Source organism: Mustela lutreola, chromosome 1 (assembly GCF_030435805.1).
Source record: "Mustela lutreola isolate mMusLut2 chromosome 1, mMusLut2.pri, whole genome shotgun sequence".
Taxonomy (NCBI): Eukaryota; Metazoa; Chordata; class Mammalia; order Carnivora; family Mustelidae; genus Mustela; species Mustela lutreola.
The window spans coordinates 276436444-276508532 of NC_081290.1; the positions used below are offsets into that span (position 1 = coordinate 276436444).

Consider the following 72089-nt stretch of genomic DNA (forward strand, 5'->3'; position numbering starts at 1 on the left):
GGAATCTTCTCTCTTGAATTCATGGAGCAATAAGAATGCCATCTGGTTTTTTCTTTCAATTTCTGAGTTATTTTTAATTTATTGAGCTGAAACTATCAATATTAGCAAATAATTTGACACCTTTTTCTCAACTTCCATATGTGAATAAGTAAGACAAAAAACACATAATGACAGAAAGTGATTTGCTAATTATAAATGTTCATTAATTGGTCAGATAATAAAATATCCTATATATATACTTATAACCAAAGTGTCTATTTAAGAAATAACTTCTTTTCGACAACTTTCCTGATTGCACTTTTAACATCTTTGTTCCGAAGGCTATAGATCAAAGGGTTTAACATAGGACTTACAAAGATATAAAACACTGCAACAATTTTCCCCTGTTCTACAGATGACTCAGAAGGGGGTCTCAGGTGCATGCAGAACAGTGTCCCATAAAAGATGGTGACAGCCGTCAAATGGGACCCGCAGGTGGAGAAGGCTTTCCGCCTCCCCTCAGCAGAGCGGATACGCAGAATGGCTGAGAAAATGAAAATGTAGGAGATGAGAATGATGGCCAGAGAACAGGTGAGATTAAAACCGGCCACCACGAACATGGCAGTTTCTTTGACATAAGTATCTGAGCATGCAAGGACTATGAGAGGTGGGTCTGCACAGTAAAAGTGGTTGATTTCATTGGGTCCACAGAAGGAGAGGCGAAGCATCAGGATGGTCTGTGCCAGACCATTTGCAAAGCCATAACCATAAGGGGTAGCCACAAGAGAGAAGCAGACACATCGGGACATCTTGCTGCTATACAACAAGGGTTTGCAGATGGCCATGTAGCGGTCATAGGCCATCACTGTGAGCATATAATAATCAGTGATCACCAGGGCAATGAAAAAGTGGAATTGTATCATGCAACCCAGAAAGGAAATGGATTTTCTCTTGGATAAGAAATGAACCAGCATCTGAGGAGCGACACTGGTGGCGTAACAGAGATCCACAAAGGAGAGGTGACTGAGGAAGAAATACATTGGAGTGTGAAGTTTTGAGTCACTTCTGATCAGCAAAATCATGCTCACGTTGCCGATTACCGTGATAAGGTAGATGACTAGGAAGACTACAAAAAGGACAGGCTGCAACTCAGCTCGATCTGTCAGTCCCAGGAGAATAAACTCAGTCACCACTGTGTCGTTTTTCTTTAACATTGTGTGTCTTTGGCTTCAAATGAGGGCTAAAAGAAAGGAAATAAAAACGCATGTCTTTTGTCACGTGTCCCTTACCCCCATCATATCATCTGATCCGTCTTCTCTAAAACTTGTAAGAACACTTGTGACACAAAGAAATCGCTGAGGAAATAGCAATTGATATTTTAAACCTCTAAAATAGCATAGCGTTCTTTTTTAGGAGGACATTCATATTTTCAAAATGTTTTTCTGCAAGTCCCCTCATGTTGAAAAGACTTTATATTCTCTGCAAGATTTATTACATTAGTTCACTTACAATTTCCTTAAATGCTATTGTGTTTCGAACATTGCAGTCCTTTGTTTCTAGGTATATTTTTGACGTTGTATATAAATCCTCATCTATTTAGCACAACTGAATGGAACGACACACATCCCTGCAGAACTTGTCCTCGTGCCCCTCTGAACTCAAGACCAAGTCAAGCCGTTTGTTCCCTAACTCTGCAACGCATGTCCTTTCTCTTTGTGACTCCTCTACTCAGAAGGCCCTCCTATCACCAAATCCTACTTAACTTTTAAGACTCAGCCTAGGATCTCCTTTGATTTGTGTATTAATTCCAAATATCAGGGCCAAAAATTGGTTCATGGTACATAAAAATCAATTATATATTTGGTATAAGATACATGTACAGTACATAAACTATATATATCATGTATATAAGATATACACATACATATGTATTAGTGACACCGAGTATTCATTGGAGGAGTGATTAGGGAAAACATATTAAAATGTTCCCTGGTGTAGGGAAGGAGACAGTAAGGAAAAGATTAACAAAGATATTCTCACTTTATAATAACCTTATTGTAACTCTGCCGCCTTTTAACGCTTGTAAAAATTAAGAAAAATTCTAGAACAAATTCTATTTAAGTTTTACAGGACATGGAAATGATCTTACTGGCATAATATTCATACTAATTATACAACTGAACAAGATATAAGATACCCTCACGTGCCTCTCCTCCCATTTTGCAGGATAAAAGTACCACAAAGACCATCATGGGAAACCTACCCTGTCCTTCAATAACACACACTGCCTCTTACAAAGGCACTTTGTAAATGTCTCTGACATTCTTGTCCATTGCACTATACCATTGCACATGTGGACTTAGAACTTATTGATCAGGATAATAAGATGCAGGACAAATCATCTAAATCAATGTAACCATAATTATTTTGTATGTTTCTAAGTTCTTAAGATTAGAGTAATTATCATAATAGAAAAGTACTCTTTGAGGTTGGGATGGTATTTTTTTTTAAGATTTTATTTATTTATTTGACACTCAGAGATCACAAGTAGGCAGAGAGGCAGGCAGAGAGAGAGGGGAGGAAGCAGGCTCCCTACGGAGCAGAGAGCCTGACGTGGGGCTTGATCCCAGGACCTTGGAACCACGACCTGAGCCGAAGGCAGAGGCTTTAACCCACTGAGCCACCCAGGTGCCTGGGATGGTATTTTTTAATAAATATCTACTTATTGACACATAAATCGTGTGTCGAGATAATTAATGTCTCTGTTACTGTGGGTTAATGATGTATGTAATGCAAGCTTGAACATTTCAGATAATTTAACTGAATACTTTATGACAATAACTTTTCTTTAGAGAAACAAAACACAACATGCTATATGATTCGAACAAAGAAAACTCAGAGAGAGGCATTTGTAGGAAACAGAAGTGACTCTGGGGACACCTGAGTCTCTGCACTCTTGAGAGGGGACACCTGAGACTCTCTCAAGTAGATGCTTGCTGGCCCTATGCAAGCACCCAAAGAATTTAGAAGGTTGGTCTTTATTTTTAGAAGGCTGCTGTCTCCGGATAGGTGGCTGACATGGAAATGCGTTTAGTGAAGGAATCTGCATGAAATGCATTTTTAATTAACTTTATTTTTATTTAGATTCAATTTAAATAATTAATGTAGATCATAAACCTAAGAGTGGCTGATTTTCTATGAAGGGGTAGAGAGCATTATACAATAGGATGCTTGTAGTCAGAAAGAGTAGCATCATTAACTTGGAAGGAACTAGAACGATTATTTAAAACCACTCCCTAATTTTCTTCATGAATTAAGAGACAGTATACATGGCTAGGTTTTGAGTGTCCTCAACATAAACAGATACTGGGAGTCTTCAGTGAGACCTCCTTGCCAGAAAACCCCATATCTAATTCCTAGCTATGAAATCTGCCCAAGTTACTCATCTCTCTGTGACTAATTTTTCTCATGCATAGAGTTTGGTTCTCATATCAACTCTTTCATATGAGGGATTTAATTCAGGTAAAACCCCAAATATATCTGACATGTAGCAAGCATTCAATAAGTTGTAGCCTGTATTATATTGCGTAAAAAATTCAGGTCTAGTATAAAATAACACTCAACATCAAAGTGTTAATCTCAAGGACTAGAGTTCATCTAATCATTAGTTACAGACTCACTGCCACCTAGAACAATGCTTTCCCAAACGGGGACAGTCAATCATTATATATGGAATGAATGTTCTTTCTGGTCTATTGAACATTTATAAATACTTCTACTTTTAGATCATTAGAATTTAAATAAAGATATTTACTAATTCATCATTCTGTAATTTTATTTTTATTCATTAAAGGATTTATTTCTACAACCCAAAATGTATTTTTACAATATCAAATCCTACCTTTGAAAGTAGTGTGATTTCCTAATAACAGTATGGATAGAAAAACCTGAAGAGTTTATAACAGAATTATCATATAGGGACCAAATCCCTATGGTTTAATTATTTCTAGCATCAAATCATTCAGACTATGTACAGCTACTATCTTATTCTCTTGCAAATCCTAACTAAGCTCATCAAAGACATAATTTTAACCCATTCCCCAATGCCAACAGGGAATCAAATCTCCCAAGAATCATGAAAGAATGGGATTCATCATTTATTTTAAATTATGCTTGAATATTTTTCTTAGTATTTTAATATTTCATCTTAATATTTTTTCACTGGGGGCATAATAGGTTCTTCTGTTTACAACATGTAAGGTAGCATGGTGCCTGGTATACAGAGAAAGTTTTGGAGTCTGGGATGCATGCCATTAGAAGATCAACTAACTTCTGTTGAAGGTTGGTCCTAGGATGGAACCCCTCATTGGGCTCCTTGCTCAGCACGGAGTCTGCCTCTCCCTCTCATCTGCCCCTCCTCACTCCCCACTTGTGTTCTCTTTCTTTCTCTATCAAATAAATAAAATATTTTAAAAAGCAAAAAAAATAATAATTTCTTTTTACTAACATACTTCATGAAGGATTTGATGGTAGCATGGATTTAAGACTAAGTGTTATAAAATATAAGGGATAATTATAATATTATACTAGAGCTTCTACCCATCTCAACAAACCAACTAGAGAGAAAAGCATTTTCAGAATGACAAAAAGTCTATATAGGGGTTTTGTTTGTTTGTTTATTGTTTGTTTATTTGTTTAACTAGGGATTTTTGCCTATCTGACAAGATTTTTTATTTACTCTTTGCATGTTCATGGCAAATGATATATAAACATTCTGCATGTTTCTCTTATATTTTCAGAAGAAAATTTAATGACAAGGTACCTTTAATTGTCATATTCTTTGGGACTTGTGGTGAGACATAATTACATATCACATAGACTTGTGAAGTATGACTTTCTTTTGAAGAACAGCTTTGGACTTAGAGCCATCAGAATTTAAATAAACCCTTTGATCTTTCTCTTTGGGTAAAAGCCCGGTCCTTCATATTTTAATCTTTTTTTTTTCTTTTTTTTTTTTTAAGATTTTATTTATTTATTTGACAGACAGAGATCACAAGCAGGCAGAGAGGCAGGCAGAGAGAGAGAGAGGAGGAAGCAGGCTTCCTGCCAAGCAGAGAGCCGGATGTGGGACTCGATCCCAGGACCCTGAGATCATGACCTGAGCTGAAGGCAGAGGCTTAGCCCACTGAGCCACCCAGGCGTCCCTTTTTTTTTTTTTTTTTTTTTTTCCTTTTGTGACTTACAAGGCCCCTTATCACTGGGGAAGAGAGGCTTTGATCTGCATGCATTTTGCTTCTGCTTCTCTTTGGCCTTTTTTGATCTCATATCTGCATGGTTCCTCTGCTGTCCCACACCAGGAAAATGCATCTTGCAGTCATTAATCCCTCTCAGCCTAACACAGCATGCTAAGCCTTCCCTGCTGACCCAGCTGCACCTTGGCTCTTGGGCAAACTATAGGCCCTCCCCTACCTTAGATTCTTTCAGACATGGCCCAGGAATTCCTCTGTGTAGTACTCAGCTTTACTGATGCAACACATTTCAGGTTCACACCTTAGATATTTTCATATTCCCCTAATAGAGGATGCAGAAAATTTTGAAATTTGATTGCTGCCCCTGCCCCATGGAAATCAAAGAAACTGTGGAAACATTAAGTTAAATCCAAGGAGCAAGTGTTTAAGTAAGCTGAACCCAAAGTTTTCTTTATTTTGGCGACCTGACATGTTGATTCAGGGACAAAGCCCACGGTAAGGAGACAAGGAAAGCCAGTCTCTGAGTGATCCCTGAAGGCCTTAAATCTTCTTTTCTGTTTTTTTTTTTTTTTTAATCCACTCATTAATATGCCCATGTCAAAGGGCCAGGCTTTGGTTCTTTATTTTGTGATAATCTACATTTTTCTATGTCAAGCATTAATGGTAGACCAGAGGAGGAAAATCAGCTCAAAGAAAGATACAATACTATTTTTTTGCTACTCATAGTCATAATGGTATTACTATGAACCTGGTCCAGAACTACTAGGACTTTACTCTTATTTCAAATTCTAATGTAGATAAGATCCAAAGAGGAAATATTATATGAGTTAATGTGTATCAGGATCATGAACTAAATATATGGTATAAGCAAGCAGTCCATGCTAACAAGCTTACTTGAACCAGTTTCATTCAAACTAACCTTTCAATGAGATCTGAGAATCTAAAAACTTACTCATTGCAACTTGCAATCTAATTCACAAGGAGAAATGATCTTAGGTTACTGATGAAAATGAGATAAGATGCTGCTGACACGGAAGATCACCAAATCACAACCCTCTGTTTAGCATCACTGTTTGGGTACTCATTAGTAACTCTTGACTACACATCAGCTATGCACCCAAAATGTAGTATAGATCTCCTCAGGAGATGTCAAATGAAATGGCATTAATTCTGTCCTCAGAGCACTGACTGTTCTGTAAAAGAAATGGGAACAAAGGAAGCAAGTACCACAATAGAAACAGAGAAAAACCCCAGGACTATTCACAAGGGGAGAACTATTCCAGCTGAAGATATGATGAGCAGAGTCATGGCAAAGACCTCTTCATTGTAAAGAATACAATACTTTTTTGTACCCTAGAATGAATCTCAATATCAAAATTGGTACTCCGTGGTTTTGCATTTAATAAGACACTTCATGCATCTAAAGATTAACCCATAAATTAGGATCCCATCCATTAAGAAATGACTTTCATCTTTTGTAAACATCACCAGAGGGAGTCCAAAAGATGTCCCATAGGTGATTTCCCGGTGAACGTTTCAGGGATGATTCATTCAGAACTAATCATTCAGGTAAAAAACCTTCCAATTTGGGGACCTTCCAGAAGCCTAGGAAATCACAGGTAAGTCTGACAATTTTGAAAATCAAGAACTTCTAATTAATGTTGTTTGATTTCCTACTATCTTCTCTGTTGAACATAAAATGGAATTAGTAGTGATTATAATTATCACATTAAGACAAAACCATAGACAGGTAGACAAAGACAGCAGATGACTGGTAATGCATTAGAAGATCAGTCCTCGCAACCATCCCGAACTTAGTTACAGATCCATTTCACAACTAAGCTAAGATTTAGAATAAGCTTAAATGTTAGCTTTAGCCAGTCCTTGGATTTCAAAAAGTCCATATATCTAACTTCTCTTTTAATTCTTCCACCTCCAAGCCAAAAGCCTTAGAATTTGGCACAGAAAATATACTCCCATTCCATACACCTTACTGATTTCATACACTTTTTATTAAGACAAACACTTATCTTTTTTGTTTTCTTCAATTTCTTTCATAAGTGTTCTGTAGTTTCTAGAGTATATATCCTTTAACTCTTTGGTTTATTCCAAGGTATCTTATGGTTTTTGGTGCTATTGTAAATGGAACTGATTCCCTAATTTCTCTTTCTACAGTTACATTGTTAGTATATGAAAACAACTGATTTCTGGTCATTGGCTTTGTATCCTGCCACATTACTGAATTGCTGTATGAGTTCTGGTCATTTGGGGGTGTAGTCTTTTGAGTTTTTCACATAAAGTATCAAGTCATCTATGAAGAGAGTTTGACTTCTTCTTTGCAAATTTGAATACATTTTATTTCCTTTTGTTGTCTGATTGATGTTGTTAGGACTTCTAGGACTCTGCTGAACAATAGTGGTAAGAGTGGACATCCTTGTAGTGTTCCTGATCTTAAGGGAAATGCTCTTAGCCTTTCCCCATTGAGAATGATGTTCACTGTGGGCTTTTCATAGATGGTTTAACGAAATTGAGGAATGTACCCTCTATCCCTACACTCTGAAGAGTTTTAATCAGGAAACAATGCTATATTTTGTCAGATTTTTTTTTTTTCATCAATTGAGAGGACCATATGGTTCTTGTCTCTTTTCTTATTAATGTGTTCTATTACACAGATTTGTGAATGCTGAACTACTCTTGCATCCCAGGGATAAATCCCGCCTGGTCATGATGGATAATACTTTTAATGTACTGCTGGATACTATTAGTTAGGATCCTGTTGAAAATTTTGGCATCCCTATTCATCAGGGATATTGGTATGTAATTCTCCTTTTTGATGGGGTCTTTGTCTGGTTTGGTATCAAGGTAATGGTGGCCTTGTAGAATGAATTTGAAAGTTTTCCTTCCGTTTCTATTTTTTGAAACAGCTTTAGGAGAATAGGTATTATTTCTTCTTTGAATGTTTGGTAGAATTCCCTAGGGAATCCATCAGACCTTGGATTCTTATTTTTGGGGAGATTTTTGATCACTGCTTCAATCCTGTTACTGGTTATTGGTCTATTAAAGTTGTCAGTTTCTCCCTGATTCATTTTAATCTCATAGATCTGAAGAATAGGCATTGTTAAAATGTCTATACTTCCCAGAGAAATCTCTATTTTTAATGCCATCCCAATCAAAACACCATGGCATTTTTCAAAGTGCTGGAACAAACAATCCTAAAACTTGTATGGAACCAAAAAAGATCCTGAATTACCAATGGAATGTTGAAAAAGAAAAACAAAGTTGGGGCATCACATTGCCTGATATCAAGCTATATTACATAGCTGTGATTACCAAGACATCATGGTACTGGCACAAAAACAGACACATAGATCAATGGAACAGAACAGAGAGCCCAGATATGGACCTTCAACTCTAAGGTCAACTAATCTTCAACAAAGCAGGAAAAATTATCCAGTGGAAAAAAAGACAGTCTCTGCAATAAATGGTGGTGGGAAAACTGGACTGAAATATACAGAAAAATGAAACTCAACCTTTCTCTTACACCATACACAAAGATAAACTCTGAATGGATGAAAGACCTCAGTGTGAGACAGAAATCCATCAAAATCCTAGAGGAGAACATAGGCAGTAACCTCTTCGACATCGGCCACACCAACTTTTTTAAAGACACATCTCCAAAGGCAAAGGAAGCAAAAGTAAAAATGAACTTTTGGGACTTCATCAAGATAAAAAGCAAAGGAAAGAGACAACAATGCAAAGATGCAAACCACGGAATGGGAGAAGATACTTGCAAATAACACTACAGATAAAGAACTGGTACCCAAGATCCATAAATAAATTATCAAATTCAGTACCCAAAAAACATATATTCCAGTCAAAAAATGGGCAGAAGACATGAATAGATACTTCTCCAAAGAAGACATATGAATGGTTAACAGACACATGGGAAAATGTTCAACATCATTAGCCATCAGGGAAATTCAAATCAAAATCACATTGAGATACCACTTTGCACCTGTTAGAATGGCAAGAATTGACAAGGCAAGAAACAACAAATGTCGGAGAGGTTGTGGAGAAAGGGGAACCCTCTCACACTGTTGGTGGGAATGCATATTGTTACAGCCACTTCAGAAAACAATGTGGAACTTCCTCAAAAAGTTAAAAATAGAACTACCCTATGACCCAGCAATTGCACTACTGGGTATTTACCCCAAAGATACAGATATAATGAAAAGAAGAGCAACATGCACCCCAATGTTCATAGCAGTGTTGTCCACAATAGCCAAACTGTGTAAAGAGCTGCAATGCCCTTTAACAGAAGAATGAATAAAGAAGATGTGGTCCATATATACAATGGAATATTACTTAGCCATCAGAAAGGATGAATACCCAACATTTGCATCAACATGGATGGAACTAAAGGAGATTATGCTAGGTGAAATAAGCCAAGCAGAGAAAGACAATTATCATATGGTTTCACTTATTTGTGGAACATAAGGAATGGCATGGAGGACATTAAGAGAAGGAAGGGAAAATGAAGGAGGGAGAATCAGAGGGGGAGATGAGCCATGAGAGACTGTGGACTGCAAGAAACAAACGAGGGGTTTAGAGGAGAGGGGTTTGGGGGAACTAGCAGGGTAATGGGTATTAAGGAGGGCACGGATTGTATGGAGCTCTGGGTGTTATAACAACAATGAATTATGGAACACTACATCAAAAACTAATGATGTCCTGTATGGTGTCTAACGTAACATAATAATAATTTTAAAAAATTTACAGGGATTTTGGTAAATAAGTGTAAAGTTAAAGGTGAAAAAGAAAAAAAATGTGAACTTCTCCCTTTCCTCATTTGAAGGAGCTTCTCATATACTTTTCCAATTCAACTTTGCACTAAATATGATCACATTGCTATAACCAGGAATGATCAAAACAGGTTTACATTGTTTATTAAAGGGGAATACACTTTTCTTTACTGTTTCTTTTTTTTATATACATATACATGTTTTTACATATATGTATATATATATATATTTTTTTTTTTAAATAAAGTAAACTCTACACCCAATGTGGGGCTGGAACTCACAAACCTGACATCAAGAGTTATATGTTCTACCCACTGAGCCAGCCAAGAACTCCTTTTTTACTGTGTCCTTTCCCAAAGTTGCAATAAATTTTATTGACTTCTCAGCTGAAGCATCCCATTTAGATAAAGTTCTCAGAAAAGATTCTTTTGGGTTTAATTTTTTTGTTTGTTTTCTTCCCCCTGCATTGTTCATGGACCTTGGATTTCTACCTACACTAAGCATAATTGTGATTCTTTTCAGTAATTCTGTTATTTGAACTGTAATGATTTTATACATTTAATCATTATCTTCTTTGGGATTATCCTCATTCCTCTCATTGTCTCACTAATCTTTCTCTTGGCATAAGAAAAACAGTGAATGACAAGGTTTGGGGGTCTCCTAACAACTCGAAAAGCATCTAGCTGGTGGAGGTCTCATGGTATGGCAGGCTCTGAAGTGTGATGTGTGACTGAAAAAAAAATTGATGCCATTCAACATGACCTGTGTTGGCATTTTTGAAACATGGAACACTTTAGTGAGAATAAGAACACGTGAGTTCTTCTCTCCCACTCCTTCACTTCAGCTCATAATTTGAAATATAATGATAACAAATTTACTTCTGCAAGAGACGTTTCTCCATGTGTACCCCAGAAAGGAAACCCTGGGTTAAGTGTAGTAAATAATATAATGGTGTAATCATTAATAAAAAGGTTTACTTCTTTTTCCTTCTATTTCTGAATGCAAGAAAACCTAAATTAGGGTCTTGGAAAGATTCTCTTTTTTAAAGCTTCCAAAAATCAACAGAATGTTGTCAAGGTTACAGTCAGAGGATGGAGTACTTCCTTCTTCATGCTAATGAGGAAATACGTTGTGTGCATTGATGATGGCAAGTTTTATATATAAGTAAATTCTCTGGTAATACCTCAAGATCCTCTGCAAGGGGAAGTGTAAACTCTCAGAGCATAAAGCCATGTGATAAACCTCCTTTATTTAGTTTAAACTGTCTCTTTCAGCGCTTCAACCCTGACTGGGCAGTAAAATCATATGAAAAGTTTGTTCAAAAAGATGTCAATATGTGTACCCAACCTGAGTACCGCTGTGACCCAAATACTGGTGCTCTCAATACTTCAACATTGGAACCCAATTTGAAGCCAGAGTTGATAGATAATCACTGATCTAAGTGTGATATTTGTGAATGTATTATTTTAATAAGCAGTAGAGTTATTCTTTAAAAGGTATGGACTTTTCATATCCTCCTGGCCTTATGAAATTAAAGGTAACTCAGTTTTTTCAGTCCTGAGTCAACTTCCATCTGTTTCCAATAGTCCACCCTCCAAATTTTCATTGCCAGTTTCCAAGGTGTTAGGTCAGTAGTACCATTATCATTAGCTCATGTTATAAAAGTAAACCCATAATTGTGCTTTGTGCTGTACATTGTTTACATGGCAGCTATAATCTTTGTAGTAACTCAGTCTCCACTGGTATATCAGGGAGGTAAGACATCTACACATCATGAAAAAAATCAGCTGATGTGATTTGGCAAAGTTACCATTACCTCTTTGATTCATCCATTTGCTTAACTAATGGTTATTGTGTATCCACTGATTCAGGCACTGGCCCAGGTTCTAGGGATAGGGCACACATAAAGTTCTTGTCCTCCTGTGATTAACAGTTTAATGGAGGATAATCAAAAAATATATGTAAATAAAAACTATTTATGTAAATAAATAATACTTTCAGAAGTTGTAAATGAACAAAAATAGATTATGGGCCACGACTAAGAGCTATTTGGTATGGAGCTTAACTTGAGACATCTAAATGAAGTGATGAAGTTAAGTCAACGTTCTGGTAGAAGAACTTTCAAAGCAAAGATCAATATATGCAAAGGTCCTGAGGTAGGATTGTGTTCAACATGTTCAAAAATGCTAGAAGGACAATGCGGCATGAGAAAAAGGACTGAAGGGAAACTTTTATCTTAGACCTAACTGGTAGCAGAGGAACTGCTGACAAGCTGTTCTAAGATTCAATGTGCAATCTTTTGAAGGTATAGCAGACAATACTTCCTGATAGTTTAGATATCAGATGTGAAGTCAAGGGCAGGAGATAAAATGAAATATGAATATGAGATATATAATGTAAAATAAATTGGAAACTGTGAGAAAAAGAGACCATGAGACTGAAGATGATATTAGGTGAAAAACAATTGAGACCTTAAGTGACTGGTTTGAAGCAAAGGAAATAAAAAGGACAAATCACCAAAGAGCCAGGAGACTTATGTTGCTATAGGAGGTTAAGGAAGAAATTAGGGAGAAACCGAACATCAGTAAATGTACAACAGACTCTCAAGAGTATAGGCTACTCCGATTTCAAAAGGTTGGCCCTTGCAGACAACAATACAATCAGTCTACAGAGCATCACCCCTTCTTCCCACTTCCTGATGAAGTATTTATGTCATGATCAGACTATGGCAGTAGTCACATTTGAGTGTCAAAGGTTCTGATCCTATAGCCTAATTACTGACACCAATGAGCTAAGTCAAATTCCATATGTTCAAGCTGAGTGAAAGTGAGAGCAGCAAAACAGCCAGCTCAGCTGGTGTATGGACTTCAAATATATCATCTACTTCTCCAGCCTCCTGACAGCAGCTACTGAAGCCCATCCATCTCTGGAGGAAGTAACAATCTATTTAAACCAATCCTTTCAAAACCGGTTTGTGTTAGTGCCCATTTACCTTTCTATTCTTGAAATGTCTACAATTTATTTCTGTTTTTATATCTGAAAAAATTGTTCCCTTATCAGAGAATATGAAGATGGCCCTACTTCCCCTGCACAATGGCACCAAGGCAACTGAGTTCATCCTGCTGGGACTGACCAGCCAATGAGAGGTGCAGCCTATCCTTTTTGTGGTGTTTCTCCTGATTTACCTCATCACCCTGACAGGGAACTTCGGCTTGATTGCATTAATCAGACTCACTCCCCGGCTGCAAACACCCATGTACTTTTTCCTCACCCACTTAGCCTGTGTGGATATTTTTTATTCTACTAATGTCTCTCCTCAGATGCTTGTGAATTTCCTCTCTGAGAAGAAAACCATTACCTACACGGGATGTCTGGCCCGGTGTTTTGTTTTTGTGACTCTGCTCCTTACTGAATATTACATGCTTGGTGCCATGACCTATGACAGGTACATGGCTATCTGCCATCCCCTGCATTATAAAAGCAGAATGTCCAGGCCACTTTGCATCTGCCTTGTCACTTTTCCCTACTTTCCCTGCTCTGGTGGGCACAATGCAGGTAATATTGACCTCTCGCTTGTCCTTTTGTGGACCTAACATCATCAACCATTTCTACTGCGCAGACCCACCCCTCCTCATGCTGAAATGTTCTGACACTTACATAAAGCAGACTGCCCTGTTTGTGTCTGCGGGGATTAACCTCACTGGTTCCCTACTCATCATCCTCATCTCCTATGTTTTCATTTTTTTTTTTTTTAATCACCATCATGAGGATCCGTTCCAGTGAAGGGCAGTGCAAAGCCTTCTCCACCTGTGGCTCTCACCTGACCGCCGTCACCATGTTCTATGGGTCCCTATTCTGCATGTATCTGAGAACGGCAAATGAGCAGTCTGTAGAACAAGGGAAAATTGTGGCCGTGGTTTGTATCTTTGTGAATCCCATGTTGAATCCATTTATCTACAGCCTGAGGAACAAAGATGTGAAACAGGCTTTGAGATCAGTGGTTATGAGAAACCTTTGTACAGTGGAGAAAAGGTCTATTTTGACAGTCTCAAAATGAAAAAAATCTCAAAAACAATTGAAAAGCAATCCTTGTTGGTTATATCCAAATGCAGTTCTTTGAAGTAACAGTAAATTTTTTTTTTATGTACATATTACTTGGAACCAAGTGATAATCCAAATGGAAACAATTAATGTGAATATTGTATGGATAGAATGACTGTTGGGAAACACATCACCAGAAGTCAGCTGTTTACAATTAAGCAGGGCCTATGTTCAGTCTCACTCAAGAAATCACTTACATTTATTTGTAGGCAGAGAAGTTCTTCCTTTCAGTTTATAGGTCAATACTATTGACCATCACTGAGCTATTCTTATTAGCAAAGTGAGGTGTTTTCAGTAGGTTTTCTGAATATGAAAATGATTTACATCTATATGCTATATTACATAGTTTCCTTTAATGAAAGATGAATATCTTCTTAAAAAAGGCTTAAAAAAGGCCAATTTCAGATGTTCATTCTCAATACACTTTTGGTGCATTGTAATGTCAACTGAGCCTAAATTGAAAACTGTCTGTATTTTATTATTTTCAAAAATAACCAATTTTTTTTACATTTTAATTACCCAAATTATTTGTTTTCTTGACAATCATTTACTCTGTAATTCTACATATTAACATTCAGTTCTTGTCTACCCACAAACTATTTTAAAATAACAGCTGCTCTAGGGGTGCCTGGGTGGCTCAGTCAGTTAAGTGTCTGACTCTTCATTTCAGCTTATATCATGATCTCGGGGTCATGAGATCGAGTCCTGCCTTGGGCTCTGTGCTCAGCATGGAGTCTGCTTAAGATTCTCTCTCTCCCTGTTCCCTACTCCCTCCTGCTCACATTCTCTCTCAAATAAATAAGTTAATTTAAAAAAATAAAATAAAACATATTCCTTTCCTAAGAATCTCAGTTGATACAACAAAGAAGCAAACGATCTTAAATGATATGTCCTAATATGAATAAAGGCAGAGTGAGATGGTTACTCTCAAACAACCAGCCCTAAGTGCAAATGGCTGCCACTTCCTGAAAAGAATTTACCCCTAGAAAAAGTTAACCAAAACTTTAAAATTGTTCAGAGCATTTAATTCAGCAATTTCCCATCCTAAAGAAACAATTAGGTATGTTCATAGAAATATGACTCAATCATAGCAATAATGGATATAAAGATATGATGGAATAATGGTTTGCAAGACAAAGTATGTAAAAATCAAGTGCACCAAATGCATTTTTAGTAAGAGGTTACAAGTAACTTTTGTTCTTATTCCAAAATTGAAACACTCTTTAGTGTATTTCAATTTGCTTTTCTACAAGTAATAAGTAATATTTTTGCAACTAAGTTCAAATATGATTTAATTTGGGGTATAATACTACTTTATAAGTGATATAAAATAGTCTGTATGAAAATACGAATATTACACCATCAAGTGGATACCAATGTTTAAACTTATAAATGGCAAATGATCCCCATTTTGTTTCATGAGTTATAAGAATATGCATACATATCAATTCATTGAGTAAAATATAACAAAATATGAACAGCAGTTACCCATTGGTTTAGAACATATCACCAAGGTCACTCCCTCACATCTGTTTATATTTTTATGTATGTATAGTTAACATGTTTGACAGAATCAGCCTTATTCAATTGACTGAGATATAAGAATGGAGTCTAGGAGCCTCTGGGTGGCTCAATGGGTTAAGCCTCTGTCTTGGGCTCAGGTCATGATCCCAGGGTCCTGGGATCAAGTTCCACATCAGGCTCTCTGCTCAGTGGGGAGCCTGCTTCCTTATCTCTCTCTCTCTGCCTGCCTCTCTGCCTACTTGTGATCTCTTTTTGTCAAATAAATAATAAATAAAATCTTAAAAAAAAAAAAATGGACCCTAACTGCAGGTCCTTTTTTGTTGTTGTTTTAAGATTTTATTTATTTATTTAACAGACAGAGATCTCAAGTAGGCAGAGAGGCAGGCAGAGAGAGAAGAGGAAGCAGGCTCCCTGCAGAGCAGAGACCCCAATGTGGGACTTGATCCTAGGAGCCTGGGATCATGACCTGAGCCGAAGGCAGAGGCTTTAACTCACTGAGCCACCCAGGTGCCCCAAACTAACTGTGGGTCCTTTACGTGATGTTCTGGAAAATCATATGAATACATTATAGTAAGTATAGGAATTGATTTCATATAAGTGTTTAGTACTGTGGTCTTAGAATAAGAGCATACAATATAAGGGGCGCCTGGGTAGCTCAGTTAGTTAACCTTAAGCTTGTATCTTCAGCTCAGGTCATGACCACAGGGTCCTGGGATCAAGTTCCTGTCAGGCTCCCTATTCAGTGAAGCACCTGCTTCTTTCTCTTCTCCCTGCTCCTGCTCTCTCTCACTATCTCTGTCTCTGTCTCTGCAATAAGTAAATAAAATATTTTTTAAAAAATACACAATATTAGAATACAAAACATTTAAGGCAACTTAAACAAATTTAATATATATTTCAATACACAGCTATCTACTTGACTAATAATGCATAGATAGGTTAATGTGGATGAATTATGCATCTCTTCATATAACCTTATTTACTATAATTGGCACAATAGAAATTTGTGAACTGCTGTAACAGCCTTTTCTACAAAATAATGAGTCACAGACACTTTTATGAACCAAAGTAAACATTAGATGTTTTCCTCCAGAAAGATACAGAAGCTACTCTCATTTGTGTACTGTTTCAGGGCATTCTTAGGTCTACAGAACCAATTGATAGACTCTATTAACTTTGAATAAATTAGATCTAAATCAGAACTAGTACCTGAAAAATATACCTAGATTGCTATTACACTAAATTTATAAGCAGGTGTTTACAGTTTATTTTTAAAATCAAAGAGCATAAATAATATTTACCATAAGACAAAAACTCTCTCAGGATGTCTGCAATACATATTGGTTGGGAAAAATTTACTGAGTGCTTAAACCTAAGAGGTATCCATATATTTAAATTTCCCTAGCATGATTTAAGTGATTACTCAGGCACCAGAACCATCATTCTATATTATTCATTGGAGAATATATTATTTCATACTATTTTAAAGTAAAAAATTGATCACCCTATTTTGAAACTCACTGTAACTCTGTAGACCACATAATTCAGAAAAATGGATTTCCGGTGTTCTTACTGACTGAATTAATTCTAATACTTACTCCCAAGTAAGTAAAGACACGAAAGTATTATATGAAGTTATTGGACACCACTAATTTATATTCTGAGATTTTTTTTAAAACATTGTTTAACTTCAATGAAACAGTTATTATTAAAACAAGTTGTCTTAGAACTATTAATTCTTTTTTTTTTTAAGATTTTATTTATTTATTTGACAGACAGAGATCACAAGTAGGCAGAGAGGCGGCAGAGAGAGAGAGAGAGAAAGAGGGAAGCAGGCTTCCTGCGGAACAGAGAGCCCGATGCGGGGCTCGATCCCAGGACCCTGAGATCATGACCCGAGCCGAGGGCAGCAGCCCAAACCACTGAGCAACCCAGGCGCCCCTTAGAGCTATTAATTCTGAGAGGAATTTGCGATTGTCATTATGAGTTTATGAAGAGAGTATATCATGACCATAGAGTGGTGGGTTTGCCCTGTGAAGGGATTTACTATGTTATTACACTTAGTAATTACAATGAACAGATGCCTACACTACAGTTTTATAAAAGAGATTTCCCTTAATGATTTGCTGCATAGCATGGATCACATCTCTGTTCCTTAGACTATAAATCAGTGGGTTTAACATTGGGCTCAAAAAAGTATAAAAGACTGCAAATATTTTGGACTCCTCTACGGACTTCTCAGATGGACTCCTTAAGTACATACAGAAGAGGGTTCCATAAAATAGGGTGACTGTTGTCAAGTGGGAGCCACAAGTAGAAAAGGCCTTGCGCCTGCCTTCAGCAGAACGGATCCTCAAGATGGCTGCAATAATGAACAGGTAGGATAGCACAATGATGAAGAGAGAGCTTGACAGAGTCAAACCGGCAACTACCAGCATCGCCATCTTCTTGACATAGGTGTCAGAGCAGGCCAACAGTAGAAGAGGAGGATCTGCACAGTAGAAATGATTGATTTCAAGGGAGCCACAGAAGGACAAGTGAAAAGTCAACAGGGTCTGGGAGAGTCCGTTAAGGTAACCACAAGCATAAGAGACTGTGACTAGACAGATGCAGATGTTCTTAGACATTCTGGTACTGTAATGCAAAGGGCTACAGATGGCCACATAGCGATCCAATGCCATTGAAGCAAGGATGTAAAACTCAGTGATCACCAGGGCTATGAAGAGAAGACACTGTGTGAAGCATCCAGCATAGGAGATAGTTTTCTGGTCTGAGAGGAAATCGTGCAGCATATTGGGAGTGATATTGGAGGAATAGCAAATGTCTACAAAGGAGAGGTGGCTCAGGAAGAAATACATGGGCGTCTGGAGGTGGGAGTTGGCCCTGATCAGCACGATCATACACAGATTCCCTGCCAGAGTGACTAGGTAGATCACCAGAAACACCGCAAACAGGATCTTCTCTAATACTGGGTCATCTGTGAGTCCCAAGAGAATGAATTCTGTCACAGTAGTGTGGTTTTGAGAAGACATTTTCTTATTCCTTGAAAACTGAGAGTGGCAGAGAAATGAGGAATGCTGTCTGATTAAGATTCTGCATTTATTCCATCCATTTTATCATTTACTTATTGAAATACTCAGCCATTGGGACGTTTCCCTATTCAAAAAAACATATCAGTGGGGCTCCTGGGTGGCTCAGTGGGTTAAGCCTCTGCCTTCGGCTCAGGTCATGATCTCGGGGTCCTGGGATTGAGCCCTGCATCAGGCCCTCTGCTGAGGGCCTCCCCTCCCCCTCTGCCTGCCTTTCTGCCTACTTGTGATCTCTCTCTCCCTGTCAAATAAATAGATAATATCTTTTTTAAAAAATCGAATATCTACATATTTTTATTCTGTATTTGCATTATCTTTCTTTTGTATCTCAAATGCATAAATACATAAACATATACTTTTGTGTGTGTATGTATATATTCATATATATGTATATCTTATATTAAGTGTAATAATGTAATAATATTGCATATTTTATGTGTATGCATATTCACACATTTATACCTGTCTTCTTGAGGAACTCCATATTTAATTTTTTTTCACCCTTAAGAAATAAAAAACAAAGGAACAAAATTCAGATATGAAAGTCACTAGTAATTGGCATCATTCAAGTGGGGCAAAAAAGGAATTCGGGTGTCTAGGATCCCACCAACTATGACACACTGTTGTTTCAGAAATTTTGTAATAGATAAATCTTCAGTACAGCATTTTACTTTAAAAAATTCTAGTTGTCTGGCTTAATTTCATTCAGAAACATTTATTTGGTGAAATTTATCTCTTGATATTTAACTAAGAGGTTACAGAATAAAGAATTCTTTCTGTTTTGTCAATTCACACATTCATTTATTCATTTACACTGTAAAAACTGATTTCTCTTCTGTTGTAGTTTCTGTGGTTACAGCAACTACCAGCCTCATGGAGCATACATAGTAGGAGACGGAACAGATTTAAACACACAAAGAAATATATCATTATGTTAGTTAAAAATAAGTGGTATGAAGAAAAAATGAAGAGGAAGTACATTTAGATGCGATTTTTTCCCACATTGTTGGGATACTAATGTCCACACAAAAGAACATAACATAATTTGGTGAACAAATGTAGAAAGTGACCTACCTGTAAATAGGCAATTTACCATGTTTTGTAAAGACAAAGTGGGAAGATTTATACTGTATTTCTTAAGTATATTCCATAGAGTATTTAAAAAATAATTGTAAGAAAACAATTAAAAGAGTCTTTGCTCCTCATGGCCATAACCTTAATTTGATGCTTTGGGAACTGGATTCTCCTGTGAGCTCAATATCCCTACCTAACCTACACATACACAACTTAGTTCTGTCTGTGAAAGCTTTAGCATGATTAAAAAAATTAGCCATCTGTTTTAATACTATGGAAGGGGTAAAATAAAGGTAAATAAGTTTTGCTTTTTTGATATAGTAAAGTGGGAATTCCAATTAGAAAGCCTGTTTTTCCCTGTAAACCCTGAGGGGGCATCATGTCATGATGGTCCAGAAGAGGAAAGTAGAGTACGTGAGAGATCTGAGGAGAACAAAGACAAAACAAACCACAGACCAGGAAAAATTATTCACATAAAGTAATTCTGACAAAAAACCTAGATATTTAGAATATGTGCACATCCTCCACAACTCAGGGATGAAAATATAAACAGTTCCATTAACAAAGAAATAAGAATTGAACAGATATTTCATAAAAGATATATGAGCAGACAATAAAGACAGGAAAAGAATGTCAACATCTATAATTGTCAAGAAAATGCAAATTACGACTACAGCTGGATACCACTTCACACCACCTCAGTGCTAGGAATTAAAAGACCAGCAGTGACTTTCAAGGAAGATGGTACATAGAAGGGTCCTAGGCTCTCTTCAGCCCCTGGATACACCTAGGTCACAGCCTCATCAGTGTAAATAACCCAGAAAATGACCCAAAGACTGCCAGAATAGTCTCTCCACAGTTAAATGTGGAGAAAAGGCCACACTGGAGAGGGTAGAAGGGGTGGAAAATGCAGTTCAGAGCCAAATAGACCTGTTGGGCTGGACACAGGATAGAGGGACATGGCAGTTGTGGGTAGGGGAGAGGAGCAGACCCCACACCAGGCACCTCAGATGGGGAAGACATGGGCAAGACAAATCCGTATAACATTTGGCTTTGAAAATCTAAGGGGTCTCTCTTCATAAGTTCCAACAGTCCATGGCACTTAACATCTAGAACTTTAAAACAGTGGGCTCAACTCGTTCAAAAAGATTGAAGTCCTTCATGCGTCTTTTCTGACCACAACTTTATGAAACTAGGAATCAACCACAAGAAAAAAATCTGGTAAGAACATGATGAAACTAGTTAACATGCTACTAAACGATGAATGGGTCAACTAAGAAATCAGAGGGGTAGTCAAAAAATACGTGGAGACAAATGAAAATGGAAACACAACAGTCCAAAATCTCCGAGATGCAGCAAATGCTATCCTGAAGGAAATTTATAGCAATACAGGCCTATTTAAAGAAGCAAGAAAAATCCCAAGTAAACAACCTCATCTCCTATCTAAAGGAACTAGAAAAAGAAGAACAAACAAAACCCAAAGCCAATAGTAGGAAGGAAATAGTAAAGATCAAAGCAGAAATAAATGATATAGACACTGAAAAAAAAATAGAACAGATTGATGAAACCACAAGAGGGTTCTTTGGAAACATCAACAAAATGGACAAACCTTTAGCCAGACTCATCCAAAAAGAGGGAGAGAGAGAACTCAAATAAAATCAGAAATGAAAGAGGAGAAATAATGACACCATAGAAATACAAAGGATTATAAGAGAACATTCTGAAAAATTATATGCCAGCAAATTGGACAACCCAGAAGAAATGGATAAATTCCTAGAAACATGTAACCTCCCCAAACTGAATCAGGAAGAGATAGAAAATTTGAAAAGACCAATTACCAGCAATTAAATTAAATGAATAACCATAAAATTTCAACAAACTGAAGTCCAGGACCAGATGCTTTTACACGTGAATTCTACCAAACATTTAAAGAAGAGTTAGTACCTAGTCTCCTCAAACTATCACCCCCCCCCCGCAAAAAAAAAGAGAGAGGAAGGAAAGTTTCCAGATTCATTCTATGAGGTCAGTATTACCCTGATACCAAAACCTGATAAACACACTACAAAAAAAGAGAACTGCAGGTCAATATCTCTGATAAACATAAATGCAAAAACCCTCAAGAAAATATTAGCAAACTGAATCCAACAATACATTAAAAAAAAAAAATCATTCACCTTGGTCAAGTGGGATTTATTCCTGGGTGCAAGGGTAGATCAATTCTTGCAAATCAATCAATGTAATAAATTACATCAGCAAGAGAAAGGATAAAAACCATTTAATCATTTCAATAGATGCAAGAAAAGTATTTGACAAAGTACAACATCCATTCACAATAAAAACCCTGAACAAAGAAGGTTTGGAGGGAACACACCCTCAACATAATAAAGGCCATATATGAAAACCCCACCTTAATATCCTTTTTATTGCTGAAAAACTGAGAGATTTTCCCCTGAGATCAGGAAAAAGACAAGGATGTCCATTCTCACCACTTTTATTCAACATAGTACTGGAAATCCTAGCCACAACAATCAGACAAGAAATAAAAAACATCCAAATTGGTAAGGAAGAACTTTCACTATTTGCAGATATTATGACACTATATATAGACAACAATAAAGACTCCACTAAAAAGCCAGTAGAACTGATAGGCAAATTCAGTAAGGCCATAGGATAGAAAAATCAATGCACAGATATCCATTGCATTTCTATATACTAATAATGAAGTAGCTGAGATAGACGAAGTGAGTTCTAATGGAAACAATACTCATTTCTTGATTTAGAATTTTTGTTGCTTACATAAGAGGTTTTTATCATTCTGTCCCTATGATATTGACCATAATTTGTTCTATAATTCTACATTTTTACCTTTCAGGTCTTGTCTATCTACAATCTATTTTAAAATAATAGCTAATTTAATAATCATGGAAATCTTTAATATTTTTAAATTTTAACTTTTAATTTTATTTTATTTTAATTTTTAATATTTTTATTATTTTTTATTTTAATATTTTACAATTAAGTTGTAGCATAGGATTATTCCATATTGCTTGATACTTTATGAAATTGGTCTTTACTTAGGTGCCTAATGTAGCTAGATATTAGTACTACACATTTAATATATCTTTCCTTTTTTTTCTTTTTTTAATTTAAATTCAATTAGCCAACATATAGTACCTCTGTAGCTTTTGATGTAGTGTTCAAGGATTCAATATTTGTGTATAACATGAGTGTTCATATCACATGCCTTCCTTATTGTCCATTACCGAGTTACCCCATCCCCCCACCCACCTCCCTTTCCACAAAACATTTCTTGCTTTCTGATTTTTTTTGGAGTTTATTTTTTCTCTTGAAGAAAATCTTTTAATTTACAGCTTCTGACCAGTTATTAATATAGAGTCTCACAATTTTATTCCAACTTTTTGTTTAATTTATTGCCTATTGGGTGTAGTAATGTGTACGGTAGCCATCAGTGAATGGATAACCAAGTTTTCCTTCATCCCCAATGGCACTAGGAGTGTTCATTTAATTGTGTATGTGTGAATAAAGTAGATATAAAGGCATCATAAAAAACACTGAACGATCAGATATGATATTTTTGGAACTGAAATTTGTTTCATTTCATCTCAATGTCACAGTATGATGATGATGTTCCAACACAAGAAGAAAAAAAAAAATCTTTTATTTAAAGGAACTGTTTTTTAAGAAGTAAACTTCAGAAGGAAATAAAACTTCTGTTTCCATATGAAAACATTGTCGATACTGATATTGACTTGCTACAACCTCCCTCCTAACAAACAAATAAGCATTGTTCTATTTACCGCTGAAGAATCTCAATATATTTAGAAGCACAACATTTTTAAGGGGAAAAATAATAAGACTTGAATTAGAAGGAACCTAGATGACCATCCAGTTCAATAACATATAACAGTTTGACCCCTGCCTTTTCCTATTTTTATTTCTACATTCTAACTATTAATGAACCCAATCCTTTAATTTTGTATCTTGGGATCTGAATCATATACTGGAAATATGCAGGTTTTTTGTTTGCTTGTTTTCTTGCTTATAAATGAGATAACTGTTCATCATGGAAAACTGAGACATAGATTACCTTGCAGAGACTCTGGTTATAGCTAGCTCCTGCTCTGGTTCCTAGAAGCATCTGCTTGTGTCTGTTACAAAATCAGCAACCATAACTGAGATTCAGGCAAAGCGGACATATTGGAATTCAGCACAAGTTTCACTTAACACAGTACTGTGCAAACTGAGGGCAGCCTGTACATCATAGATCATTCATTTCTTTTTTCTCAATTATAAAACAAAGATCACAATGAAAAATCTTCACCCACATGTTTTATTATGCTTTGGCACATTCTTAAAATTGGAAGAGCGGATTAAAATTATACAAACTTTATTTTTTTTTAAAGATTGTATTTATTTATTTGACAGAGAGAGATCGCAAGTAGGCAGAGAGGCAGGCAGAGAGAGAGGAGGAAGCAGGCTCCCCGCTGAGCAGAGAGCCCGATGCGGGGCTTGATCCCACGACCCTGGGACCATGACCTGAGCCGAAGGCAGACACCTTAACCCACTGAGCCACCCAGACACCCCCCCTTTTTTTTTAAGATTTTATTTATTTATTTGACAGAAAGAGATCGCAAGTAGGCAGAGAGGCAGGCAGAGAGAGAGAAGGAAGCATATACAAACATTTTTTTAAGACTCCTGAAAACATCCTGTTAAACTGATTTCCAGAAAAACTATATATTATTGTTTTCTTGACATCCGTGATGTAGAATGTACCAGTCTTTTGGAACCCAAATATAAATCCACAAAAGTCTCTTATTTCAAAGGTGTTTTTTTGTTTGTTTGTTTGTTTGTTTGTTTTTTGGTTTGGAATTATCACTATTTATTTAGTGGTGATCGGTTTTTGTCTTAGGTTTATTTATGGACATTTAGGACCAAGATCCCTTGAACTACACATTATGTAAGATTAATCTGATAATTACTGGAAGGATAAACCAGTGGTATAATAGTAAGCTGGAGGGAGCCCTGATAGGTAGCATTTTCCATTTTCATTGTTATGAAATGAACTTCCACACTGGCCAATTTCAAGACAATCCCTTTAACAACTGGCTTGCAAACCTGAATATTTAAGAATTGGCTCTATGGAGTCAGCTGAAATTCATCCTTAAAGAAAACCCCATCTAAACTAAACTGGTATATTCTCTAAATCTCCACGTTATTTGAATATTGGAGAGAAAGTTCCTATGAAAAAGATAAACCCCAGTTCCAGTATCTTAACATATTGTTGCATTTCAGGTATGAAGTTGCCAAGTTGGAACACTTATTTTATATTTTTAATTATTAATATTTTTACTCATTAATTTTAGCATATTTTTACTTTTTTAAAATTTAATTCCCTTTTTTTAAGATTTCATTTTATTTATTTGATAAAGAGAGAGATAACAAGTAGGCACAGAGACAGGGGGAGATAAGGGAAGCAGGCTCCCTGCTGAGCAGAGAGCTCAATTCGGGGCTCAATCCCAGGACCCTGGAACAATGACCTGAGCTGAAGGCAGAGGCTTAACCCACTGAGCCACCCAGGCGCCCCGATGTATTTGTACTCTTATCAATATTCTTATTGATAAAATACTTTTATCAATTTTCTACACATAGACTTTTATCAAATTTCTACACAATTTTCTACACCAATATTTATGGTGTTTTAATGTTTTAAATCATATCTTTATAAGTTTACCACTTTATCTTATCTGTGACAAATACTTCCCAAAATATGTTTCTTAATTTTAAACAGTTTTATGGTCATATTCAAGCAACTCTTCCATTGTGAATTTCTCCACTTGAATTGACCTCAGAAATATTTGTCTGATTATTTAAAAGATTAATATTTAATTTAATTCAAATCAACATAGTTTTGGTATTTTTTCTTTCAGTGTTTGAAATGATGCACAATTGAGGAGTATGTGTTTGCACATCAGTCTTTTGGGGGACAGTTGCTAGCAAAAGACAACTTAGTTGGAAATAAGATTCTATATTTAGATAGCATTGCTGAATAATAATGTTACCTTATGAATACTGGTGTGACACAAAAATAAATGTTTGTGTAACATGTTAATAAATATACCACATTAATATGAGTTCAACATTTTGCTCTTGATTTACAAGGCACAACATACCTTTGCTTCCCCCCCCAAAAAAAAACCCTTAATTCACCCATCTGGAAATACAGCCATGATTCTATACATCTCCCTATTAGATGTGGGGACCAAATAATACAGTACTAAGACTAAAATATTTCTCCATATTTTTTAAAATAATTTACAAGGAGTACATATTAGAAGTATAACCATATTTGATTTTCATGTGTGTGTGCATCTGCTATCCAGATTGAGCTATCACTTGCATAATTTCTTGGTTGAAAATATTTGATGGTGGGGCACCTGGGTGGGCTCAGTGGATTAAGCCTCTGCCTTCAGCTCAGGTCATAATCCCAGAGTCCTGGGATCCAGCCTCTCTGCTCAGCAGGGATCCTGCTTCCCTCTCTCTCTTTCTGCCTGCCTCTCTGCCTAGTTGTGATCTGTCTGTCAAATAAATAAACTCTTTAAATAAAAAAAAAAGAAAAAGAAAAAAAATTAGATGGTTAGAAGCATTCGATTTGCGTTATCCTACTATACATTGAAATGTCTACCAAAAATTAACACTTTTTAAACTTTATATTAATTATGTGAATTTGGTTTAAAATATATGTATCAAGTGGTCAAAGGAATAGAATCAGCCAGAAATAGATTCACTTAGTGTACAACAAAGGTGATGTCACAGACGAATAGAAAAACAAAGGGTTGCTTAATAATTAGTAGGGAAAAATGGTTTAAAAATGTGCAGAAAAGAGTTACATACAATATTACTACATATAACAGAATTGTATCTAAAATAATTCTAAAATAAGATACTCCTATAATAAATGGTAATGAAAAACACAATATACATACCTCCTTATTTAAATTTGAGTTGGAGAAAACCTACAAAATATGAATAAGTTTTTTCCAAATAAGAATGTAAATATTCTTCATGAGAAGAATCATCAGAAATGAAAGACTATCAGCAAATTGATATATTCTCCTTACTTGTTAAATATATATTTCAAATATTCCTCTCTCATAATAAACAGACTACTTTCCTAAGAATTTTCTTTGAGATACAAAGAAACAAATATCCTTAGAGGATATTTCCTAATCTCATTAACAATATAATGAAATGCTTACTTTCAAACATGACTAGTTATACATGTAAATGGCTGATGCTTTCCGGAGAGAAAAAGTTATCCATAAAAAATTTAGCTAGAGCTTTAAAAATGGCCAAAACATTTAATTCAACAATTGCCTTCTAAGATTGATCCTAAAGAAACAATCAAAAAAGTATGTACATAAAGATATGGGTCAATCTTAAAAATAATAGAATGCATAGATAAGATGATATAATGGTTTGCAAGATAAACCAAATGAAAGAAAATACACCAAAATGCTGAAAGCAGCTGTCTTTGGATAGGAGATCATAGGTAAATTTTGCTTTTATTCCATAGACATTTCAGCTTATTTATGTATTTATTTTAGACAAAGAGAGGGAGAAAGAGCATGAGCAGGAGGCATAGAAAGAGAGGGAGAGAAAGAATCCCAAGCAGACTCCCCACTGAGCCTGGAGCCTAACACTTTTGGGGCTTAGTCCCACAACCCCAAGATCATGGCCTAAGCCTAAACCAAGAGTTGGACACTTAACCAACTGTGCCACCCAGGCGCCCCAGACATTTCAGAATTTTTCAACTTGCTTTTCTATAATCAACATGTTATTTTTGTGATTAAGTTCAAGGATAATTTAATTATAAAGTATTAAGTCACATTAAAAATTGTGTTCACTATAAGTATTTAGCCTGTATTGAATGTAAACATTACATTATCAGGTGAAAATCAATATTCATATTTGTATTTGGCATATGATTACAGTTTTGTTTTATGAATGATCATAATATACATGCATATAAAATCACTGAGAATATGGAAAAACATAAACGCAAATTGTCCATTGATTAAGACATTACTGATACAAGTTATTCCTTTACATCTGTCTGTATTTTCTAGTTGTTCCTAATGAATATGTGTGCTTTTATAATCTGGAAAACATATTCATAAAACACAGTCTAAATATATCTGTCGTATATCAAAATTGTCTGCTTTACATGAGACAGTAAGACAGTTCTACTTTACACACAAACTATCATGTCTACCTGAAATGTCAGAGGAATTACACAGTCACTATTACACCCTCATCACAATAACCAAGATTTCATCTGGAGCAGTAACCTCATCCCTTCATTATCCCCACCATTCCCCCCAGCACTGCAGCGTGCTGAATTGAGCCTCGGTAAATTGGAAAGAGGGAATTTGAAACAAGAGATTTGTCTTCTTGATACTTAGAAGCTGAATGACTGTAGAAAGTCATTTGATCCCTCTGTGCCTAAGACTCCAAATGTTATAAATAGAGATAATAATTTTGAGGGTCAAAATAAATAGTGATGGGGCACATGGGGGCTCAGTCGTTAAGTGTCTGACTCTTGATTTTGGCTCAGGTCATGATCGCAGGGTCGTGGGATTTAGCCCCACATGGGGCTCCATGGTGAGTATGGAGCCTTAAGAGTCTCTCTCTCTCCCTCTCCCTCTGCTTCTCCCTCCTGTCCATGCTCTCTCTCTCTAGAAATAAATTAACTAATTAAAAAAAAACAGTTATATAAAAGTGAGCATTCACTATAGAGTGACACATTTATTTTTGTGCACATCAATTTTTGTTGTATCATATCTCTAAAGAATTTCTGAGGTGGCCTTCATCCAAGGAGTTATACAATGGAAAAAATTAGATCACAAATAGAAGTAAATAAATAGAATATAAAGAAAGACTACAAATAGGTCAACCATTTGGTTTAGAAGACTTGACAAGATTAAGTTTAAAGATTGGTTCTTGGAAGCCCCAGTGGTCTTAGAACTAGAAAATAAAAGGAAACATATGATTATTTAGACAAAATATTTAGACAAAATATAAAGCACTTGTATAATTTTTCAGTTAGGATTCTAAATGTGGATATTAGCACACTTTGATTGCTAAAATGGGAACGCAACTCCTCGCTTAGCAAAAAAAAAAAAAAAAAAAAAAAAAAAAAGAAAGAATGAAAGAAAAGAAAAAAAAAGAAAGAAATTTTATTATAAGTTAAGGAAATGAACTAAATGATGATAATCCTCAAAAAGAAAATGGAACATAAACTGTATAAGAGGTAGCACTTCTCTTATTTATTTCTAATCACTGTATTATCATAGGCAGTCATTTCAAATGAACAGAGATTCAAATTTCAATTTTATAAAAGATATTTTCCTTAATCACTTGCTGCATAGCATGGATCACATCCTTATTCCTTAGACTATAAATCAGTGGGTTCAACATTGGGCTCAAAAAAGCATAAAAGACTGCAAATACTTTGGACTCCTCTACGGACTTCTCAGATGGACTCCTTAAGTACATACAGAAGAGGGTTCCATAAAATAGGGTGACTGTTGTCAAGTGGGAGCCACAAGTAGAAAAGGCCTTGCGCCTGCCTTCAGCAGAACGGATCCTCAAGATGGCTGCAATAATGAACAGGTAGGATAGCACAATGATGAAGAGAGAGCTTGACAGAGTCAAACCGGCAACTACCAGCATCGCCATCTTCTTGACATAGGTGTCAGAGCAGGCCAACAGTAGAAGAGGAGGATCTGCACAGTAGAAATGATTGATTTCAAGGGAGCCACAGAAGGACAAGTGAAAAGTCAGCAGGGTCTGGGAGAGTCCGTTAAGGTAACCACAAGCATAAGAGACCGTGACTAGACAGATGCAGATGTTCTTAGACATTCTGGTACTGTAATGCAAAGGGCTACAGATGGCCACATAGCGATCCAATGCCATTGAAGCAAGGATGTAAAACTCAGTGATCACCAGGGCTATGAAGAGAAGACACTGTGTGAAGCATCCAGCATAGGAGATAGTTTTCTGGTCTGAGAGGAAATCGTGCAGCATATTGGGAGTGATATTGGAGGAATAGCAAATGTCTACAAAGGAGAGGTGGCTCAGGAAGAAATACATGGGCGTCTGGAGGTGGGAGTTGGCCCTGATCAGCACGATCATACACAGATTCCCTGCCAGCGTGACTAGGTAGATCACCAGAAACACCGCAAACAGGATCTTCTCTAATACTGGGTCATCTGTGAGTCCCAAGAGAATGAATTCTGTCACAGTAGTGTGGTTTTGAGAAGACATTTTCTTATTCCTTGAAAACTGAGAGTGACAGAGAAAGTGAGGATTCTGCATTTATTCCATCCATTTTATCATTTGCTCATTGATGAATTACTAAGAAATTTCTCTTCTGTTTTATGAAATACTTCAGAATGTCTATATAAGTATTTTTGTCCTGTGTCTCTCTGTTTCCTCTTTCTCTTTTATCACTCTCTCTTGTTCTTGCTCTTGCTCTCACCTGTGTGTGCGTGTGTGTGTATATAAAATCACATTTATACTTGCCTTCTTAGAGAACTCCATATGTGGTATTTTTTTTCAAATTTTATAAAAAGAAAAGTATAGGAATTAAAAGCAAGTATGAAAAGCAGGAGGTTGTTGGTATCATTCAAATGGAAAGATAAAGGTAGTTAGATTTCCAGGGTCTCTTTAGATCTGATACCCTATATTTCAGATACAAAGTAGAAGAAATAGGGGCACCTGGGTGGCTCAGTTGGTTAAGTGTCTGCCTTCAGCTCAGGTCATAATCTCAGGGTCCTGGTATGGAACCCCTCTTTGTGCTCCCTGCTAAATGCAGAATGTGCTTCTCCCTCTCCCTCCCCATGCCCCCCACCTTGGCTCATGCTTTCCCTCGCACTCTCTCTCTATCTCAAATAAATAACTAAAATCTTAAAACAACAACAACAACAACAACAACAAAACAAAAATGAAAGAAATAATTATTACAGAATTTTCACCTGAAACCCATGGTGGGCTTTCTTAATTTTATTCAGAAGGCATTGAATTAGTAAATTTATCTCTTGATATACGACTAAGAAGGTACTGAATGAAGGATTATTCTCTGTGCTTTTTGAATCTACTCACTCATTTACCTACACTTGTACGTGTACACTGAAAATATTTTTTTTTTCTGTTGTAAGTCTGGGTTTATAGCTTTGAACAAATTCCCCATCCTCAAGAATGGTATGTTGTAAGAGAAGTACAGATATCCCCACATAGACAAAGCTATAGAATGTGATGCCAGAAGCAAGCACTATGAAGAAAAATGAAGGTAGGATGCTTTCAGGTAAACATTCAGAGAAGACTCTTCCAAGAAAGTATCACTTAAACCATAAACACAGAATCTCAGTATCTGGAGAAGAATGTAGAGGTTTTTCCCCCTTTTTTTGAGCAACTAACACATACATGAACATATTTGTTTTGAAAAGCACAGATGATGTTTAAATGTGGTCTTGCCTTTCAGCTGGAGCCACTCTCTCAATGCTTTATAAAAATAAGGTATGACTGGAAAACAACGTGCCTCAAAAGCTGTGCCTAAAGCTATTTTTGTTTGGTTTTCACATACACATCAGAAGGGCTTGCACATAATAGTTGATTTTTAAAGATGCTATAAATAATTAACATGTGAATAGAAAAATCAAGTACAGTTGATGAAATTAATTTTGTCCACATTGATGGGATATTCATCTTCATACAAGAGAACAAACCTATTCTTAGTGAAGAAATATAGAAAATGACATACCTGTAAAAGTTGACTTACCATATTTTGTAAAAACATGGTGAAAACATTTATAATGTATTTCTCAGGAACGTTCTCTAGAGTATTTTAGAAAAATTTCTGAATGACTAATCAAAATAGTCTTTGTTCCTCAAGGGTACAACCTTAATTTGGTGCCTTGAGATCCTCGATTCTCCTTTGAGGCCAAAATCTCCATCTAATATCTAAGTACATGCTTGGTACTGAATGCATGAGATCTTAAGCACAGATAGTATAATTAGCCATCACCTTTAATTACCATGGAAGAAGGAAAATATCAAGTTTTTTATATTTTGTGTAGTAAAGGTGAGAGAATTCTCATCAGAAAGGCTTCAGTGTTTCTCTATAGACACTGAGGTTAGGTTATCTAATGAAGAAAGGTGGAGTGAGAGATTTGAGGAGCAGAGACAATGTAGAAAGCAGAAGAGCAATGTAACCAATGAAAAGAAGTAGAAGCATAGGTCAGGGGTGAGGACCCTTTAAAGAGCCGACACCATTATTTATGCTGGGACCAATATGACCCACTAGTTAACTTCATCAACATGCTAAAAATCAAACATGAGAATGAAAGCCAGGATCTTTCATAAAATGGTTCATTCATAAAACTGGTGATTTAAGAGGAGGGTGTTGCTAAAATAATGAACACTGTTATGCTGAAAATAAAAAATAAATTAAAAAAAAAAGAATGTTTGAACATTGGCACTGTACTTGGTACAGAATAAAAGAATCTAGAGATATTTTCTCTGGTCTGTATCTTCTAGGGTGTGGATAGTTCCAGGTCAATACAATCCAAGGAATCAAATTGTAGGCTGCCCCAGACAAGAGAGCCATCTGGTTTTGTTAGATCTCTAAATGGTGGTGTAAACCTTAAAAATGGACGCTGCTAGTTATTCTGCCAGCAAGTAAAACAAAGGAGTTTATTTGGGAATAAAAGAGAATTACAATCCAGGAAAAACTGGTAAAATTTTGGGCAAATCCAAGGAACAAAGAAGAAGAGCACATCTTAAGGAGATAAGGGGTACATTGGGAAGGGTGTTAGAACTAAAAGTCCATTGGAGGAAAGTGGGAGTAGAGTGTGATGGCTTTTCATTGGTGGAGCTATTGCTGGGGTGGGTATAAAAGGAGCTGCTGAAGAGGACAGTGTCTCTTCCTCAGGCTATAGTAGTAAAGTAGTGTCCATATGCTAGGTCAAGCCTATGGTGAAGTCCATCCCTTCTTGTTGGGTCTGCAACTGACTAGAGAATTAGGACATGAGAGCTCTCCCTGTGGAAAGAGAGAGAGATCAGTTCAGAAATCAGTTGGGCAGAACCTTTGGCAGCAGCTACCTTTTTAAGTGTTCAGACATAGAGGGGTCATGTCTGAAGAGTCTGACAGTTGCTGCCAAAGACTTCCCCTTTTTAAAGGAATTTGATTGGCCTCAGGTCTACACAGACCTCCTCTGGTTCTGGTCCTTATCAGTTCTGGGGTGTCTGCTGATGCTGGTCCCAGTGATATCTCCTAGAGCCACTATGTTTAGCTCTTTGTGTCATTGTCAGACACAGGCTTCTGCTTGACATGAGAGACTCCATTTTGCTCTCTACAACATCATGCTCCAAAACTCCAATATTAATGTGTGTGGATCACAGGAATAAATATAAACACGAAACCTACAAGTCCTCTAGGGACAAAAATAAAAGAATGTTTTCATGACTTTAAGGTAACCAAAGGTTTCCTAGAAAGGACAGAAAAATCATTCATTGTGAAACAAATACATAAATTTTATGTCATCAATTTCAAAACATGTGCTTTTCAAAAATAATGTTAAGTTAGTAAAAAGGTGAGCCACAGAGTAGAAAAAAAATGTTCTTATGGAGTTATTCTGACAAAGACTTGTATTCAGAATAGATGAAGATCCTCCAAAGCTCACTAATCAAAATGCAACAACAAAAGGTAACAGATACTTCATAAAGGAAGATAGATGAGTGGTCAAAAACCACATGGAAAATTTCAGGATCTGTAATTGTCAAAGATGGGTAAACTATAATTACAACAGGTAAAACTTCACCTCCAATCTCCACAGCAAGAATTGAACCAATTATTAAAAAAAAGAAAAAAATGAAGCAACTAGAACTCTCATAATGTTATAGGATTACAGGGTTCTTGTCTCATGGTTTCAAAGAATGAATCTTGGAGACACAAAAGGGTGACGTGAAATGAAAGTTTATTAAGTTAAAGTGAGAGCAGAAAGGGGAGAAAAAGCTCTCTAGAGTGAGAGGGGTCCCTGAATGGGTTGTCACTGAGGGTTTCCAGGGCAGGTCCTTTATTGAAAACAAGTTGAGGAAGCTTGTGGCCTTGAGATTCTTGTGCCATCTTGGTTTGAGCAAGGACTATTGACAACACCCTTAATGACTTACTTCTTTCAGGTCTGGTCATTTTCTGTGATTACACTGTGGTGCATTCCCTAACATCTGGGGCCAGGTGGTCTGGTCTATTCCTTTATCTCTTGTTCACTCTGGCTTAGTTCTTTTGCCTTCCACGGTTTCAGAGCCTGGACCTCTCTTTGTCTATACCTTAACCCTTTCCTTACTCAATAATATACCACTTGATGGAATGTAAAATAATTTTTAACTACTTTAGAAAACTGGTTATTTCTTATAAAATTTCTTAGAAAGTTATACCTTCTTACAAAACTATGACCCAGCAATTCCACTCTCAACTATGTATCTGAGACAAAAGAGAACACATGCCCTCTGTGCTCTCCAAGAAGCTCCAATGTGTATTGACAGATGCATAGATATGTATGTCCATATAGTGGAACACTGCACAGAAATAAAAATGAGCATACTATTCATACATATAAATGAATCTCAGAAACATTTTAGATGGGAGGTTTGGAGGGGGCAGGATCAACTTCCTGGGTGGTAGAGTAAAGTCTCCTCCATAAAAGAAAAAAGAACACTGGCAAAAGGTATCTAAGTCAAATTTTTCAGAACTCTGGGAATTAACCAAATGATTGCAGCAATCCCAGGAAAATGGCAGGGAATCCTGCTAAGCAGGATGAGGTTTGTGGCAGTTTCTACTTATTCTATTCACACACACTCTCTCCAGTTATATCGGAGCCTTGAAAACTGGAATTAGGACTACCTGGCTGTACACATTGGTCAGTCCGCATTGGGCTTTACATTTAAATTTTCTACATTTCAAATTGGACTCTGACTTCTTCGGAGTCCAGCAGATCTAATTATTTACTGTTAATTCTGGGGTACAATGTTATAAGAGCTCTCTTATACTGAAATTATATGCTATAGATTAACATGCAGAGCAAAAAGTTTAAGCACTGAGAGCTAAGGTTTTCCTCAAACTCATTCTTTGGTAGAAATTTTTTAAACAGTTATATCAAGCATGGAACCCAGAAAGCTATCTGGCTTATGTATTAGTTCTTCTCTTGCCTTTGTTTCTATTGTCACTGAAGCCTGGGAGGAAAAGCGGTGTGGGGAATGAAAAAGAGAGAAAGAAGAGAAGTCGTTAAATGAAGAATTCTCAGTAGTGAATAGGGGTTGTCAAGGCAACTACTTCAGGGCTTTCTCTAAGCAATAGGGGCGCAAAGAGTTTTTACCCAGCCTGCTGGGACCATTTACTTTTTGAAATCACAAATTGCATATTCTTAGAGAATCAAGTACACTGAATGTTCAGTAAAGGATGATATTTGTATGTTTATATACAGTCTGACAAAGGCAGAAAAGGGAAAGCACATGAAACCCTTAAATCTAGAAACTATAGAAAAACCAAAGGAGCAATTTTAAATTTTAAAAGTTTTTTAAAAAATTTTAAAAATTTTAAAAGTTTTGCCCTAAAGGTCCTGTGTCTGTACTGCCTTGTGGCCTGTTTTTTTTTTTTTTTTTTTTTTTTGGTTTGTTTGTTTGCTTTTTTTTGTTTTGTTTTTTGTTTTTTGTTTTTTGTTTTTTTCCTGATCCTCTACCCCATAAGAAGAGCCTGGCTGCTAGTCTAATCCAAACATTCATGTGTAACTATCACAAACATACTAAGAAGCTTCTGACTTCTGGGATTTGTTTTTAAATATATTAGAATAAGTAGCGGTAAGCAGGCTAAGTAAGCCAAAATGTAGTAATCTTAATACACTTAGTTGAGGGGACCCTGATCATTTCATTATATGAAAAGTAAGCTCAAATCAATCATTTTCAATATAATAATATTACTCATCATTGCAACCCAGTGTACTTTTTTTTTTTTTTTTTTTTTTTTTTTTTTTTTTTTTTTTGTACTTTTAAAAACACTGCACATACTTGTATTTTTCTACAAGCAGACTTCTATGTGCTGTGATAGGCATGGTAGAAAATATGTAGGAATCCACAAATGGTATCACATGGGAAAACATCTGACCCATCTACTACTAAAGTTAACACTAGTTTTAACATTCCTGTTGACGTGTAAGCAGCATAAAGTGCCAATTCCTAAACTAGAAGTCCGTAAATGAACAGTAAGTAGGCAAGGAATTTAATTATACTGAGTAAATGTACAGTGGACTGCACTAGCTATTATAAAGCAAGATTTCTTCTGATATTTCATAACTCCACCCTCACTTCCAACGTACACACACGTACACAAATACATACATACCCAGCTTGCCTACACATGATGAGTATCTGAGCCATTTCAGGCAGTACTGTCCTTTCTAAAGAGATACAGCCTTGCCTGTAGTGCAATTGTCCTGAACGTATTTAAAACTGAGGCCACCATGTGAAAAGTCTGTGCAAGACAGTGAGTGAATTCCTAGTATGAGAGAGGAAGCAACAGACAGAAAGACAGAAGGAGAGATAGAAAAAACACAAAGACCTCATGGCACTGAGAACTCTAGGCCTGGGTTAGTTTGAATTAGCTTTGTGTGCCTCCATTGAAAAAGTCCTGAGTGCTCTATTGCTGTACTAAAATCACATTTACTTTACATAATATGAAAGGTATAGGATGCTGAAACATCATTCTTATTAAAATGTTTAATATCTAAGGAGACAAGACAATTTGTTTCAAAAAGAATGAAACGATATCCAATACTTCATCCAACCAGCTACCAGGTAACTTTTCTAACACTGACATTCTAAAATGGTGGTTCTAGACAACTTTTGTTCCAGTGCTAGAAGACATTTTGTCTTCCATCACCCTGTGTCTTCAGTTGGAATGATCTCTTTCTTAATTTTTAAAACTTTTCCTGATGGCCTGCTTATAAAGGCATGGAGATGTGTAGCTTGATATAAAGAGGCTTTGCTTCTTAAGTACCTCTTAGTTTTTGTGTCTTTTTTAAAAGATTTATTTATTTATTTGAGAGTGAGAGTGAGCAAGAACAGGGACAAAGGGAGAGACACACACAGAGAGAGAGAGAATCTTTAAGCAGACTCTCCAATGAGCGTGGAGCCTGATATCGGGCTCAATCTCACGGTCCCGAGATCACAACTTGAGCTAAAACCAGAAGTCAGCCACTGAACCTACTGAGCCACCCAGGTGCCCCTAGTCTGTATATATTACACTGTATTTTTATAATTTTTTTCTCTAGCCAAGAGCTTGATTAGAGCTGCAATATCTATAGAATCACAAGAATAGGCATAGTAAGTGTCTACCTTGGGAAGGATGACAGAGGGTCAGGGCAATCATAAAGGAGGTAATATTTGTGCTGTGTCTTGAACTAGGAAGAGCTCTCCAGAAAAAGAATGATGAGATAGAAAATGTATTTTTGTTATGCAATGTCTGAAATAAAGAATAAAGGGAGATAAAAGGATAAGATTAGGATTCAGTTTCTTATCAAAAACTCTATCCTACAACGAAAGCAAAAATTATTTTTTCATCTTAAGTGCCAACTTTTCTATTGTGATCACAGTCTTTCCACAGCAAATTGGTACAACAGGTCACATTTAGTATACTTTACCCAGTTCCAGTTTGAAACACTTCCTGTTTACATGTCAGTCATCACTGTAAAGAAAATCCAGTCCTACTGTGGAAATATCCCAGTGAAGAAAATACCAGTCAAACCAACTGAGAGCTTTAAATATATCCCAATGAAATTGTTGCCAGTGTTAAAACAGATATGTATGATTGTTTGCTAAGGCACTAGGCAAAGTCTATCTATCTTGCTGTAGCTCTTTAAGCTTAAACTGTTTACCCATTCAAAAATCAAACAACATGACACTTTACCTACAGGATTTATAGGGTATACCTCTTTTCTAAGTTCAGAAACCTCTGCTATATAGATCCTTGGTATTCTTGTTCTTTGATCCCTGCTTATATTTCCCTTATCACTTGTTCCCTCAGGGATCCAGATTACTTGTCTGGGTTAGAAATGCTTGACATGGGGGGCACCTAGGTGGTGCAGTCAGTTAAGTGTCCCACTCTTGGTTTCAACTCAGGTCATGATCATGCGGTCATGAAATTGAGCCCCATGTTGGCTCCATGCTCAGCATGGAGTCTGCTTGAGATTCTCTCTTCTTCTCCCTCTGTCCCTCCTGCTCCTTCTCTCTCTCTCTCTGTGTCTCTCTATTTCTCAAAATAAATTAATAAATCAAAAAAAGAAAGAAAGAAAGAGAAGAAATGCTTAACTTCAGCACCTCTGTCAGGATTAAGTTCTGATTTTATTTCCTGGTTCACTGAGGATAAGAAGCAGTCTCTAAGCCCTATTTGGGTCCTCTGGGTCAGCCTACTCCATATCACCTGTCCTCTAGCAGTTTATATATACCATAATTCAATCATGGAGCCATCTTTCCTCCTGTATTCTCATCCACTTTTTATACTGTGTCTTATGCCTCTGAACAGGGAGTTAAAATGTGATCAATTATTTTCAAGCCTATATGTTTTTTGGAATTAGTGGGATTTACACAGGGTCACCACATTCCCCAGGATGCCAAGATGCTTGGTCCATCTCCACTATCAAAAACAACAATAACAAAACTCATGATGCAGTGAAGTAGACCCAGGGTGAACAGAGATGGATTTGGTCATTTCTATGTTTCCGCTGGAGTCCTAAAATCCCATTCTTTTCCTAATTCTAAGCACAGAGGTAAAAAGAGGTTGTTTTAAAAATTTTACCTAAGGAAGTTTTGACCTCCTTGCTTCTCAAACTATAGATGAGAGGATTTAACATGGGGATAATCACTGTATAAAACACAGATAACACTTTGTCTTGGTCCATTGCATAGCTGGTGCTGGGGCGCAGATACATGAACAGAATGGTGCCAAAGAAGATAGTGACCACCATCAGGTGTGAAGCGCAGGTGGAGAAGGCTTTGTGCCTTCCTTCAGCAGAATGGATCCTCAAGATGGCAACAAGAATGTACAGATAAGAAATGAGAATAATCAGGAGGCAGCTCAGTTCATTAAAACTGGCAAAAGCAAAAATGACTACTTCATTAACATGTGTATCAGAACAAGAGAGTTTCAGGAGGGGTGGAGTGTCGCAGAAAAAATGGTTGATGACATTTGAGTGGCAGAAAGACAACTGAAAGGTGAAGCCAGTGTGAATGGCAGCATTCAGAAAGCCTGCAAGATATGTGACCAACACCAGAAGGACAATAAGATGAGGGGACATAGTAACAGTGTAAAGAAGAGGCTTGCAGATGGCCACATAACGGTCATAGGCCATCACAGCCAACAGAAAGCCCTCAATGCCAGCAAAGGAACCAAAAAAGAAGAATTGAGTGGCACATCCGCTAAACGAAATGACTGGGTTCTCCACCCAGAAATTCACTAGCATATTAGGGGTAATGACGGAAGAATAACAGAAGTCAACAAGGGACAAGTTACTGAGGAAAAAGTACATTGGAGTGTGGAGGCGTGAGTCAATCTTGATTAATAGGATCATGCCAAGATTTCCAAACACGGTGATCATGTAGATGACTAGAAACACCATAAAAAGAAGGCACTGTAGTTCTGGATGATCCCCAAATCCCACAAGAATAAATTCAGTCACTGTTGTATGGTTGTTCATATCTTTGTCTCAGAATGGATGATTTTTTTGCTAGGATAAAAAAGAAACCAAAGGAATGAATTGGACAAAGAAAAAAATGCCAGGAAAGTGAAATAGTTTCATCACTGCTATAAGTAAGATTAGCTCTTTGAATGCCCTGAGAATATGTGTACTAAATCTCTTAATTTTCTTATGGAGGTGGAAAGAAATTCCTTAAGCAAACTCCGTAACCCATTTTATTTATTTAAAATTAATGTGTGTGTGTGTGTGTGTGTGTGTGTGTGTGTGTGTGTGTGTGTGAAGTCTTTGATGATTGACCCTATCGGTCTATATCCTATCTGACCTCCCAACTTTTCTCTCCTCCTCCCTTTGTCCTACAGCCTTTACTTCCTACAATCCAATTCCTCGCACTCGTCTTGGCAATTAAACATACAATACAGTTGAATACCCTTGCTGTATGCAGTTCTGCTCTACCTGTTTTCTCTCAAGGCCACTCTGATCAGGTTTGCAACCTGTCATTCCACAAAATGTCTCTTGTCTAAGGCATCAGGAATCTTTACATTGCCAAATCCTGTGGTCAGTTCTCATTCCTCATCTTTTTGATCTATCAATAACATTCGACAGAGTTGATTTCTTAACTATTCCTTGAAAGATTTTCTTTTCTTATCTTCCCAGAAACCAGACTCTGAGTTTTCCTCCTACTATGTGGGTCCCTCCTTCTCAGTCTCTGCTTACTCCTCCTCTTCTCTCTGACTGTTAAGGTTAGAGTAGCTCAGTCCTTAATCTTTCTCCTTTTCCTCTTTACACTCTACCTTGGTGATTATTTGATTTTGTAAATTTAATTACCATCTATATACCTAAAACTCCTAAATTTATATCTCCCGCCCTGAACGTTTTTACAAATTCCAGACTTAAAATTCAACCACTTACTCACATCTTCATATTAATATCAAACAACATTTCAGCATGACTCAAAGCTGAATTCCTCATGCACGACCCTAATTTGCACCAAACACAGCATTCCTTATCTCAAGTTAATTACAACTCTATACTTTCATTTGCCCAGATGAAATTAAATAAATAGATAAATATTGAAGAATTTGATCTCTTCTCTTTCTTACACACTATATAACCAGTCTATCAGATAATTATGTTGGCTCTACCTTCAAAATATCTGTATCAACCACGTCCTACCACCTCCATTCCTACTAAAAATCAAGCCAACATTATCTTTCACCTAGATTACTGCAATAGATTTTTAGTGGATCTATATTCAAAATTAGCTAAAAACTTACCCTGTAAAATAACCAATTTTAAAATTTTGTAGAGCTCAACTTTATGCATATATATACAAACATACTTGTATTATATATGGCATTCTTGCTACAAAAAGTTCAGTAAATTCCCCTGTTTTGCACACAGACACATACGTGTATGTGTATATGTATATGTATGTGTGTGTGTATATATATATACACACATATATACACACATAGATATACATGTATATATACATTCATGTATGTATGTCTGTATATGCTGAATATTCTATAAAATTCTCATTTTTTATTAGTGATCCTAAATCCCTGTCATATAAAGACAAAAATCCAGTTTAGTTAGGAACCTTAAATTTAGTGTTTCAGACATATCCTAATGGAGATCTTTAATTACTTTATACGTTTTTAGTCCTCTTGGAAACTTTCTATATATGAACACTTTGAGATCAATTAAATCTTCTTACCTTTGTTCTTAATATTCACCTGTAGTGGTTATTAGTTTAGTTTTATTTTATTGCTTTTTGGAAGAACACAAGATTTCTGTCTTATAATGCAACAAAAATGGAAGTGGTAGAAGAGATCTAAGTATGACAGAATTAAGACATGGTTAATTAATTCAACAAAGAGTAGCAAATGCTGCTTCTGAATCTGAAACAATCAGCCTTATTAAGTCTGTGATGATCCTCTTGAGATTTTGTCTCTGCAAAACACTAAAAATCTAAAGCTTAAAATGTGTTATTCCAAAATTAAAACATGCATTTATTTTCCACTGAGGTAATTGAACTATTTTCTCCCCAGTGAACCACTTACACCCTGGAGAGTAACAGGCATTTAGGGAAGTACAAAAACAATTTCATGGTCTTGAGATTCCATTGAGCATAACATTGAATTAAATGTATGAGATTGATGAGATCCTGCTCCCAAACTTCAGAATTCCATTAAAATGTGATTCGTATTCATTTCTACTAGAATATGGCTCTCAGTGCATTAACTGATTAGTTCAACAAATGATTTACTAGTCTTGTGTTATGGAGCATACAACTATCCTTGGTACTGGTCAAGTAGCCAAAACATCGATCTCGTTTATTACTTCATGCAGCTTGCATTCTGGAGTTGGGGTTGGATGGCTATTGCAGGATGATAGGGAAAGGTAAAGTCCAAAGCCTATTCATGAACTACCACACTTATTTGATCAGTCACTCCTTCCCAAACACCTTGATTGCAATTCCTTTCCTTTTTTCATTTGTTCATGTTAACCCACATGTTTGTTGCCTTCTTACTATTCTTTTAACAAACCAGGGAAGATCTTGCCTCAGGGCCTTTATATTTACTGTAACTATACCTGGAATGCACTTCCACAGACAGTCAGAGGATACTATCTTTAGTCAGTCCTTCTCAACCGTCATTTCCACAGAAAGCCTGTGTCTGATGCTACCATTCCCTATTCTATTGCCTGCTTTACCATTCTTCAAAACACAACTCTACCCACGCCAAACACACACACACACACACACACACACACACACACACACATCTAACAGCTCTATACACACACAAGCATATTTGGTATAGACAGTCAAGTCTTCATTCAAATATAAGGACATGGGAAGAAGTTTCGGGAGATCAGAAATTTTGATTTTTTACCTGCTAAATCTCCAGTACAGGTTATATGCTGGTTTTTCCATTAGTAGTTCACCAGTTTTATTGAAGTATGTGTATGTCCAAATGCAACAATTACAGACATTAAATGTATGCAGGGTTTTGTATATTTATGAATAATCTCTGAATGGGTGATGGGTAAAGATATAAAGGGTGTCTATTGTCTTATTTTAAACACAAACTGGGGTATATGGCAAAAGATACAATTTATAACACAATGTGAAAAGGGATATTTTAAGGTCAATAACACACAGGGGTGATGCTAAGATACAGACCACCCTCATAGTACAAAAGGTACGATCATTCGATAGATGTTTGAGTATGATAACTAAGTGGAGGAAGCTAATTTTATAATCCTTTCAAGTGTCCAGAGTCCCTATAAACTAGGTTGTCAATTCAATGTATGAATCCGGAACCCAAGGAAGAAGTCAGGGTTAGACATGTGGATTTTGGAATCATTGCAGAGCTCTCAGATCACCTAAGAAGTGGGTACAGATGGAGAACCAAAGTACCATGAACTAAGTACCATGAACTAAGAATATATGATTAAACCTTTGGCTCCAAGATTTGGAAAATAGCCTGAGGAGGAGGAGGAAAAGCTATCACAGTCACCTGGGGAAAAGTGGCAGCAGAAAAAGAAGGAAAATCAGAAGACTGAAGTGACATAGAAATCTTAAAATGTGTGTTTTGGGGGATAGTTGAAGAAATTAATGATGGGAAATCCTCTTGAGATACCAAGTACAAGTATGATAGAAGAGCAGTCTTTAGAGGCAATAATGTTAAACTCTCATGTGTCCATGACAAGATTGGAGAAGTGGCAGAGAAATACTACTGGAACATGTAATGGGGTTTGAGGAAATAAGGATAAAGATGAGGGGTAGCTCTTTTGAAAGATTCATTGGAAATAGAGCAGAAAAATAGGTCAATGGCTGGATGGGACTTTCAGCCAAAGAAATTATTAAGAAGGGTGATATTAGATGATGTTTATTTACAGATGAGAATACTACAGTAGAGTTTGAGAAGCTGGTGCTTGGAGAGAGTAGAGATATGATTTCAGAACTAAAATTCATGGAGAGCTCCAGAGGTGTGAAAGAAGCAAGGGACACATTATCCATATGATAAATGGGAACAAAAGTATGTGTATGAAGATTATAGATGGTAAGATGGGGATAATATTATTTAATTGTTTTTATTTTGGAGGAAGAAGTGTGACACAAGATCAGCAATAGCCAGTGGCATGCTGAGAGCTTTTCTCTAATTGTACTAAGCAGCTTCAGCGTAGGACAGAACAACAACAACAAAAAAAACAATTAAGTTTCCCTAAGTTGGAATTTAATCAGATGAGCAGAATGAGAAAAAGTAGAACCATGGAATTGCAGGTGATTTAGAATGAGTCATTATTTGATGGACCACAGAATTTCAGTTGGGTAATGAGTTATGATGAATATTGATCAAGTGCCACTTTTCTTAGGTTTGTGAATAAGAAGCAGCGAAAAAACAGATACTATATACTATACCCTTTAGAGCAAAAGGGAACATGAAGAAAGATATCAAGCATGATACAATTTTGAATGCCTTTGAGAGAAACCTTGATTAACAGTTGAAAGTGGAGCGGTGCCTGCATGGTTCAGTTAGTTAAGCATCTGCCTCTGACTCAGGTCATGATCGCAGGGTCCTGGGATTGAGCCCCAGGTCTGGCTTTCTGCTCAGTAGAGCATTTGCTCCTCCCTCTCACACTTCTTCTCTGCTCTCCCACCACCTTTATCTCTCTCAAATAAATAATATTTAAGAAAAATATTTAAAAAAAACAGTTAAAAGTGGAAGTTGTAAGGTGATGGAAATATTCAGAGCGGACAATATGACTTCACACATCTTTTTTGGTCTTTAACCAATTTGGTGGGGGAAAGAGGTGTTCTTACGTGGAGCATGAGAAGCACTGGTGTTCTTCCTCAAGGTCTGCAGTGGATAGAGGGATGGAAAGAAATAGGGAGTAGACATTTACCTGATTCCACATCATCAGGCCTCCTTTGACATGCTATCTCAATGAAGAACATGGTTTCCCCATTCCTCCCACATTGACAACCCCCATCCCACTACAGTGAGCAATAGATAGATAATTTATTTTCAGTAAATGTTTATTGAAAATTATGTGACACTCTGAAAAGTACATGAAAGATTAAAAGTTAAAGTACATTGATCACTACCCTCATAATATTCCAGTTAATTTACAAAATCAGTAGAACACATAATATATTATAACCCCTGATAAGACTCCTTTTGTATCTTTTTGGCATTCTTGACCTCCAGGTGAGTAGAGTAGTGTTATTATTTATGAGGGATGCTGTGGCATACCATCCAGATTTGCCTTTCAGGATTGAAACATTTATTTTCTCAGCTTCCGAGCGGCCACTGACACTTCACAGTTGAATTCCATTCTGGGAATTGCTTCTGCTGAAAGAAATTACCATGCCCAAGGGAGTGAGCCACTTCCAAAACTGGTCATTTTGAAGGTACAAACACCTTATATTTTTTCCCACAATTGGGGGTATCTCTGGAGGATCCTCTTGGAATGGGATAGGATGTGGAATGGGATGACTACTCAACTGCAACTTCATCACTGTTCAATATCTATCAACTCAGCCCTGCTTCCCTCATTCCCTTCTAGCCGTCTAGGTAGGATTCCTGGGAACGTTCTCCACTACATTTCCTGCATGCATACAGGTATCCATCTCAGAACCTGTTTGCTCAGATCCCGAAGACTATATTTTTTTTTCTCAAGAAAAGCTAAATATTGAAATTAGAACTTAAACCAGGTCAGAATTTTGATACTTTACCAACCACCGACCTCCCCATTATGTTTATTCATCAGGTGGGCCCATGGATACACATTTAAGACACCAGAAGATTCAGAAGTATACACCATTTTAAGCAATCTACTTTAACACATACACGCACACACACACACACACACACACACACACACACAGCTTAAGCAACCAGACAATAAAATTAATATGAAAGCATATTTTCTTCTGCATAACAGGATGATATGTAACGTGGCTTTACAGTATGTGTTTCTGTAAGATCTTCTTTAAGGCATCTTTCACATCCTTATTTTTCAAACTGTAGATGAGGGGGTTTAGCATAGGGATCACCACTGTATAAAAGACTGATACAATCTTGTCCTGTTCCATTGAATAGCTAGATGTAGGGCGCAAATACATGAAGAGAATCGTCCCAAAGAATATGGTGACAGCCATGAGGTGGGAGGCACAGGTGGAGAAGGCTTTGTGCCTGCCTTCTAAAGAAGGCATCCTCAAAATGGCAATGAGGATACACAGGTAGGAAATGAGAACAATCATAACACAACTGATGACATTAAAACTGGAGAAAGCCATGATCACAATGCCATTGATGCGAGTGTCAGAGCAAGAGAGTTTGAGCAGGGGTGGGGTGTCACAGTAAAAATGGTTGATCCTGTTAGAGCCACAAAAGGACAATCTGAAAGTCATTCCTGTGTGTATGGCTGCATTCCCAAAGCCTGCTAGGAAAGAGGTAGCTACTAGCAAAACACAAATTTTCCCAGACATGAGAACCGAATACAGCAGAGGGTTCCAAATGGCTGCATAGCGGTCATATGCCATCATGGCCAACAGAAAGCATTCAGTCCCCAAGAAGGAGCCAAAGAAGTAGAACTGGGCAGCGCATCCATTAAAAGAAATGGCTTTATTCTCCGCCAAAAGGTTCACCAGCATCTTAGGAGTGACAGAAGAAGAGTAAGAGGCATCAACAAAAGACAGGCTGCTGAGAAAGAAGTACATGGGGGTGTGGAGACAGGGATCAATCTTAATTAACACAATCATCCCCAAATTACCCACCATGGTCGCCATATAGATTAACAGAAACAATCCAAAGAGGACAATTTGTAGATCTGAATTGTCCAAGAGTCCTAAGAGGATAAATTCTGTCACTTCTGTTTGATTTCTGCCTCGGACCCCCTTCATATATCTTATCATTTCAGCTGCAATACAAAAGAAGGGGAAACATGGCAATTTGGTCAGATTAATACATGATAGAGCCATAAACATCTTTTATTGACATATATACATAGACATTCTACAAGTGTTTTGGACATGATGTCAAGTTAAAAGATATCAAAAGACTGTGCTAAGTTCTAGGTGTACTGTCCACTAACTAATAACCTTGAGATGAGTGACTTAATATATCCATTAAGTAAGAGCACTTCTAGCATTGACATTTATTGGATAATTATAGGAACTTATCTTTAAGATGTATTTCACTTCATTATTTATGACAAATAAATTTGTTGATATATATTAGCATATTAGTTGAAATATTAATGTATGCCTTCTAGGGGTGGGTAAGTGTGTGTGTGTGTGTGTGTGTGTGTGTGTGTGTGTGTATTCTGGAGAAAGATGGCAAATGAATTCAAGCTTCTGCCTGTTCCTCCACAGTATTAATGGAATAAGTAAAAAATAGCAAAAGTTAGTAAAATTAGTCAAAAGTACCAAACAAGAAGAAAAGAGTTGAATCTTCTGGGGATGGGGGTATCTTTAAAAACTGATATTCCAAGGAAAGAAACAGAGGAAATTTACATGCAACTAGCACGATTGCAACCTTGCTGGAATTTCCCAGTGTCAGCATCTACAGGAGGGGATAAATTGTTGGTTAAATATTGAGAGCGTTGAATAATTCCCTCCAATATTTAGAGAATGTGATTGCAGGAATGAGGTGAAAGGAATAGAATAAGCCACAGCAATGAGAACTCTACTTAACACTCAGATTCACAGGATTATATCAGACCCAGAAAACAGCAGCAGCAGCACATGGCATCTCCCAGTCACGAGGCTGAACTGGGGGAGTAACGCACTGCCAGGTCATCTAAATGAAAATTAGATTCACCCCACGCAAAGTGTAAAAAAGCCAAATACAAGGCAAAAGTAAGAAGGGAAGGCAGGAAGGGGAAGGAGGGGGAGGGGAAGGAAAAAAGAAAACCCAGCATAGAGCTTCCAAGTCAACAGCTCCAGTGGAATTCTTCCCCACTTCAAACCCAACCCTCTACCCCTTCCACAACCTCAGATTATTGAACAGTAGATAATACTGTCCTGGGTTAGCTGTCCAGTCATAGCCCAATGTTAAATCCTTTAACATTCACAACAGGAAGTTATTTGATACTGTCTAAAATTAAAACATGGGACCAAAGTAACCCAATGTTACTCTGTGCTAACTCTGGAGATCATGGATCTTGAGCCCCGTTGGGGAGAAGAGTGGCAAGAAACTGATTCCATTCTCATAGACACTACCATACTCAGAAGTGCCTATCCCTGCTCTGCTCCAGCTGGTTTCCAAGAGGATAGAGACTCCATATCCTCACCAGTCATCAAACCCGCCATTGTGATAGAGTACTGGAATGCTTTCAAAGTATCGGTGCACCCATTATCTTACCCTAGCTGTGCGGCAAATCCCTGCGGGAGATAAGCAGCTATTACCCTACAAGTATTAATAATATTATCTTTTGTTAGATGAGGTCAGTGAAGTGTAGGATTTTCTTGGCTATTAGTCAAGAATGGTGAATTTGGGACTAGAACAATCCTGGGTTTGAGGCCAAGTTATGGTGGTTCCTCAATACTGCATTGCCCCGTCTTCCTGTTTCATAGGACAGATGTACAGCCCAAGCCCTCTTCCTTGGAATAATCTTGTTGTCTGAATTTCAAAGAAGACCACCTCCAGAAGGAAATAAAAAGAAGAAATGGATCGTTTTCTCTCATCTTCAATCAGAAACTTTCCCTGAGAGAGGACTATTCTATCAGCAATAGTGAAAAATAAATAAATGAAATGCAGTACACATTGCACGTGCGTGTGTGTGTGTGTGTGTGTGTGTGTACGCGTGCGCTAGAGACACAAAGAAAGGTAATGATGAATTAAGTACTAAATGTTGCGCATTCCCTGTGCTCTACAGGCACTGTGTAAAGTACTTTTCCTGCAATATTTTATTTAAATCCTGTGAGACAGGCAGTATTATAATCCTCATTTTTCACATGAGAAATTGGAGCTATAAAAGATCTGTGACTCTCCTAGAGTTATAGAATTAACCTAATGGAATCTAATTTATACCCAACTAATGCAATTCTCATTCTCTTAGCATTTGAGATTATTAAGAATGGCCCCATCAATAACAAATGTGAGCACTAATACACAGAACAATTGCTATTATAATTATTAGGGCTTCATTAATATACTAGAATACATTTAGTTACAGAAAGAAAAAAAAAAAACTGTATATCTCCTAGAGAGAAAATTCAGTTGCAGTAGCTGACAATTATCTTTCTTAGAACTCGCATTCATTATTTGCATTATTAGCAAAATACCACTTGTTTTGCACCTGCTGCTACGAATTGCATGCTACCATCTCTACTCTCCCCTGGAAAATACACCCTCCCCATAACCTCCTTGCTGAGATTTTGCGGTCATCAGTCCAGAGATTCTTAACAAAAGTTTTCAATTCCTAGGAGTTTCTGAAAACAATAGTGAGATCTGAGAATTTCTAGCATTTAAAAAGGCCTTCAAATTATATTATTTATTGCTGCTTATATTTCTCTTAATGACTTACAAATATTATCGCAAGAAAAACAGAACTTAGTTAATATACCTTCTTACCCTCTCAGTGCTCCTGGTGCTTTGGGTATATAGGTAGTTGGAAAAAGGTGCAGCCTTGAGGATTTTTCTTCAGATCAGTAAATTATTTGGGCAGAACAATTTATATTTTTTCCTGACCTTTCTTGACTGCTTGACTTCTTTTTGGTACTTTTGCTCGTTTCTGTCCAATGTTTAAACTCACCAAAAACAAAACAAAACACACAAATCAAACCTTCTTCTCAGAGAAGGCATTCATCAATTCTCCCACATCAAGAAGTAGATACTGGAATGGATTTAAGGCATCACCCACTACAGAGATAACTAAAACCCTTCACACCTTCCCTCTCAAAAGAGAATTACTTTGCCTTGTTTCTTACTTCTCCTTGAAAATAAAAATCCTAATTTCTTATACCAGAGTATAATACATTTTAAAATATGGAATACATCACTGCAGTGCAGCTGTAATATTGTTTGCAATTATTTCCAATTGTAGAGTCTCTGGATCAGACTCTGGAGTAAGCATTCTAAAGTATCTTAAATAGGATATATTGCTTGTTCTTTAATGCCTGGGGACTGCATCCCTCATGTCATCTCATTTTAATCTACTTGTTTTTCCCCCTGAAGCTAAGGAAATCTTCTGTCCTCTTCACATGTCTCTCCTTTGCTCTAGGGACACCAGTGGAAAATGAATTTCCAGTTCCATATTTCTAGCCCTCACTAAACATCCCTCTTATGTCTCCCCTAACAGGTGGTGGTCTGATTCCACAAAATAGCAGGTTATCTCTACCTCCACCTTCTGGAAGGACTTTGTATATATCTAAGAAATTATGCTCCCTGGATCATGGTGGGGGGTCTGATTGGAAGAAATGCAGAGGTAGCTATAGAGTGGGAAATCTCAACTATCTTCAGAATAAGAAGAGAACTCATTTCTAATCCTAGCTTGAGTGTCATTGAAGGAAGCACCAGATGATGCTCTATCTCCCTGCCACCAAGATGGGAACCATCAGAAATTAGGGTACAATGTGATCTTCATGGAGCACTGAGAATTCACACCAGATATTAGAATATAAACTTGATGTCATAAAAGATAACTCACTGACAGCTTGCAATGAACTTTTGTGAAGAACTATGGAACTCTAGGGGCTGCCTGGGTGGCTCAGTTGGCTAAATGTCTGCCTTCAGCTCAGGTCATGATCCCAGGGTCCTGAGATCGAGTCCCGCATTGGGCTCTCTGCTCAGCAGGGAGCCTGCTTCTCCCTCTCTCTGCCTGTCTACTTGTGATATCTCTTTCTCTCTCTGTCAAATAAATAAATAAAGATATCTAAAAAAATAAAAAGAACCATGGGACCATAAAGCCCAAGGAGGCAGGCAACAAGCTTTAAAATTAACTAATAGATACCACACTAACTTGTAAAGATGGGACCTCCCCTTTAGATGAGCTTGTATATTAATATGAATTACAACCAGCTGGTCATCTCCCAGGTCATAATTAGAAGAGAGTAAGGCTAAGCAATAATAGCAACTATTAGATTAACTGAGTGTGTACTATTTGCTATGTGTCCTCCCAAACAGATGCATTTTCAGACTGCTGTTAAGCACCTTCACCAAAGACAAGTAAACTAGGGCCTTGAGAAGTCACTTGTCTAAATAGCTAATACACTCGACCTGGGACTCGAACATGATTTTTTCTCACTCCAGAATGAGCACTGCTGACCATTTTGTGTTACCACAGCCCAAAAGTAGCAAAGAGTTTGTGAAAAACATCCTTCTGTTAAATACAAAGAACACATCAACCACAATAATGACTAATGACTTCTCTGACATCCTCTGGACAAGACTGATTAATTGGGAGGAATATCTGTGGTACTCGTGATGGGTAATTTTACATGCCAACTTGACTGAGCTAAGGGATGCCCAGAGAGCTAATAAAACACTGTTTTTAGATGTGTCTGTGAGAGTGCCCCAGGAAGACATTAGCATGTGCATCAGCAAAGTAAAGAAGATCGCCCTCATCAGTGTGGACAGGCAGGATCCACTCCTTTGAGAGCCTGTCCGGATCTGCATATCCATCTCCCACTGGGTCTGCTTCTCTGGGGGTGGTGCTGGTTGCTGAGAAAAGAATGCATCTAAATATCAGTAGAGATATTAGGGGTCTAACTTAGCAAACAATATCACTCCTTAATTGAGAACTACTATTTAATAACAGATGCCTAGCATTTCAGAAAGATCTCCATGGAGGTGGTGTTTTTCCTCGGGGAGACATTATGGAAATTGATGGTCGTCACAGTGAAGAGGCTACACTATAGAATCTGGTGGGTACGGAGCAAGGATGCTAAAAGCCTGCAAAGTGCAGTACATTCCCTAACAACAAAGAACTCTTCCTGCCCCACAGAATGCAAGTATATCTCAAGTATAAAACAAAAAAAAATCAATCAATCAATCAATACTAAGTCTTGTGTTATAAATTATTTTCTTTTTATTTCTCCTCTTTAAGTTATGTGTGAAGGTAAATCATCTATGAATATCATTTCAGGGACATAGAGGAACAGCATAAACAATTTGCTTATAAAACTGTCATTTCGTTTTTGAAAGAATACATGTCCACTGTCCCAGGGGATAGCTACATGCCACTCACTAGCCACCAAGAGTTTCAAACAAACAGATTTTATATAATCTGGCAAAACTGAGATGAGAATTCTCTTGTTAAGCTTTGGAGGCTCATTTCATTTTAACTAAAGATTTATTTGGACAGCAGAAGATGCAAATACATTATAACACACCTAACATAAACATGCTACTTTGACTACTACTGTACTATGAATTTTAAAAAATGGAAAATTTACTGAATTAATAAAATGTAAAATTAACCTAATAACCTCACAAACAAACAAATCTCCAGTTAGAAAATTTATGTGGAAGATCCTGATTTTTGATTGCTAAACATAAAAGATCTAAGTATAAACCAAATAAGAAATATTCAAAACTTCTGTGAAGAAAAAGAGTAAAAGATACAGAACTAGACTTGAACAAGTATGAAGACATGCACACTATTTGACAGCAAGACCTGATGGTATAAATGTGGCAATTCTCCCTAAGTTAATTTATAAATGTAATGTAGTCCCAATAATAATATTCTCAAATTTGTTTCCCAAATAAGTTGACTATAAAGTTTACATAAAAGATTAAAAACAATATTCCATTATAGCCATAAAAGCCCTGGAATAAAACAAAAGAGAAGGAGTGGACATGGAGACTAGATTATATCACTGTTTAAGGGCACTTATAATTGAAAAAATTATTGGTGAATGAATTGTATGAAATGGTGAAAGAACAAGGGAACAGAATAGAATAATACACATATAGACAATAGGAAATGAAATTAAAATCCAATTCAAAACAGTAGGGAAAAGATCATTGATAACTGGGTAAGCCCAAGGTTATTTATTGCTGCATTTTTTAAAGATTTTATTTATTTATTTGAAAGAGAGAGAACGCATGGGTGCTCCAGAGAGAGAAAGAGAGCATGAGCAGGGGAGGGGCAGAGGGAGAGGAAGAAGCAGACTCCCCAATGAGCAGGGAGCCCTACAAGAGGCTGGATCCCAGGACCCTAAGATCTTGACCTGAGCTGAAGGCAGATACTTAACCAACTGAGCTACCCAGGCACCACTGCATTTTTTTCTTCTGATAGCAAAAGATTAGAACCAACTCAAATGTGTATCAACAGGATACTTGATAGATAGACAATGGTACCTCTACACAATAGATTATTATGCAGTTGGAGAAAAGTTTGACTTAATAATAAATATTATAAGTGAATATGTCAGTGGTATTAGGCATTAACTTTTCATCATAAAAAAAGATTTAAGAATACAGATAAGAAAGTCAGATAAAAAAAAAAAAAAAGATCCACCATCTTCTACCTACAAGGGCTCACTTCAGGGTTAAGGGTTGAAAAGTAAAAGAATAGGGAAACGTATCACAAAAGGTTGTTTGTTTGTTTGTTTTTTTAATTAGCTTTTTAAATTTTATTCTTGAATCTCTTCTTTTAGGATGAATTTTATCTCAAGTCAAATAGCACTTCCAAATTAAGCACCTTTAAAAAAAAAAAAAAATACCATGTAGGCAGCGAGAATCTTACCACGGCTCACTTCCCTTTTCCTTCCTGTAATGGGAAGGTAAACCGATTCATGTGTCATCTCTCCTATGCATTGCATGTACTGGTATACCACTCTTATGCCAGATTCTCTCAGAGAAAAGTCTGCTTTAAACATGGCTAATCCAGGAGCACCAGGATGGCTCAGTCATTTGAGCTTCTGCCTTCAGCACAGGTCATGATCCCAGGGTCCTGGGCTCAAGTCCCACATCAGGCTTCCTGCTAAGTCTGCTTCTCCCTCTGCCTCTGCTGTTCCCCCTGCTTATGCTCATGCTCTCTCTCTCTCTCTCTCTCTCTCACACACACACACACACACACACACAAATTAATTAATTAATTAATTATCCATCTCCTATTTAGTAAATAAATAAATGGAATTTTTAGTGGATGAATAAATATTTAAATAAATAAATAAATAAAGATGGCTAATCCATAAAACATGGAAGGTATAACCCTCTGTGAAAGGACTTTCAGGCATCAACAGACCTTTCAAAATTACCATCAAAATTACACCCAGTAGGGAGCTTTTAGGGGCCAGAAAAACAGTGCTGTACTAAGCTGCTCTTCTCAATCACCACCACTCCCTGGAGTGGTGGAAAAGAATTCCTTTGTGTTTCCCTCTTTCACATTAAGGTTCAAGGCCCAGGGAATGAATTCCTCATGGGGTGACCGTTCATCAGCTCTTCCAGTCTCCCCTGAGAGCAGAAATCATGTCATCTCTTTTCCTCTGGGGATAACGTGGGACTCTGAAACCTAATAAAGCTCCTGCACACAGAAGCAAAAGTGGGTGAGCAAGGAGCTCAGGCACAGCTACCTGAGTGAGACACTGTCTTCGGATCCTTCTCAGAATATGTGTTCACTGTAACTCATCAAGCGAAGAGGAGACAGTCAACCTCTCACCATCAGGTAGAAAACACGTCAGAGCACAGATCAGCACTGGAACAGAGAGAGAGAGATGACTTCTTAGGAGTGGAGCATGACCCCGTCCCTGCTCCTCTCAGCATGGCTTTGCCTGGCTTCAGGTCCATGCAGTTCCAAAATTTCAAGAGGAGACATGGACTATGGGTTTGGCTTTCAGGTACCTCATAAGGAGTACGAACTCAGAAAAGGCTAGAATTGGAAAGTTACACAGAGTTTAAATTCTTCACCCCATTCATTTCAGAGATAAGTAAGTTGCATCTAATGTAGCAATTCATCAGCTCAAACACTACTTAGTGGAAAAAATAGAACAACAACAAAAATAGAAAAACAAGTTTTTTACTCCAGAATTCTTTTCATAGAAACATGCAAAAGCAGGTGATGCATAGAAATCTAAAATATCTTTGTCTTATATTTGTTTCTATAAGACAATACTTTTGCTGACCTTTTATTTTAAAAAAAGAGTTTAACAAGTTTGGAATATACTTATTTATTCACTATTCTACTATTTCTTCAAGAGTCAGATCGGTTGACATTTAGCTACACCAAACTAAAAATCTACATATAAGGATGTTCTTTTAACTCTGATTTTGAATTTGATAGCCTCATCTCTACTTGTTTTTCATTTAATACTGTGGAATTAAAATCACACCTTCACTAAAGCCTAAAGCAGTCCATGATACATCCATGTATGGAATAAGTGTGGGAACTTTTTTTTTTCTGGAAGCTGTGAGCACACAATCATCTACTGAGTTAAGTCTTACACAGTTACAGTTGCACTGACACAACTGCCAAATGAATTAAACATTTAGCACATGACAATCACTGAATTTACTACCAGATGATTGATGGATTATTGATTAACTGGTTGATTGATGGTAGACAGATGATAGAATATACACATACTCTAACCAACTTTTTTGAAGAAAGTTACTAAGTAAGACATTAATCTCATCCATAGGTGAAAAGCTGAGACTCTAAGTAGATGCGTAGTGTGCTAGAATTCAAAAGCAGTAAGTGGCAAAGCCTGAATTTGTCTGTCCGCTATAAGCGAGAATGGGCAGGGTGCTTTCTGACTGGTGAAATCCCTGCTCATGCACGTCCTCTTTAAACTGGAACTTGAATTTATAAGGGAGGAAAGAATGACTTTCTGATCCCATTTTCCAATTGACTGAAATGAATTAGTAGACACATGCTCCCCTGAAGATCATTCCTGAGCCCCGTGCTGCATCCTGACCAGGAGTCTCTTACTCCTAAAACAGCTGCAGCTTGGCATCCCCTGTACTTTCAAGCTGGATGTTTGGGCCTGTCTCCTCCTCTATAAAACTGAGGTTAGACAGAATGAGTCCTCCCAATTGCAATAATAGCAATATTTTCCCTTTTTGCTAAAGGGAAAGAACAAGCTGAGAAGTGGGAAGACTGAGGTAGACCACTTATATTCTTCTCATGATGGGTTACTTCCCTATTTCTAGGTTAAGCAGTGAGAGAAAAAATGAACACAGTGCAGTGTATGAAATTGGTAGTCCCAGACTCACTTGCCAGTTCTGCTCCCAACTCACTGTGTGATTTCACAGGTCTCCTTATTAATATAACCTGTGAAGTGACATACCCATCCATGTAGAGTGACAACGAGAGGAACTGAAGTAGGGACAAGTACTTTGTTGCTGGTTTTGTTTTGTTTTGTTTTGTAACAGCTTTGTTGAGCTATAGCTGAAATTCACTGTTCCTCCCACACACACCTCCACCCAGGCAATCACTGATTGGCTGTCACTATCGATTAGCTTGCAGTTTCTAGATTTTTAGAAATGGGATAACATGAGGTCTAGCTCTCTTCTCTCAACCTAGTTATTTTGAGATTCGTCCATCATATTGCATGTATCAATCGTTTTTTTTTTTGTTTGTTTGTTTGTTTGTTTGTTTAATTGTTGAGTAGTAGTCTATTTTATGGACATACTAAAATTTGTTTATCTTATTACTTATGGGTGGGCCTTTGGGTTGTTCCCAGGTTTGGTGTTTTGTGGGGGAAATGGCTGGATGTTTTCCAAAGTGGTTGTAGTATTTTATACTCCTAGCAACTGTGATGCAATTTTCAGTTCCTCCGCTCCCGGGTCAACCCTTAGTATGGTTCATCTTTTTAAATTTTAACCATTCTAATGAATGTGTAATAATATCCCACTGTGGTTTTAATTCATGTGTCCCTAATACAAAAGATTTGAGCTTTTTTCATGCATTTATTTGCTATTCATACATCTTCTTTGCTGAAGCGTCTCTCTAAGTCTGGCCCATTCCTTTTGGATTGTTTGTTTTCTCATTAATGAGTTTTAAAGTCCCTTCCATAGTATGGGTACAAATTCATTATGAGAAGTGTATTTTTCAGATAATTCCTCCAAGATTTCTCTTTTTATTCTCTTTTCTAATTGACCTGATGTATGAAATGATGCATACCTTCACAATATATTAAGAATGAGTCTGAAAGTATTTTATAAACTATATTCACTCTCAGGCAAATATATGGTATTGATTATCCACTATTAGACCCCTTCTTCATTGCAGTTGATTATATTCTATGCAGAAACTGAAAGATGGGAGCACCACTTTCAACCATGCTAGGATTTAAGATAGCCTGTAATAAATGTCCACACCCCCCTGAAAGACACATTATACTACTCTGCTTTCCTGTCTTTTTTTTTTTTTTAAAGATTTTATTTATTTGTCAGAGAGAGCGAGCGAGAGCGAGCACAGGCAGCCAGAGTGGAAGGCAGAGTCAGAGGGAGAAGCAGGCTCCCTGCGGAGCAAGGAGCCCGACGTGGGACTCGATCCCAGGACGCTGGGATCATGACCTGAGCCGAAGGCAGCTGCTTAACCAACTGAGCCACCCAGGCGTCCCACCTGTCTTTCTTAAGCAGTAAACCAGATAGAGGAGATACAGTTGACTTCTCCCTCAGATTTAATAGAGAATGTTACTTATTTCTAAAGCACTGCCTGTTCTGTCCTGATTTGGTTTGGTGCAGTGTGGTTTGCCCACTTTCTTGTTACAACTCTTCAGTGGACTGAATATTCATCCAACCACAAAGGAAAAAGCTAATATATGCTGCTGTCTGACCACAGAGTTGGATAATGCTTTCTCTATCCCCTGAGTGAGAATTCCTGAATCTGAACTCTGAACTAAGCTATGGAACAACCTGTTGGCTAATCCATAGAATTGTCCAAAGACACAGCTGTTTTTTCATCCTGATTATGCCCCACATCAAATCCCTGGGTGCTTCTAAGTATTAGGGAAATGAAAGGACTAATTCTGTGTCCATGCCTGATAGGCAAGACAGCAAGACAAAATGCAGGTGCAAAAATAAAGAGGTATAACCTTCATTAAACCAAAAATACACAGAAGACAATAAAGTGAAGTGAACCCTGGAGTTCAGACAAACCCAGCTCTGCTGCTTACTGGCTCCTGACATTGTTGATATTACTTAATGTCTAACCTTATTCTTTTCAGGTATAAGATAGAGACAAGGGTGGTACCTGTTTCACGGAGTTGTGAGGATGAAATTATGTAACGTGTAGAAGCACTCAAAGGTCTGGCAAAGAGTTAGCACTCAGTAAATCCTGTTTTGTTTTGTTTTGTTTTGTTTTTAATTATTATTACCAACTACCTTTTCCAATATTGCTCACTTTTTGCTCCAAGTATTTTACTTTCTCCGTGTGTGTATGTTTGTGTGCATATGTGTGTGTGTCATATGCTATAATTCGAGATTTGAGGGATTTTCAGTTTTCATTTTTATGCCTACCTGCAAAGAGAATTAATGTTTATTCATGATTTGTGTCCGTATTTGCTTTGTTTTAGAAAGAAAGAAGGCATGCTCAAAACAGTCCTTTACTAATTAACAAGGCAGATAATTGCACAGATAACATCAAACAATTGGTAGCATGTGATAAATTGCCTCAGAGAATCGAGGTCCATGGAGAAGCAGAATTTTGTGTCCCCACAATCCTAACGTCTTCTATTTTGACTGGGCACCTAGAGAGGACACTTTCATCACTTTCACTAAAGTCATTTGAGTTACCCTATGGGTCACAGAATCTGATTTCTGGGAAGATTTTTAAAAACCACTTCAGACAATAAATCAAATCCAGGCACACATAAATTGAAAAGATGGATAAAGAAAACCACTCCGTGGTGACGGAGTTCATCTTTATGGGCATCACTCAAGACTCCCAGCTACAGACCATCTTCTTCGTGGTCTTCCTCTTGGTCTACCTAATCAATGTAGTAGGGAACGTTGGTATGATTATCCTGATCATAACAGACTCTCAGCTTCACACACCCATGTACTTCTTCCTCTGCAACCTCTCTTTTGTTGACCTGGGCTACTCCTCAGCCATTGCCCCCAGGATGCTGGCTGACTTCTTAACAGAGCACAAAGTCATCTCATTCTCTAGCTGTGCCACCCAGTTTGCTTTCTTTGTAGGTTTCGTGGATGCTGAGTGCTATGTCCTGGCTGCCATGGCCTATGACCGTTTCGTGGCCATCTGCCGACCCCTCCACTATAGCACGCTTATGTCCAAGAGAGTCTGCTTGGCTCTCATGTTGGGCTCTTACCTGGCTGGCCTGGTGAGTTTAGTGGCCCACACTTCCCTCACCTTCAGTTTGAGTTACTGTGGCTCCAACATTATCAACCACTTCTTCTGTGAAATCCCACCTCTCTTAGCCCTCTCTTGCTCAGACACCTACATCAGCGAGATCTTGCTGTTCAGTCTGTGTGGCTTCATTGAATTCAGCACCATCCTCATCATCTTCATCTCCTACGCTTTCATCCTCATTGCCATCATCAGAATGCGCTCCATGGAAGGCCGCCTCAAGGCTTTCTCCACCTGTGGGTCTCACCTTACTGGTGTCACCCTTTTTTATGGCACAGTCATGTTTATGTACCTGAGGCCAACATCCAGCTACTCCCTGGACCAAGACAAGTGGGCCTCTGTGTTCTACACTATTATCATCCCCATGCTGAATCCCTTGATCTACAGTTTACGGAACAAAGATGTGAAAGCTGCTTTCAAAAAGCTAATTGGAAAAAAATGTCAAGAGTAACAAAATATGAAAATTTCTTATGACCACATGTAAAAATGGTAGTGGTCAAAGGACAGTGGTAGGAGATAGAAAATGCAGATAGCTTTCTAATAAACACAATTCAGCTACCATCTACTTGCAGTGTCGATCTTAAATTCTATAGGGTTTTCTATAACCCTTAACAGTCTGATATAAAGGAAATATAAATTAATATTTTTGAAAAGCATGCTAAACTAGATGCATTTGTATTTTACTTGACTTTGGCTCACCTATTGCTTAGAAACTATGACAAAACTTGAAAGGGGAAATAAATAGCCACTCTAAATTATAGTTTTTCAGTCATGAGGTATGACAGATCCAAATGTTGAAAGTTTCTCTACTCTAAAAACAAGTCAGAGAAATTATAGTCAAATATGTAGGGAATGGAACTTGTATGAGAGATTACCCAACTCAGCCTGGGAGCTGAGCTATATGTATTCCTATATTCAACAAAAACTTCTAAGTGCTAAATATGGGCCAGGTTCTGGAGGATAAAATCGTAAGACGCATTTGCCAATGAGGAGTTCGTTGTGCTTCCAGTTACTGTGCTCTCTGAAACTGCTGCCACCAATGACCAAATCATGAGCTATGTAAACCCCAAGAATAAGAGCTGCAGACTGAGGCTCTACTGTTTATTGTGTGTGCTCAGTTTTCCCTTCTGTCTAGCACTTGGTTTCACCTAATAATGACTGGATCTCCTTGGTCTCCCTTGCCTAATATCCAAAAGAGATGGGCATCTGGGTTTTGTTACCTTCACATATTGACATCCTTTTAACCTTCAGGGAAGCCCAGGGACTCTGTGATCCTAAGAAAGAGACAGTTTGGATCAATCCCTGAGGCCAACTTTAGCTGGATTGTAATGTCTGTAAGATTAGTAGAATTAATGTCCTACTCCTCGCATCCTAAATCCCTCATGCCCCACCACCCTCACTTCTATACTACCTTTTTAAAGATTTTATTTATTTATTAAAGAGAGAGAGAGCACAAGCAGAGTACTGGCTGAGAGAGAGGAAGAAGCAGACTCCCCACTGATCAGGGAGCCTGACACAAGGCTGGATCCCAGGACCCTGAGATCATGACCTGAGCTGAAGGCCGATGCTTAACTGGCTGAACCACCCAGGTGCCCCCTCTTCCTCTCTTCTAATAAGAGTTAAACCCTAGCTTTTTCCTAGGGCACCAGGACTCTTCATGCTTTCCACCATTATCTCCAGACCCTTATCCAAGAATAGTTTCACTAACCCTGAGGTATCAATGACTGACAATAGAGGAGACAAACTCTTCTCTGCAATCTTGACTTAAAAATCAAGAGTGTCAGAGATCAGCAACAGGTAAGGTGGGCAGACAAGATGGAGGAATGCTAACTTTTTCTTAGATATGCTAAAATTCCATCTGATGGTGTCATCAGTTACAAATACTTCCCAGCAGTAATGTTGCTATGTCTCCTCCCAGTGCCATATAGTCAAAGGTCAAGGAAACACAAGAACTATCCTAAAGTGTATAGTGTTCCCATTCATTGTGAAAGGTACAAAAGAGTTTTCGGGATAAAAGACCCAGGCTTTCTAATAGATATCATTATACATGCGATGAAATTTACCTGGTGCAAAATTGCACAGCCTTATCATGAATTTCTAAAAACATATTTCTGGTTTCACGTTATGAAGAAAGTACAGCAACTAATGGACAGATGTAGAGCTGATGGTCCAGAAATAGTTCAGAGATTCAGGCTTTGGTGTCTTTTTTTTTTTTTTTAATATAATCTAATGTGCAAATCTACATGATGTGTAAAAAATTTAAAAATAGAGCTTTCCTATCTCATTAACTACATTAGCAACTATAATGTAAACCAGGGTATACATTATAATTGAAAGAGTAGTTGATTTAGAATCAAGGAGACCTTTGTATCCCAGTTCTGCAATTCTAGTCAGTGACCATCCTTCTGGAGGACATCTTTTTTTTTCTTAATCGATTGCTGTATCCAAAGTTAATGATAAAATCTAAAAACTGACCCTAGGGCTACCCTTGCCACTCTGACTAATAATGGTAAGTATTCAGACTTTAGACTATTTAGAAAGAAGGTCTCGTGTAGGTTCTGCTATTTTCTTGCTCTGTGCCCCTGGGCAAGTTACTGAATCTCGATCAGACTAAGGTTCTTCATCTATTAAATGAGATAATGCTTACATTCTAGCATTTTTCAAAGGATGTGATGTCAACTCTGTAAAGAATCTGCACGTAAAAGATAATAAACATTAGTTGTTTATATTTTTCCTTCACTTATATATTAAATATTCATGATTCTGCTATCGATGTGATGCAATATAGAAAGGAAACTCATTTTTCCCAAGTAATTGGTAATGGAGGTCTGCATATCAAATTTATAATGGCAAGAAAAAGATGGGTAGAAGTTGGGTCACCTTAGTCTTCATTCCCACTTCCATCAATAATTATATCAGATAAATCCCCTAACGATCTCTGTTCCTGAGTCTCCTCATCAATAAAGTAAACACTAGTATTTATACCTTATCAATCCTATTAGTTTTCCCAAACAAGTGAATATTATTATAGACTGCAAATATCACATTTTTTTAAAATTTTATTTATTTATTTGAAGAGAGAAAAAAAATGAATGATGGGGAGGGAGGGGCAGAGGGAGAGAGAGAGAGAAGCAGACTCTGTTGAGCAGGAAGCCTGATATGGGGCTTAATCCCAGAACCCAGAGATCATGACCTGAACAGAAGGTAGATGTTTGACCAACTGAGGCACCCAGGTGTCCCAAAAATTACATTTTCTATAACTAAAAAAAAAATCCTACTCATTCTCCTGGGAGCTTTGGAAAGCAAAAATTGATGCAGAAGTGTATTAAGAGGGGAGATATCCGAATGAGATAAAGCTGAGACTAAATTCTTTTCTTTCTGGGGCACCTCCCAGAGAAGGCTTCTTTTCCTGCTTCTCCTGCTTGTGTTCCCTCTATTGCTGTCTATTTTAAATAAATAAATAAAATTGTTTAAAAAAAATAAAAAATAATAATAATAAATTCTTCTCCCTCCATTTTCAAGCTATGTGACTTCAGCTGAGATTTTTTTAAACAATCTTTGCTTAAGACTTGGAGATAGATAGATCTATATATATCACATATATATCCTGGCTTCATGGATTTGATATCCATAGGGAGATAAAATAAATGCAAATGTCTTATACTACTGGGGAAAAAACTGCCAAAAGAGAATTGCAGACAATGGGCTGTGAAGTCTCACAGGCAACACTCCCTCTTGGGAGATCAGGGAATTTCTATGGAGAAGGGAGCTTGTGAGTTATTTTGGGAAGCAGAGCCTGGAAATTAAAGAAGGAAGCAACTGGCAGAAGGAAAAAACATAGTGAACAAAGGCAAAGAAATTGGAAGCCAGGGTGGGCCATTTGCCTGGGTGTCCATGGAAGGATTTGGTGGTGAAGCTGGAACGTAGGTCAAGATCAGACACAAATTTAGGAAACGGGAATTTATTGCTTAGGGAGTAGGGAGTTTATCACTGTGGATTCAAGAGAAGTTTCCTCTTTGATCCTTGAAATTCTGTCCCTTATTCATCCCCAGAGCAACCTTTGGGGAAACCAGTATAACAACATGGACTTTAGGTTGGTACATTCAAGTAGCTTCTGACAACTTCAGGCAGGTTTACTGACCTAAGATGGTGTGCTCTTCTTAATGGAGCTTGGATAAATCTCATATTTAGCTTTCTATCTTCTAGGGCAGGAACCCAAAATGAAGTCCTTGCCTTCATTCTCTGCCTTAGCAAGAACGCCTGGAATAACTAGGGTCTGATATCCCTTATCTAGCCCATAGTTACCCTCTTCCTTAACTCAGGAGCTATAACATTGCCAGTGTTCTCTGTTTGGCACTCCAGGCCCTCTCCCTTAAATCACCTCTCTGGAATGATTTCTTCCTGTTCTCTTTGTCCAAGAGATTCTCCTGCAAAACTATTTCTTGAGTGGCACTCCCATTTTTCTCCCTCTATATCCTTCTAAATGCCTTCTCTTCTCCACTCTGTGCTTCCCTAATAGTCCCAGCTCCCCATCTCAGACCGTCCAAATTTCTCTCTTTTTTCAAGGACCAACTCAAATCCCACTCCTTGAAATGCTCTGTCTCTGAGCTACTGGACTGCTGATCAGCCCCACTCTTCAGAAGCTTATGAAAAGAAAGTTGGGTGATGAACTCTTTATTTGACTGCTCCTCACAGCTACTGCACTGTAAACACGTGCAGCCATTTGAGGGCTCTGGGAGTTGCTGTATTGAGATCTGTGTGTTTAACTGTGATCAGGTGTTCATGAGGATAGGACACTAGAGGAGAATTCCATGATAAAATCCACACTGTGAATGGCATCCACACCTGACATCTGAAATTCTACAATTTCAGCCTCATCCCAGCCGTCTCCCTCCCTATCCCACCTCCCAGAGGTTCAAGTCATATTGAAATGAAGGATATCATGAAATCTCTCCTTTTGTATACCTTTGTTAAGGCCAGTCCTGTGCTTCAAAGGCCACTAACCAACCTAGAAAACACTGTTTTATGTCACAAATCAATCATCACTTGTGTAAATTGCTGGACTCCTCTCTTCTCATCTGCAAAACGGCGCCAATTATACCTGCTTCATGGGGTTGCAGTAAGAATAAAGAATAATCTAACTGTGGCCAGTTGTCCCTCTTGTGCAAGACTATTTTGTTTTTGCCTATTATCCTAGAGCAAGTATCAGTACATCTACTCCTCACTCTTAAAAAATAGTCAGATATTAAAATATAGGAAAAACCTAAGTAATGCATTTAAGCACCTTGGGCCTTAATAAATGGCAGCTTTCCCTGTGCTAAAGAAGTCTTGGGCCCATACTGCTTTGATATAAAGGCTTCCTTAGTAGACTGCAAAACTTTAAGGTAGTCTCGTTTTTTGTCCTCAAGTCCTGGGAATATAATAAGTGAATAATAAATGCTCATTGAACAAATGAATGACCATGCCTCCCTGGACTAGAGAACTACCTGAACCTAGTCCCAACTCTGGGCCTTGGGAAACCTACCAAAAATACATCTGAGATCTTGAAATTCTTAGGACAACAAGTATATCTAAAGATGATGAAACCAGAGTTATAAAAGTTTAAATGGGGGATGCCTGTGTGGCTCAGTTGGTTGGACGACTGCCTTCGGCTCCGGTCATGATCCTGAAGTCCCGGGATCGAGTCCCGCATCCAGTTTTCAGCAACATGGGGAGTCTGCTTCTCTCTCTTATCTTCTCCTCACTTATGCTCTCTTTCACTGTCTCTCTCTCAAATAAATAAATAAAATCTTTAAAAAAAAAAGTTTAAATGGCATGCTGATGTGCTCTTGGCTTTTAAGTAGTAGAGCTGGGATTGGAACAAAATTTTCTGATTCTTAGTCCAGTGTTCTATAAAATAGGGAAATGTGCAGCTTTAAAGAAAGTGATAGGCATAATCAGAACTGGGGAACCTGTATAAAGGTCTTGTCTGTGGCTATATTCAGTCTGATGATTTGATTAGATAGATCAGTCAGGATTGTATTCTGAAGCATTTGTTAAAAGTTTCACATTTGCCTATGACCATAGTGAGCTGAACCCTTGCAAGATCAGATGGGCTGGACAAGTCACTATATCCTAAAGAAGTGAGGGAGAGAGGCAAAATAGAAGATGTTATAAAAGAAATAGATCAGCTTCAGATCATGTTGAAAGAATGGTATCAAGGAGGAATGATAAGTTTCACCATGACTTTCTTCCCCTTCAATATTTTACAATCCTCATATTTACTGACTGGTATACTAATTAATGTATACCACTTTAAGGGGGAAGATACTCATTAAGAAAATTGGTGACATGACATATGACCACAGTGTGTATTATATTCTCTATACCTATGGCAATGACATTAAAACCTTTCAACATTGCATTATTATCCTTAAAATAAATTAACCAAATCCAAAAGGTGAAACTATAAAGACATTTCAGAAGAAATTCTCACAGGTTTATGATATATCAATCTGGTAACAAATTTATAATAAATCTATTCCAGAGAGGACAGAGATAGCTAGATACAGATAGAGATGTGACTGATTGATACTTAAAGATGATCTAATCCAACAGCAATCTTATTTTGCAAATGGAGGAAATGAGGTTCACAGAAATGGAATGACTTCTTCGTAGTAACATAGCTAAATTAAAACCGTGAAATTACAACTTCATTATTCTCATTCCAAATGTAGTCTTACAATACACAATAATACTGATTAGTCAAGCTCTGAGAGAATGCATTTTATGGCAACAGTCTATTCTCTAATTATTTTATTTACTCTGGGCTTTAATTTTATTTCAATATGAACAAAATGCTAGTTAGTACTTACCCTAGCTATACTATCAATCTCATTAACATAATCCCAAACAAATGTAGGAAGAAAATAATTCAATAGGACATTTGATGTTGTGAAAGACCAGTAATTGCTGAGTTCACCATTATTTGTGTTAACCTTAAAATTAATTGTCTTTTGGGGGCGCCTGTGTGGCTCAGTGGGTTAAAGCCTCTGCCTTCGGCTCAGGTCATGATCCCAGGGTCCTGGGATCGAGCCCCGCATCAGGTTCTTTGCTCAGCAGGGAGCTTGCTTCTTCCTCTCTCTCTCTCTCTCTCTCTGCCTGCCTCTCTGCCTACTTGTGATTTCTGTCTGTCAAATAAATAAATAAAATCTTAAAAAAAAAAAAGACTAGAACACAGTGAATATTTAAATATAAAAAACATTATTGTCTTTTGTTCTAGGAATTATCCTCACATACAGTACATAGAATTATCAGTTAAATGTCTTTAAGTGTTACATTTTCCTTTTCTGTACAAAGAAGCGAGTCTAGGAAAGGACAAAAGTTTGCTTGAAAAGGCTGAGCTGGATGGGAAACAAACTGAGGGTTGCTGGAGTTACTGCCTGCTCAGTGGGGGAATGGGGTAACTGGGTGATAGGCATTAGGGAGGGCACTTGCTGTGATGAGCACTGGGTGTTGTATGCAGTTGACAAATCACTAAATTCTACTCCTGAAATTAATAATACAGTATATGTTAACTAAACTGAATTTAAATAAAAAATTTAAAAAAGAAAAGAAAGGACAGGTTCTAGCTAGGCACTAGGATAGGGCATGGGCTGCTTGAATTGCATTATTATTCTTCATTCACCCAACTCCAAGTTGCTACTGATCAAAACAAACTAGTCAGAATGAATCGATTAAGTCAAGCATTTGGTCTAAATAAATATTTTTAGAAAAAATAAACAAAAATATTCACTTCAGTTTGTTTGCATATTCTGGTATGTGTCCCCTTCCCCCCGCCATGAGAAAAGCTTTGCAATTTTTTCTGCATTTTTAACTAAACCATTCATTTATAGAGCTGAGAGGTAAGGTGGATTAGTAATTTTTGTGAGACAAAAGATAAACTTTCTATTTGTTGTAGCTTCAGGCATTTCATGTCTTTTCTTCAAAACTAATTTAATGTTGTTTCTAATTAATTAACAGCCAACTAAGTATGAATTTCTTGTTTGATAGTAAATGAGAGAATTTTAAATGTTACTTTTCACTTTAAATTGTTCAGAAGAAAGTTGGTTAGAAGTATATGTTTCATCTTTGTCCGTGAATTAAGCAAATATATGATATATAAAGTCATCTGTCTATTAAGGCAAATAGACAAGAAAAGCACCCTGCTATGTAGTGAATTTGACTAGTTGATTAGTGATTTTGCTTTTTACTTTTTTTAATTTAGTTTAATTTGTGTGTGTGTTCCAAAATTCATTTTACTTTTTTAAATTTAATTTAATTTGTGTGTGTGTGTGTATTCCAATATTCACTGTGCTCCATGCAATACGTGCCCTCCTTAATACTTTTTATTAAAGATTTCATTTATTTATTTGACAGAGAGAGAGATCATAAGTAGGCAGAGAGGCAGGCAGAGAGAAAGAAGGAGTAGCAGGCTCCCTGTTGAGCAGTGAGTCCGATATGGGGCTCAATCCCAGGAACCTGAGATCATGACCTGAGAAGAAGGCGGAGGCGTAACCCACTGAGCCACACAGGAGCCCTTCCTTATTATTTTTTTTAAGATTTTATTTATTTATTTGACAGAGAGAAAGAAATCACAAGCAGGAAGACAGGCAAGCAGAGAGAGAAGGAAGCAGGCTCCCCACTGAACAGAGATGCGGAACTTGATCCCAGGACCCTGAGATCATGACCTGAGCTGAAGGCAGAGGCTTAGCCCACTGAGCCACCCAGGAAGCTCACCTCATTACATTTTAAGTTAAGTTTAAACAAGTGGAGTCCACTTTACCTATATTCCATCAGAGGTACCTTATTTACTGATTGTGTGTGGCATTCATATTTAGGTGGGAGAAATAGTTGCATTTTAGTTGTTGAATATCTGTGAAAGTGAATAACCTTTTTTATATTTTATTCTAAATCATAAAACAACAAGTGAGAAAATTTAGAAATAGGGTAACTAGCTTAATAACATGTTAATCAAAGTCTATATTTAAGCTTATTAAGTACAATAATGCTAAATTATATTTTCTATTCTCTTAATTCAAAAAATTATTTTTTTAAAGATAACACTGATTGAAAAGCTTCAAAACACAAGAAAAATTCATTTCCATAAATTTGTGAGATAGATATATTTATATAGACATATAGATAGATAGAGTCCACACAGCAACCGGAAAACCTTTCCAAAAATGTAAGTTGTGTCACACCACCCTCCTTCATAATACTTACATTTTACTAAGAATAAATCTTTACTCCTCACTCAGTCATCTCAGCCCTGCATGGTCGGGCTGCTGCATGAAATTTAAATGAAGCGATATTTCAATAGATTTGTTGCAAAACAGGGCTAAATGTAAGAGGTTAAAATTGGTCTCACACAAAGTAGATGCAGTCTTGTTTCCTTGTAAACTACAAAATTAAGACAGATGTAGGGGCGTCTGGGTGGCTCTGCAGGTTGGGAAACTGCCTTCGGCCCAGGTCATGATCCTGGAGTCCTGGGATCAAGTCCCACATCTGGCTCTCTGCTCACCAGAGAATCTGTTTCTCCCACTGACCTCTTTCCTCTCATTCTCTCTCTCTCTCTCTCTCATTCTCTCTCTCTCAAATAAATAAAATATTTTTTAAAAAGACAGATGTAAAATGTTACGTCCAAAAACCGTTATCTGAAGTTCTCTACTTGAGTTAAAAATTCAGAATGTTTCTCTATATGAAGATGATTTAGATACTCCAGACAGGAGTAAGATCTTTCATCTTACAGTTATAATTTCAAACAATTAATTTCAGACAGTCTATGATTTTAGAGAACCAAGATTTCTCAAGGAGTAAGCAAACAGTCATTCAATAAAGGGAGTTGTTTTCACACATTAAAGCCATCATTTGTCCTTGGGGAAATGTGTTTCCTGATGAGTTTCCAGCTGTATTTATGCGTCCATTATGAATGGCAAGAGAAACATCGGCTGTCCAAGGTTTGATTGTCTCAATTCATATTCAGAAGTCAATTATCTTAGATTAACAATTAACTCTAGTGACCCATTGAGACCCTTCATGTCCTCTGTTTTGCAATAGCTCTCCTTAAAGCTCCTTTCACATCCTGGTTCCTTAGGCTATAGATCAAGGGGTTGAGCATGGGTGTGATGACAGTGTAGAACACTGCAATGATCTTGCCCCCGGCCCTGGAGGACTTCGACTGGGGTCTCATGTACATGAAAATGGCAGTTCCATAGAATAAGGCCACCACCGTCAGATGGGAGGCACAGGTGGACAGTGCCTTATGCCTCCCGGAGGCTGACCGTATCCTGAGAACTGATAGAAGGATTCGGGCATAGGAAACAACAATGAGGAGAAAAGGGATGAAGACAATGATGATACTGAAGATAAAAACAACCAGCTCAGTAAATGAGGTGTCAGTACAAGCCAACCTCAAGATGGAAGGGACCTCACAAAAAAAATGGTTCAGGACGTTGGGCCCACAGTAGGGCAAACTCAAGGTGAGGATGTTGATAACCATGGAACTCAGGAAGCTGCTGGACCAAGAAATGGCTGCCAGTTGGACACAGATATTTTGGTTCATAATGACAGTATAATGGAGAGGATGACAAATGGCTACGTATCTGTCATAAGCCATGACCCCAAGGAGAACACATTCAATCATCCCAAAGGAGAGGGAGAAGTACATCTGAGTAGCACAACTAGAGAACGGGATGGTCTTTTTCCCCATCATGTTGGACAGCATTTGTGGGACATTAGTGGATGTGTAGCAGATATCCAGAAAGGATAAATTAGTGAGGAAGAAGTACATGGGGGTTTGGAGACGAGGTTCTATATGAATAATAGTGATAATTATAATATTCCCCACCACTGTTAATAAATAAAAGAACAAGAACATAATAAAAAGAATGAGCTGCACCTTTGGCTGAGATGACAGCCCCAGGAACACAAATTCAGTCACAGTGAAGTTGGTTTTTATCATATTCACTTTTCAGGCCACCTCCCTCCCTCTCACAGAACCATCCCCCTAAATAAAAACTTCAAATGTCCTATGTTGATAGCACAGTGTTGGAAACTCAAAACAAATAAGAAAGCAGAGACGTCTTGATCTGAAATTACATACATCTTGAGTATCTGAGTTGTTCACAAATGGAAAGCTTTTCTTCTAGTTTTGGAGGGCATATTCTCTTGATGAGATTAAGAATTTCCCATTCAATTACTGATTGAGTTGAGCAGATATTCTTGACTTTTCTCCAAGGGTATGCTTCTTTGCCTGTTCATAATTGGTCCAAAACCTATTCATTCTTCATTCTTCAAAGTTTTACTCATGGCTCACCTCTTTAAAAAGATCCAATTATGTTTTTGCTCCACACCTAATAACAGAGCATCATGATGTAGAACTTAAGTAAAAAACAGTGAAGGGCATTACTTCATACACTAACCTAAAAGTAAAGGCAGGAACAGCAGCTTGTTCTTCCTCTGTATCACTCTGAGGCAAACGTCTCATGCTTGGACACCCTGATACCCTAAAAAACAAAGACTGCACATACCATCAATAAAACCAGTCATGGGTCACACCAATGACCAGTTCTACCAGCCTCACCATTTCCATACTGTGGGGTCTTGGGTAGTTTCATCATATATAAAGTGGGAATAATTGATAAAATAATGTGAATAAATTTTTGAAGATTACATTAAATAATGTGAGTAAAGAATTTAAGACAATGTCTACATGTAGGAAATAATCCACAAATAACAACTATTATTAATAGTTCTACGAATGTGGGTGCCTGGGTGGCTCAGTGGGTTAAGCCTCTGCCTTCGGCTCAGGTCATGATCTCAGGGTCCTGGGATCGAGCCCCACATCGGACTCTCTGCGCAGCAGGAGGCCTGCTTCCCACCCACCCCCTCACCTGCCTTTCTGCCTAGTTGTGACCTCTCTCTCTGTGTCAAATAAATAAATAAAATCTTTTAAAAAAAGATTTTAAAAAATAAAATCTTTTAAAAAATATTTCTACTAATGTACAGCAATGCTACATTTATCTTGAATTCAGTTCTCTAATAAAAACTGTTTCAGAGAAATATTAATAAAAAATATCCAGAAAACTAAAGTTACCAGGTCTATTCATTGAGAACTCCTTAGCCCTGACCCTGTGCCTACTTACCCTAAATTTATTTATGCACCAAGTTAGCATGTTCCTCTAATGCCTTGCAGCCATGAACAGATTAAAAGCAGTGAGAACACAGGTAGGAGGTAAAGAAGAGTCCTACAGGTAGGTACCGTTACAGCAGCCAGAGAAAGATGACAATCATTCATTTGTCCATTTGTTCACCCTTTTTGTGTCTTTCTTTTTCATTCTTTCTTTCAAAAATATCTTGTGATAATCTAATATGTACCAGATGCTGCGTATGCGCTGGTAAATACAACAGATGCTTTCCACAGTCTCAGAGCTTACGTTCCAGTGGAAAGGTGTGACAAAGGAAACAGCCCCAACCCTGAGAGCATGGGGAATCTTATCAGGAAAACATTTAAGAACCAGGTAGTTGTGGGTCATGAAAAAGACTACTTTAGGTAGCACATCCTTTCTCAAACAATATCTATTTCCATGTAGTATCTTTTAAAGGGCTTTCTTATGGGGCGTCAGGGTGGCTCAGTCAGTTCACTGTCTGCCTTTGGCTCAGGTCGTGATCCCAGAGCCCTGGGATGGAGCCCGCTGTTGAGCTCCCTGCTCAGTGGGGAGTCTGCTCCTTCTTCCGCTACCCCCGCCCCTGGTACTCATGCATGTGCTCTCTCTCTCTCTCTCTCAAGTAGATATATACAAACTTTAAAAATAAACTAAAATAAAATAAAATAGGGCTTTCTTATATTTTGATTTAAATCAGGGCATTTCAAATCAAATAATTTAGTCGACTGAAAAACTAAATTATCTAAAATCTGAAGTCCAGGGATAAAGGAGGGATGGGTCTGGAAAGAGGAGAGAGAGGTTAGGTTACAGTCCTGTTTTCACCAGGAGCAGCAGGAAAGGAAGCAAGCAAGGAGGTTATCAGCTCCCTTCCAGGCCCTTCAGTCAGCAGTGATCAAGCTCTGCTGCAAATAAGAAATGTTTTGGTGATTTTAGGAGTGATTATAATGACAACAAGTGACATCCCCAGTGAGTTTCTCAGTTGACA

The 72089-nt window shown here is 37.4% G+C and overlaps 7 protein-coding genes and 1 pseudogene across 7 annotated transcripts; 2 read left to right on the forward strand and 6 right to left on the reverse strand.

Annotated features, from left to right (window-relative positions):
• Positions 1–254: 254 nt before the first annotated feature.
• Positions 255–1211, reverse strand: LOC131822654 (olfactory receptor 5M5-like). Its single transcript, XM_059158943.1, has one exon. The coding sequence runs from the start codon at positions 1191–1193 to the stop codon at positions 255–257; it is 939 nt and encodes a 312-aa protein (XP_059014926.1). The 5' UTR covers positions 1194–1211.
• An 11884-nt stretch (positions 1212–13095) lies between these two features.
• On the forward strand, positions 13096–14087 carry LOC131822655 (olfactory receptor 5M5-like; annotated as a pseudogene).
• A 3652-nt stretch (positions 14088–17739) lies between these two features.
• On the reverse strand, positions 17740–18687 carry LOC131822656 (olfactory receptor 5M1). Its single transcript, XM_059158944.1, has one exon. The coding sequence runs from the start codon at positions 18685–18687 to the stop codon at positions 17740–17742; it is 948 nt and encodes a 315-aa protein (XP_059014927.1).
• Positions 18688–29217: 10530 nt separating this feature from the next.
• LOC131822657 (olfactory receptor 5M1-like) lies at positions 29218–30165 on the reverse strand. The gene has a single exon (XM_059158945.1). It carries the CDS (start codon positions 30163–30165, stop codon positions 29218–29220), a length of 948 nt encoding a protein of 315 aa, XP_059014928.1.
• An 8537-nt stretch (positions 30166–38702) lies between these two features.
• On the reverse strand, positions 38703–39641 carry LOC131810927 (olfactory receptor 5AP2-like). Its single transcript, XM_059138976.1, has one exon. The coding sequence runs from the start codon at positions 39639–39641 to the stop codon at positions 38703–38705; it is 939 nt and encodes a 312-aa protein (XP_058994959.1).
• Positions 39642–45618: 5977 nt separating this feature from the next.
• LOC131822658 (olfactory receptor 5AP2) lies at positions 45619–46572 on the reverse strand. The gene has a single exon (XM_059158947.1). The coding sequence runs from the start codon at positions 46570–46572 to the stop codon at positions 45619–45621; it is 954 nt and encodes a 317-aa protein (XP_059014930.1).
• An 11862-nt stretch (positions 46573–58434) lies between these two features.
• On the forward strand, positions 58435–59370 carry LOC131822659 (olfactory receptor 5AR1). The gene has a single exon (XM_059158948.1). It carries the CDS (start codon positions 58435–58437, stop codon positions 59368–59370), a length of 936 nt encoding a protein of 311 aa, XP_059014931.1.
• Positions 59371–68973: 9603 nt separating this feature from the next.
• LOC131811021 (olfactory receptor 2G3-like) lies at positions 68974–70487 on the reverse strand. Its single transcript, XM_059139060.1, has 2 exons — positions 70469–70487; positions 68974–69905 (listed from the first exon to the last, which is right to left on the reverse strand). The coding sequence occupies exons 1-2, from the start codon at positions 70485–70487 to the stop codon at positions 68974–68976; spliced, it is 951 nt and encodes a 316-aa protein (XP_058995043.1).
• Between the last annotated feature and the right edge of the window lie 1602 nt (positions 70488–72089).

Coding starts and splice junctions, on each gene's coding strand:
- LOC131822654 (XM_059158943.1), bottom strand. CDS start 1,193: ATGTTAAAGAAAAACGACACAGTGGTGACTGAGTTTATTCTCCTGGGA.
- LOC131822656 (XM_059158944.1), bottom strand. CDS start 18,687: ATGTCTTCTCAAAACCACACTACTGTGACAGAATTCATTCTCTTGGGA.
- LOC131822657 (XM_059158945.1), bottom strand. CDS start 30,165: ATGTCTTCTCAAAACCACACTACTGTGACAGAATTCATTCTCTTGGGA.
- LOC131810927 (XM_059138976.1), bottom strand. CDS start 39,641: ATGAACAACCATACAACAGTGACTGAATTTATTCTTGTGGGATTTGGG.
- LOC131822658 (XM_059158947.1), bottom strand. CDS start 46,572: ATGATAAGATATATGAAGGGGGTCCGAGGCAGAAATCAAACAGAAGTG.
- LOC131822659 (XM_059158948.1), top strand. CDS start 58,435: ATGGATAAAGAAAACCACTCCGTGGTGACGGAGTTCATCTTTATGGGC.